Raw genomic sequence first — 72,089 nt, 5'->3', positions numbered from 1 at the left:
GCTAGGTTCCTCCTGTCAAGTAGTTTGTGCTGTTTACCACAAAAAAGTTCTAATCCACCTTAGTAGAAGAAGAAAAATGTTTGCTTCAGATCTGAACTGAACACATTGTTTGAACTCTGAGTTCTAATCACATGAAATTTATTAGTAAATGACCGTATTTTATGTCAGAAATGAGGTCCAGGTTGTTAAAAGCAGCATTTCTCCTTTAATTGGGTTGCATTATATACATATGTTTAAGCTAACAGACAGCAGCTTGTCCATGCTCTGTTGGCTTATTAGTGTAGCAGATAACTGAAACAATGCTTCAAATGGTGATACAAGCATCAAATTCAGCACAAATACAGCTGGAGCAAAATTAATGGAGCAACTTTAAACTGTTAACCTCTGTACAAACTGAAACTGACCTTTGTCACCATTCTTGCTGCTTTTACCGCATAACTCCATAACATTCAGTCACAGATTGTCCAAACTATACCTTTTTGGAATCTGTATGATCTGGCAATAATGTGGTGTAGTTTTCTTTATGATGGAGCATCTTTAATTTTGACCCTGTGTAATTCTTCAATTGACCCCTGTCTGGCTGCCTATTGAAAATTCAAGTGGCAATCAGTTTTTTTCAAAAGAGTTCATGTGTATGAATTATTTGTGCTGAATGTGATGCTTGTATCACCATTTGCAGGATTCCACTCTAAATATTCTCTTATCTGCTGCACTATATATGAGATGTAAGATGCTGCTCCTCAGTGTTTCTCAATTGCCCTCAAAAGTATTGGAATCCTTGGTGACCTTCCAGAGGCTGGAAGGCAAGAGGGAGTATTTCTTCAAATACATTGAATACATACTCCATACCGCTGAAAGCAGAGGTTTACATACACTATATACAAAGATATGTTTTTTTTTTTGTCTCACTGCTGACATGAAATCAGTGTAACCTCTTCCTGTTTCTGATCAATTAGGATTACTAAAATTATTTGTATTTGCTAAATACCAGAATAATGAGAGAGATATTTTTTCAGACCAAAATTTTTAGCACTTTTTTAAAGTCAAAAATTGACCTACATTTAATTTGTATTTGGTCCCATACCTTGAAAATGTATGACTTGTGGTCAAACGTTTTTGATTTGCTTCCACAGCTTCTCACAATAGTTGGCAGTAATTTTAGCTCATTCCTTTTTTTTAAGGTATAAAAATCTCAGTGTATGAAGAAAGTCATTAACAATTGCCTGAAAATCCTCTCTCATTATTTTGGCATTAGCAAATAGAAATAATTTTGTTAATACTAACAGACCTAAAAGAGCTGTTTATTCTAATTTCACATCAGACAATGAGAGAAAAAAACAAATGTGTGTCATCATATAGTGTATGTAAACTGCTTTCAACTGTACATGAAATATGTGTTGATTATGAATGATGAAATCAAAGTAAAATTAATGTACATCTCTTAGCTCATAATGGGTAATGCTAAAAGTCTGTGTGTGTCTCATTTCAGGCAATCAAAACCAGATTTGCAGAGGTGCTGCAAAGTGAAACTGCCGTCTTGGCTGTTGTGACACTGCCCAGATTTAAACTATGTTGGCTGCGGACAGAGGAAAGGAAGGACAACACCAAGGCAAGTCTGCTACAATAATATTCACAGTATTATCATTATAAATAGAAAGAGATAGAAAAATAAATAAATTGTACAATAAACAAAGGGATTCTTTAACATTAATTCTCTTTAAAAAGTTCCTTATAGAGCATGACAGTTTTGTGAGATTTGGGAGTCTGCTTATATAAGTCTGTGTAAATTCCTTTTCAATACTCTGCATTTATGAATATGAATTTACCAACCAATATTAAAAGGTTGACAATGTGTTAATGGTCCTCTCCCACAACATGATTTTTTTTTCCTACAGCATCTGTTACAACATCATATGATGCATATAATTTGCAGATTAGATGATGACATCGTTTAACAACTCCTCGCGACTTTTAGGACAGCCAATAGCTACCTTTCTTACTGACGAGTTGGCAACACTGCTTCCCATCTCAAAAAATATTGTATATAATATTATCAGTTATCAAGTTGTTCACCAATGAATATGGCTTTATACACCCTGAAGAAAACCATACACCAGTTATCAAGTTGTTCACCAATGAATATGGCTTTATACACCCTGAAGAAAACAACTTGATAACGATTTTATCATATACAGTGGTCCCTCGTTTATCGCGGGAGTTATGTTCTAAAAAAAACCTGCGATAGGCGAAATCCGCTAAGTAGATAGCATTATTTTTTACAATTATTATAGATGTTTTAAGGCTGTAAACCCCTCACTACACACTTTATACACTTTTCTCAAACAGGCATTAACATTTTCTCACTTTTCTCTCCTGTGTAAACACTCAAAGTTCAAACCTTAGTAGAAAAAAAATAGAATGTTTTCCTATAAATAATTATGATGGCATTTAGAACGAACAAATTTAATTTTAACGATCAACCTACAAGGTTGGACACGTAAGAAATTATTAATAGTGATTAATAGTGACCAGTATTTCACAGTTCCTCTGACCGCACCTCTTCGTCGTGGCGCCACTCTACTGTCCGGATTGGCTGATTACTCGGGTGGTCTGAAAAATATTATCCGTCCGAAAAGGGTGTATTGCTATTTATTCTTTAGTGTTTTATCCAATTATATTGGCATATCATTTATAGGTATATGATAAAATAGTACATCAGGAACAACCCAGCAGAGAGTTTTTAGTTGAAACATGAACTACAGTAAATTCTAACACAATTCTTCTTTTAAATATCAAAAGCCTCTGATATTTATTTCAGTTTCCTGTGTTTTTTTATTTTTTTTTTACTTTAAATAAAATATGGGAAACGCATTGAGAAAAAGCAGCAAGCAACATAATCCCCCAGCTACCATAATTCTGTGTTTTGTACCAGCTCAAGATTTGATTGCATTTTGCTCATTATCATTTCTTATTTGTCATTGTCCCTTCTTTTTCTGGTTGTCTTTTGAGAATTACTTCCTGAGCAATTTCTTGCCGCAGCAGGCTCTGACTGATGCAGAGTGAGTGAGACAGCGACTAACCGCTGCATGATGTGTGCTTTTGTGGATGACTTCTTCTGCACCTCTCCGGGAGGCGCTCTCTCTCTCTCTGTCTCTCTCTCTCTCTCTCTCTCTCTCTCTCCACAGCCACATTAGCACCCGGATCCCCTCAAACATTTAAACATGCTGCGAAAATTAGCACAAAGTCCCAATGCTTAGAAAGTACAGATCCCTTATGCCTGACCTGCAAAGGGACAATAATTATGCCATTCTCATATACAAATCAGCGAATTTACCCCTTCTAAGTGTTGATAATTCATCATATAAAGATATATTCATGTCAGGTCACTGATCACTATCTGTGGTAGTTATAGTCTGGCAGAGAAATGTGAGAATGTCTTCAGTAACCTGTATAAATCATATCCTGAGGCATATTAAAGTATTATCCAGCTATAATGAAATATTCAAATGCAGCCTGCTGCCTTCCAGGATGACAGAGAAAGGTAAGTCTGTAATGATGGCAAGCCGGTCTGGGAGGAATAAATGGGGGTTCTTGGGAAATGAATGAGAGTCTCCAAGACTCTCTATGTGACGAATGAGGCCAGAAAGTGGGTCAGAACCACAGGTTGGTTGGTTGGTCGGCTGCACAACTGGGCTGCGATACAATGCCTCGGGCAATGACAGAGCTGTGACAAAATAGCACTTCCATTTTCCTTATTGTCATCCATGTTGTTTGAGTATATAGAGTGAGGTCCATAGATTTGGACTGTTACAATTATTGCAGTTTTACCTCTGTACAGTACCATAATGGAGTTAAAATGAATCAATCAAGCTGTGATTGTCATGTGGACTTTCAGCTTGAACGTAAGGGGTGAAACAAAAACATTGCAGAAATATAAGCATTGCTCAGGTGTGAGACTTTGTCTATCTACTTTTGCAGGACGCGAGTGCTTGCTGGGGGTGTGAATTAATATACATATATTTCTTGAACAACACAACATACATCACCCACCAACAACTTAATAGTGTATTGTTGGTTGGCAATCAATGCCTCAGGTTTGTAAGAGATATAGGTGTGCTGGTTTACCAATCTTTGAGCATCCAACACATATTTAGCTGCCCACAGCTACAACCCCAATTCCAATGAAGTTGGGATGTTGTGTGAAATGTAAATAAAAACAGAATACAATGCTTTGCAAATCCTCTTCAATCTATATTCAATTGAATACACCACAAAGACAAGATATTTAATGTTCAAACTGATAAACTTTATTGTTTTTGTGCAAATATTTGCTCATTTTGAAATGGATAGCTGCAACATGTTTCAAAAAAGCTGGGACAGTGGTATGTTTACCACCGTGTTACAGCACCTGTCCTTCAAACAACACTCAATAAATGTTTGGGAACTGAGGATACTAATTGTAAGTGTCATGACTGGGTATAAAAGAAGCATCCCCAAAAGGCTCAGCCGTTCACAAGCAAAAATGGGGCGAGGATCACCATTTTGTGAACAACTGTGTGAAAAAAAATAGTCCAACAGTTTAAGAACAATGTTTCTCAATGTTCAATTGCAATGAATTTAGGGATTCCATCATCTACAGTCCATAATATAATCAGAAGGTTCAGAGAATCTGGAGAACTTTCTACACGTAAGCGGCAAGGCCGAAAATGAACATTGGATGCATGGGCCCAGGAACACTACAGAAAACCACTGTCAGTCAACACAGTTTGTCACTATGTCTTTTTCAGGGATGTCCCTGCTTATTTTAGGAAGACAATGCCAAGCCACATTCTGCACGTGTTACAATGCATTGGCTTTGTAGTAAAAGAATGCGGGTACGAGACTGGCCTGCCTGCAGTCCAGACCTGTTGCCCATTGAAAATGTGTGGCGCATTATGAAGCAAAAAATATGACAACGGAGACCCCAGACTGTTGAACAACTGAAGGCATACATCAAGCAAGAATGGGAAAGAATTCCACTTACAAAGCTTCAACAATTAGTGTCCTCAGTTCCCAAACGCTTATTGAAAGTTGTTAGAAGGAAAGGTGATGTAACACAGTGGTAAACACCACTGTTCCAGCTTTTTTGAAATGTGTTGCAGGCATCCATTTCAAAATGAGCAAATATTTGCACAAAAACAATGAAGTTTATCAGTTTGAACATTAAATATCTTGTCTTTGTGGTGTATTCAATTGAATATAGGTTGAAGAGGATTTGCAAATCATTGCATTCTGTTTTATTTACATTTTACACAACGTCCCAACTTCATTGGAATTGGGGTTGAATATGCTACTCTGGAACCACCCCTAAACCCAAACAGTCCAACCATCAACCCCACTGAGGTCCTTAGTCTGAGTCTCATTAACATAAGATCACTAACCTCAAAATCATTATTGATTAATTATCTAATTATGGATCATCACTTAGATATGATTGGGTTATGCGAAACCTGGCTTAAACCTACAGCTGTCCTCCCTTAAATGAGGCATGCCCACCGGCATACACATTTAGTCACATCCCTCATGATGCAAAGCAAGGCGGGGGTGTTGTTCTTATTTATAAATCTAGCTTTAGCTTATTAGCTGTTGGGGGTCACATATAACTCATTTGAGCATCTGATTTTTGCTCTGCCCACAATGCTATGTACTGCCAATGTCAGAAGAATAAAAATCAGTCATATTACTTTGTCACTGTATAAAGGCCCCTTGGCCCATACTCTTAGATGGCCCATAGATGAATTTGGTGCGTTCATCTCTAACTTGTCAACGAGTGCAGATAACATTCTAATTATTGGTGACTTTAACATTCACATAAATAAGCCTTCTGATTCCCTCTGCAAATCATTTATGGAAACTGTGGATGCATTAGGATTTCAGCAATGCATTCAGGACTTGACGCACATTAGTGTAAATATCCTGGATTTGGTTCTCACACGTGGTACTGCTGTCACAAATATTGACATCATGCCTTTTGCTTCGGTGGTCTCTGATCACTCACTTATTAGGTTTACAGTTTTGCTGCCGTGTATAGTGGAAGAACAACCTTATTTATCACTACAGCAATGCATCAACTCCTCAACTATGACTGAACTCGATGCTAGACTGCCTGATATCTTAGCTTCACTTTGGAAAATGCCCAATCAGTAGACAGTCATGTGGATAGTTTTAACTCGGTGCTCAAAATACACTCTACATGATTGCGCCTCCTTTGTTAAAACCATGCCCCCTCCCCCCCAAAACAATCACCTTGGTTCAATGAGTACTTGCGTGACCTCAAGCATAAGGCTAGAGGTCAATAACGGAAATGACGTAGTTCAAAATTAGAAGTATTCCACCTTGCGTGGGGTGATGCTATCTTAAACTATAAGCATGTACTATTGGCTACAAAGCGGACCTATTACTCTGATGTGATCAACAAAAACAAGCATAAAGTTCAAAGTTCTTGTTCGACACGATGGCAACACTTATACATGGGCAACCACCTGTAGTTCCCTCTCCTTTTAGAGCACAAGATTTCCTGGATTACTTTGAGAAAATAGAAGACATTAGGTTGGGCATATCCCAGCATGCCTTAACCCAGCCACTACACTCTGCTATTGAAGTGGGTGCCATTACTGAAGCATTACCTGGATTTACAGAATTTGATAGTATCTCACTCGGTGTGCTGACAAAACTCATAACGTCTAAAAAGCATTCTATACCAATAAAACTGTTTAAGGGCCTGTGGCTCACTCTGGGCCAACTGTGCTGGAAACTATTAATCTCTATTAACTTCTGGATCTGTTCCTAAATGTCTCAAATCTGCAGTGATTAAATCATTACTTAAGAAATCTAATCTTGACCCTAGTGTACTGAAAACTATAGGCCGATATCAAATCTATCATCTTGCTGTAACATTCTGGATAAAGTGGTTTCACAGCAGTTTGTGAACTACCTCACTGAAAATAATCTTTTTGAGCCACTGCAGTCTGCTTTTCGAGAATATCATTCCACAGAGACAACTCTCACTCAAGGTGAATGAGCTTCTACTTGCAATGGATTCAGACACCACTACAGTTCTGGTTCTGTTACATCTCAGTGCTGCATTTGATACTGTGGATCATCATGTTCTACTCGATAGGCTGGAGAATCATTTTGGGATTACTGGGCATGCCCTTGTGTGGTTAACGTCATACCTGAACAGTCATTCTCACTGTGTTTTGTACAATAAAACCTCGGTCCCACCGAATAATGAAGGCTGAAGAAGGAGTCACGCATGATGTGGGGTGATTATTCGAAGAATGACCCATGTTTTAATCTATCACGTATCCACTATGAAGGTGCCACTATGTGCCTCTCTGTACTCCGCATGTGCCGTGTAGCAGCCTCTAGTGAGCCACGACCATCCTGTCATTACAGCCTCGAATGGCTCACATCAGCCACACTAAGCCACGTAGTGCCATGATAGTGCCATGATAGCGCCATGATAACGCCATGTTGGCGCACGTTTAGGCATGAGTTTGGTCAAAACCTCCAGCCCTCCCACACCTGGTCCTTTTAAAGTGTGGGTTTTCAATTCACAGATTCACAGCAGCATTTAAAGATGTCTCTTCTTTTTTTTTTTTTTTAAACGCAGTCCAAAAATAGACACTCCAGCACAGTTCCGCAGTTGTGCGCTGGGCGCCAGGCTGCTGTCCACCTGTAAAGCACCAAACCAGCAAGACCCGAACCACGGGTTCCTGGAGAGCCACCTCTGTGCTCCTCACTGGCTCCGCGGCTCTCTGGCTGTTCTTCTGCGGCTTTAAACACACAAAACTTTATGTTTGTCCATTTATTTCTGCAAAATTGCTCTTTTGCGCACGCGCGCTGCTGTTGTCCTTTCATGGACAGCCGCCTCTGTGCTCTTTCTAAGTGGCTTCCTTTCCATCCATGGCTTGCTGGCTTTATTTTTTCCCTGGCTGTAAACACAATCATTTTTACAATGTGAATCCACTTTTAACTTTGTGTTCGTCCGTTTATTTCTGCAAAAGCACTCTTTTGCGCATGGTGCCGTTCTGCATATATGAGGTGGCCGTTTTTTATATACACCTGTGGATCATTTTCAATATATATACGGTAGGTCCAAAAAGTATCGGACCTTTTTATTTTCTGCAACAGTCATATGGATTTGAATCACGTGTGATTGCATCAGCCAAGCTTGAACCTTCTTGCGCATGCGTGAGTTTTTTTCACGCCGGTTGCGTTATTCACCTGTGAGCAGGCTTTGTGTGAGCAGTGGTCCACCCCTCTCATCGGATTTTTATTGCGAATAAATGTCTGAACGATTTGGAGCTTTGCTGCATCAAATTTTTCCAGAAACTGTGAGAGCCCTCCAGCTGGACACCATTCAGAAAATTTAGATGGCTTTCAGCGACGATTTTATGGGGATTACACAGATTAAGGAGTGCTCCAGCCGGTTTAAAGACCGCCCACAGCGTCTGAGAGCGCGGCGTGCGGCGCGCTCCGAGCGCCGATCGACAGGCTCAAACCCCGCTCAAACAACCAGATCATTTCCAACGTGAAGGCTTTGTTGATCCGGGACATCATCTAACTTTCACAAAAAAGGCAGAAGGCGTGGACATCAGCACTTTTTTGGCACATTCTACTGTTACAGGAGTTTTTTTCATGGAAAGAGAAGCGGAGGATTGCGCCACCATGCCGCTCATGGCGCGGAACAAAATCACCTCCGTGTTGGTCTCACAGGACGGCTTTCAGGTGGCTTTCAGACGGCTTCCGGTTGCTTTTCAGTCGTGGGAGTATCCGAGAAATTGTGCATGAGCTGGACATGCCCCAACATGTCCTGTAAGGCTTCATCACGGCGGTGCTTTGCGCAATGCGGCTCTGTCGCGACGCGCGGAGTTCCTGCGCACATCTGTCTCAATGTGCTGAAAAAGTGCTGATGTCCACGTCTTCCGCAATTTCTGTGCTAGTCAGACGACATACCGGATCAAGACAGCGTCCAGTTTAGAAATGAATGGCACATTCCACTGTTACAGGAGATTTTGTAATGAAAGACGTGCGGAGGAATTCATGCATCAGGACGGAGCCGCTCATGGCGCACAACAAACACCTCCATGTTGGAAGTCTCACAGGACATGTTGTGGCATGCCCAGCTGTTACACAATTTCTCGGATACTCACTCGACTGAAAAGCCACCGAAAGCTGTCTGAATCTTCCGAATGGTTTCCAACACGGAGGTTTGTTGTGCGCCATGAGCGGCTCCGTGTAATGGTCCTTAATCTGTGTGACGCCTATAGAATCTTCACGAAAGCCATCTGAATTTTCCGAATGGTTTCCACCTGGCTGTCTCACACAGTTTCTGAAAAAATTTTCATGGAGCAAAGCGGCAGGTGCTCAGCCATTCCCTGACAATGAAAATTCAACGAGGGGGCTGGACCAGTGCCAAGCCTTCACGTTCGAAATTATCTGGTTGTTTGAGCGGGGTTTAAGCTTGTCGATCGGCCCTCGGAGCGCACCGCGCTCTCAGACGCTGTGGGCGGTCTTTAAACCGGCTGGAGCACTCCTTAATTTGTGTAATCCCCATAAAATCGTCGCTGAAAGCCATCTAAATTTTCCGAATGGTGTCCAGCTGGAGGTCTCTCACAGTTTCTGGAAAAATTTGATGCAGCAAAGCTCCAAATCGTTCAGACATTTATTCGCAATAAAAATCTGACGAGAGGTGTAGACCACTGCTCACACAAAGCCTGCTCACAGGCGAATGACGCAACCGACAGGCGTGAAAAAACTTACACATGTGCATGAAGGTTCAAGCTTGGCTGATGCAATCACACGTGATTCAAATCCATATGGTTTTTGCAAAAATAAAAAGGTTCGATACTTTTTGGACAGACCTCGTAGATGCAAAGAAACCAAAATAGATAAAAACTGAAATTCATTTTGTGTAATAAAATGAAATGTTTATATATATTATATATATATATAATATTTAGTGATCAATATAGCCCCCATTTCCTTTCAGTAATAGTCACGGACCTTCTTTCCATGTAATCTGTACGTTTTTTGACCTGTTAATCAGATTTTCATACATCAAAGATGTTTATCACTTTCCCTCACTGTAAATCTAATTTATGATGTGCCTACAAATTCTCAATACCATTGAAGTCAGGTGAGAAGGGAAGTCTATTATCTTCTCAAGTCTTTCACAGATTATTTGCATCTTTTCTACTCCACACTTTTTTTGTGACCCTGTTGACTATGTGCAACAAACATTTTGATACTTTGGTGATCACATCTCAGTAGTGAGCAATGTATCCCTCCTAAAGGTATCTTACATTTTGGTTTTCTTTTTAGTGTATGTGAAATCAGTTTTTGCCACCATTGTGCTTCAGGCAAAGAAGCTGTCTCATAATTATGCAGAGCTTGATATATGATGTTCATCAGTTTCAGTCATACCCTCCTTTATTACGCAAACACATATCATCTGAGAACATTTAAATCCAATAAGCATTCAGCTTGGAATTGGAAGTATGGTATAAATGATGATAAGTTGAAAATCCTTATTTGTCTAAAAAATGTGCATACAGTGTATATATGCACACATACACCTGTATTGTTTTGTTTACTGCTACTCATTTAAAAATGGATTAAATGCTGTGCCTTGTTGCCATTACTTGATGAATGGTGTTGTTTGTGGAGCTGTTGTGTAAAAGCAATGTCACACTTGAGGATGTGCCTGTTTTACTCAATGGCATCACAGCTGGTATTACCTCAGCCTGCAGCCTTGTGCCTCTGACTCATAGCTCCCTCTTGCTTAATTGGATTGTTGAATAAGGTTGTCCATGCAAAACAGTGAACATGTGTTCTCAAAGTGCCATCAACCAGCTTTTAGTTGTTCACTTGTTGATTCCTGTCCTTGAAAATTTTCCTTTGTCCAAAATAACCGCTATTACTTTCCAATTCAAATGAATGTGAAAGTGTCCAAAAAGAAGGGGAGAACCCACAAAGAAAGGACAAGGTGGGAAGAAATCCCAGCCTTTACTGGCTGTAAGGTCACCATCTGTCTGTCTGTCTGTCTATTTAGCTATCTATCTATCTAATCATGCATCTGGAAAGTATTCACAGTGCTTCACCTTTTTCACATTTTATTAACTTATAGCAGGGGTGCCCAGCCTTTTTGAACCAACATCTACTTTTAAAGTTGACGGTGTATCTCCCAAGCCATATCGAAGCCACATTTAATTGTGCACCAATATAATCACACAATTTTCTGGCACAAAGATAAAGTTTTAACAATAATAATGCATTATTGAAGTAAATGTGCATGGTGAAAAGAATAAGCATAAATATGCCTAGGACTGGCCTCAAGTTAGAAATGTTGTTCCCTACCTTAGTGGGACTTCTGGCACTGAGCGGAGAAAGCTAGTCTCTCATAGTCCGGACAGTAGGAGCTGAGTACAGCTGTAAGCAGGCACTCAAGCACTCTCTTTCTGCAATCGATTCCAGAATTGGACATTCGTGTCAGTTCGTGTCAGGTGTTGCTCTGGGTTTGAGCTCAATGTTAGTTTCAGTGTGAGGATCTCATTCTTAATAGCACAGATATCCAGGTTTAAGAGTGATGCCACTTTGGATGTTATACAGTCCACATCTATATTTTCCCCAAAATGGAAAACAGAAAAATGACAAAAGGCTCAATGGATGCAAAGTCAGTAAAGTACTTGTTAAATTCTGACAAGATGCTCTGCACTTGATCATCATAAAGTGCACTCTCTCAGGCTCCACCATCTTTGTCGTGGTGCTTAAAGCCCCTTTCACACCGGGCCTATGTAGAGTTGCATAATGCAACGTACTGACTATGTCGAGCTTAAGCAGCTCTACTCCAGCTTATACAGTCCTACGTGACAGTATGCTGAGGGACGCAAACGGATAAGCGAGATGGACACAAAAAATAAATGTTTCATTTTATTTCACTGTAGAGCACTGGATGCAGAAATTACAGTTTTTTAAGCAAGTCTGTGCAACACTGGGCTACTGTATGCAAGTCTACACAACACCATCCTACTGTACACCAAGCCTCTGCAATTGTACACAACCCTACGCCAGGGAAAAAATTATTTTTGGGTTTTTATCAGTACATACCAGCATTGCTAGATTTTATTCATCCGCTGGACTTTACTGGCAGTGAAGCTTCAAAACCACAGAAGAGGAGGCAGGCTGGCCAAGCTTCCACATCCACTAATTCTTCATGGACAGATCACCAGCGAGAGGACATGTCCACAGTGAGGAGTGCTTTTATATTTATTTACTCAAGAGCTCTGCAGAAGAATCCCAATGTACCCAAACCTTTCATGCGAGTGCAAATGGCAAATAAATTTTCTATCTGTTCTTAACAATTTTTATTCTTAACTCCTGCCGCTATATATAGTGAGCATTGCTATTAATGTCCCACAAAACCATTGCTAACCTAACATTTTGTCTATGCTCCTAAATGGATAATCATTTAGCTGTTGTTGTTGCTGTTGTGTTTTTAATTTTAACTCATTGAGTGCCATTGATGCTTAAACACATCTTTTCAGATAGTAATGCTCAGCGCCAAAGACGTGTTATCGCACCAATTACATTTTTTTTTTATGGTGGCGGGAGGGGGGGCGGGGTAATCAGCTGATCTAGCTTGTGTAAAAAAATTTGAGTTGTAATCACAAGGGAACCCATTCTGTGGGTGGTAGCAGTATGAGTGTGGACCGGAGCGCGACTCGCTCTCCACCGTTGTGCGAACGTCTTACGGTTGTACCGCTCCTAATCCGACTGGTTTCCACCTGGCTGTCTGTCAAACTGTGATGCAGTCGCGCTGCTCCAGTCGTTCCATCTTTCTCCTTGGAATGAAAAACGCCGAGCGCACGACACACACCTCACAAAAAGGCTGCTTACAAGCAAATGACACAATCGACAGGCTCATGCAAGCACACATGATTCAATCCATCAGGTTTTTGAAAAAATAAAAAGGTCCGATACGCGGGAGCCAGAGGGAAAAGACGCGCCGCCGAGAGAAGAGACAGACGGAGTCCCTCCCCTGACGTTTTTTTTTTTTTTTTTGGTGCATTATACAATAGGATCACTTTTTATAATGTTTGAGATGCCACTGAAGCAAAAACAATTATAATCAAAGACATTTTCTCCTTGAAATGTTGCTTGTCACAAAAAGCCAATTTTCTCAGTTTTTGTCAGAAATCAACATTTTTAGTGATACCCACCCATGTTCTGCAGACAATTACTAAAGAATGGAAAGAGGTACAAACAAACTTTTTTTTTTTTTCTGATGATAAAGGAAAGTCTGAAGTTTCTTTTGGTATGTTATTGTTGACATGGACATAGAACTCAATTTTCTATGGGTCTTGAAAAAACACTCAAATGCTGAAAAATCCTGGCACTGGGATGTTCTGAACTTTGAAAATGGCTGGCACTCAATGAGTTAAAAGTGAGAGCCTGTAGGTCTGTAGGTAGAGATGCCCAGATTCTTTTTTTAAAGAGCCACAAATGAATCTGGGTGGCGTGCCAAAGGCCAAAATTTTATTTTATTGTTACATCAAAGTATATTTTATATTATTCTGTGCACAATTCACATTTGAAGTCCAAAACTAAATTTCAATATAATAAAGAAAGACTTCTCTTAAATTTCCTTGCACTATTTTATTAATGTGCAGACTGCAAAGATAATATAACATCCATATTTTATAACTGCATACCATATTTCAAAGTAAAGCCATACCCAATAGAATGGAGACAAAATTAAGTTGAAAACAGCTGTACTGTCCATGTGGAATGAAAACTGAAAATTTAACTTAGTCTTGAAAAAAATGATAAAAATAACACACAGTAATGAAACAGAATTTGATACTTTGTTTACAATATTTACATTTCACATGCCAAAATGCCCCCAGACAAACCTTGCATAACATTCTTCAATGATGTGCAATGATGGCAAAACAAGGCCTTATGAAGAATTTGCTGTTTTTTTCTGAGCCCAGTAGATGGCAGTGATCATTCAAAATAGTTCCAAAGAAACTGACATGCATTGACCATCACAGAGACTCCACAGCGCCACAGTTTATATATGTAAAACTTTGTTGCAAATCTGAAATTGCAGTGAGCCCTAAAAGGCTGCTATTGGGGCAGAAGTTAAAATATCTCTTTTACTGTAAATGTCATGCCGGATAGCATAATGGGACCAATTAAAGGGCAATTCTGCTGTAGATCGAACACTCATTTTGGACACCACTTTTTTTTAAATTTAAAGCAATAAATACAAACAAATGAATGACAAGAACCACAGACATACATAATCTCATGATTGTGAAGCATCTATGATGCCTTACACTATGATGTGTTTGTCCTATTATAAGTTGCAGAGTGTGATGCCGGCACACATCATGAGCTACAAATACAACACCTGCTGAGTGGTATTCTAACACAGGAAACATTAAAATCAGCATGTCCATCCAAGCAGCTGCTGACTGTGACATTCAGAATGATCTATGCTGTTGCAACATCACTGCTCCCATGTTTTCAGGTCATGGAGAGCATTTCAAAGCTTTGATTCCCCATGCTGTATCACAAATCAATTTGATCTGCCATCATAAGAGATGTTCTGGCTGCACTGAGAAGATTGAAGACGGAGGAGGATTCTGGAACAAAAGCGAGCATACACAAGATTATCCTTCACAGAAATGTTTTATCAGATCAACACACCAATTTACTGCCAATCTGCCAACAACAGGTCCTGCAGCTCAATGCAATCTAACTCACAAATCCTACAGCGTTTGTCCTGTTGAGTAGATGTTACGTTATGGTGCTGTTAATTGTTTTACTTTCAATTCAATTCTTAGAATCTGAGCAGTAAAATACACAGTTACAGATGAAGCCCATTTCTGCCAGTTGAAATAAAAAGATAACACCCCTCAAGTTAGGTGGGAGTATTTTGGTGGGTTTGGAGAGTTATACCTGCCCTTGTTTCCACAATGCAGACAGACAAGCAGCCCATCCCTATCTCCTGACAGGTGATTCATGAGTATCCCCTTGTCCTGAGTATGTGTGTGCTACATTATGTTCAGGAAAAGAGACAACATGACTATAGTGTAGCAGCTGATATTCCCACACTGTGCATGTAATACAGCTTTTCTGGGTCTCAACTCTCTGACTTGATTGCCATGCAGGCAAGTCCAACGATGCTGTGATCTTTGTAGAATCAATGGATACTGTGGTTGTGGCACTTGAGAAGCTTCGTGGAGAATCATCTGGGTTTGCATTGTTGGATCGAGATGAAAATCTAAACTTTCAATGAATTCCTGGACTCAGCTGTCAGAAATGTCTTGTATGTAATAATGTAATATGTGTTGTCAGAGACATTCACTTATCTTGGCAGTGACATTCATGGTACATGGACTGCTTTATATAGTGGTTTTCCATCTGCATCAGAAGCTCAATGTGTATAATAATGCCTCACATTCACCCATTCACACAATCATACTATACATGTCAGGGTGCTGCCATGCAAGGCGCTCACTACACACCAGGAGCAACTTGGGGATTAAGGACCTACCCAAGGGTCCTTAGTGATTTTACAGTCTGGCTGGTTTTGAGTGAGGATCCTCTTGTCTGAAGCCCAATGCTTAACCACTAAAACATCACCTCCCCATTAATGTCGCTTGGTCCTCGGCCTTTGAGACCAAGAGACCTGGAAAGAGCTTAAGGGCTCTGTCCCACTGGCGTTCAGGAGGATTTGCGTATGGATTGCGCACAAAATTGTCTCATATTCGCTTAACATCCACAATATCCATAAAACATGCTTGTATGAGTCGGCTGACACCCGCACGTTGGCAATTATCCCCAGAGGCACGTTTTTCCATTGGCAGGATTTTTGAGCTGCTCAAAATTTTGGCTGCGGATGACATCCTCCTTACATACTCCATACATACTCCATACATACTCCATACATACACAATACATACACAATCTTTGCGCTGTATATTCGCTGTCATCTACTGATATCCGCAACTGACAGGGATTTGCGGCTTGGCAGCGGACTGGGACAGTGTGTAAAATGGATACTTTGCGTGCCCATCATGTCCACATCACGAACTAAAATAAGATGTAGCGACTGCATACAGATTGGCCACGAATAAAGCGTTTTTATTACGTCTGCTTTGCGTCTGCTTTGCATCTGCTTTGCGGCAGATGCAAATCAGATGCGCTGTGTTCACAGCTGGATGCCGTTCTTTGTTCTACCGGCTGCCACGCACTCTGCGCTGGATGCTGCGATATAAAATAATTATTTTGTGACAGATTAATCATTTTATTCTGCAAATTGGCTGTTGAAAACGGCTCTAGTATTTTGAGCCGTGAAAAGGTAATTATTGACTTGTTTACATTGTCAAGGCTTGATAAAACAGTTGTGTTTTTTCTTTCTTGTCTGCAGCTGTTACAGCATTTCTTCCTGTTTATAACAGATTTAACTTCTTGTTATAATCGTTCAGACGAGCTGCGCTCTGATGCGATCGATCTGCTGACGTCACCAGCCCTGTTCAGTGCTAGTTTACTCCAATCAACTTGTCCAAGTCCAGCAAATGCTCCAGAGGCTGTATTGTTGGTGTGAATAGTGATGCCGAAAGGCCCGAGTGTGCTTCTTTTATGACCACAATGCAGATGCTGTGCACGTGCAACACATGCGATGCATTTATAATACACCCGTAATGTCGCTGTGATAATCGCAATGCGTTGGATCCGTTCCTCACTACAAGCGTTATACAACCATGATTGTTCATCATATATTTGCTATACATTATTAATATATCCGTAAGTCATAGAGACAGTTGTCATTTTTGGCCATTTTGTTGCAGACGACAACGAACGCCTGTATTTTGTGTACTCAATTCATGCGCAATTATTCCTCTCCCCAGTGGGACCAGGCACTAAGGAGTCATGAGGTCACGGACAGAGATGTTTGGTGATTGTGATGGTCTAAGTGTTTAGGGTTCTGGTGCTTCCTGTTTTTCTATGTAGCTCTGAGATTTGGACACAAACCAATGACTGGCAATGACTTGATGTTTGGTTTGCTTTTTGGTCTCTTAGAGGGGTACTGCTCACATGAAATGACTGGTTTCTTCAGGAGACTCAGATGAGAAGTGTCACACATGGTGAGGGAGCATCAGCAACTACATTTGACCACGTTGCCTGTTTCTCTGTGCATGATCCAGCACTTACGTGTCTAAGTGTTGAGGACCACAGTGGCTGGAGAATACACAGGTGATGCCCATTCTTCATCTGGCTGGGTAAGATGGATCGCTGCTCTGCTTAGGTGGTGGCCATCCAGGACCCAGGGCAGTTCCATGGTGTGATGGATGTGGTGAAGAGTGACACCAGTATATGCTCCCAGACTGGACATGACTTTAAATTGGAATAGAATGCTGTAAATAATTGAAAAATAGCACGAATTGAAATGTTAGCAACACATAGTTTCCTGTTTAGAGGCTGAACCTCATCATCATTCATTCTGCGAGCTGTGTACAAATATGTCTTGTTATGCTGATAACGAGAGAGTGATTACCGCAGTCACATAGTGACACTGCTTTGCTCAGTGCATATGTTACTGTTTGATCCCTAGGTGCCATCCGTCCATATTAAAAATGTTTGCACCAAGACAAAGTACTGTGGATGAAGAAGGTAGGTTGAGTACACAGGAACGCGCCTGTGCACACAGGTGGTGTATCTGTACGAGAGAGCACACAGTCCTTCACAGTTCACTGCCTCGTTCCAGTTTATTTCCATCCACAGCTATCAGAGCAGAGTCTTGATTATGCTTCATAACAAAGTGGAAAGCAGCTTTAATTCAGCCTCTCTGCTGAGTATCATTATCTGCAATTGTACCGTTACACTTAAGGTCACGCTGATTTCATGAGACAGATGCACCAAGTCACAGAGAATAATCTTTCCATTTCTCCATCCATGTTAGATGATCCTTTGTTGAGCATGAGAGAAGTGCAAGAATTACAGGCTGCTATCTGCACTTCTGGAAGGTTGTGAGTTTTTGTCTTTAATTGAATTCCTGCAATGCAGTTGAAATGCTTTCTTCAGTCAACATAGGTGACTGGGTCGAAGGAAAACAGGTATAAAGAAGGCTTAAGGGGTCTTTTTGTGGCTCAAAGGAACAATCAGAGCAACAGGTTGTGTGTGAAGAAAATGAGCCTTTAGCATGTGATGGCCTTCAGTTCAAAATTATAGATCTCTGGCCTTGCCCCTGGAGGGCACCCACATCTACCTGATTAGTTAAAACTGCTGTTTCGCAGCTCAACAAAAACAATATACACAATCTGGAATAATCAAAAAATTAAAAAAAATCCAATCACCCATTTACAGGTATGTACTTAGTGCTTCATTACATGACCTCTGACACATAACTGAGCAAGTTCACACACCAGCAAAAAGAAGAAGGAAACTATATCCTATTTCAGACATATATTTATTGTTCCATCGAAGGCATTTAAACAAACTGGTGAATAATTATGCTGCATTCTGCCGGTGGGACACACAGATAAAGGATGTAAACTGTTAGCTCTTTAAATATGCTCCATGTTTATGATGAATTATTTGCTTTTTTATTCTGTGTATGAAGAGGTAGCAAGCATCTCCACTGCTGGAACAGCAGTTTGTCAAAGGCAACAGTTAATCCTCTTGGGTCCAGGGGTATTTTCCAGATTTTACCATACTTTTTAAAATCCCCCTTTTACAGTAATTTTTAATTATAATGCTCAAATGTTGCATATCAAAATTTTCACAACAATCTCAGTTTTGAGAATCTGTGTAAGTTGTCTTTCAAAGAAAATAAATGAGTTGTTAGGAATTACCAAAATTTTTATTGAAAATAAACCTTTTATTCATGTGGATGCACTGTGTTGATGTTAGAAATAGGCTGGGGTTGGGGTTAGGTTTAGCACACAAAAGTAGAGCAATATATTAAGAAAACTGTAGGTCAGTGCTTTATTATGGACTGGGTGTTGGTTAGGGCTATCCAAAATGAAAATATATAATTTCATTTTTTCATGTTCATTTCACTCTGCATTTACCAAATATTACAGGTATAATGCCCACGTGTTGCACTTCAAAATGTTCAGAAGATCTCAGATTACATGTTTGTTTAGACCTCTATTTAAAAAAATTAGCTCTAAACCGAATAAATGAAATGCACTTACACCTTTCAGCTATTTTGGAGCTATACAAATACACTGTTTTTAAAACAGTGTATTAACAAAATTCCAAAACATGTGTAGTGCATTGGAGCATGCTCCAACCTCTGGGAACTGTCAATATCAATCATATTGAAAATCTCAATAATAATACACATATATATATATATATATATATATATATATATATATTACTATATATATATATATATATAATATATTATATCTATATATATATATATATATATATTTTTTTTTTTTTTTTTTGTATTATTATTATTTTTTGTCTCCTTGCTCTCGGGCCGAGGCGGTCGCATTTTTTCTGTTCTCCCTCCCTCCCTTATCTTTCCTGCTTCTGTGGTGTGTTGTCTGTGGAGGCTGTCGGTTTTGCTCTTCTGGAAACAGCAAAAATGGATCTTGTTTTAAGGTGGTCTCTGAATGCAATTGACACATTTTTTCTACAAGACATTCGGGAGCGGAGGACCCGACCTGTCCTGCCGGGACACATGTGATGGGTTACGTGTGGCAGTTGCAGGTCATGTGCCTTCTTTACACACTGTCTTGTGGAGGACGTCGAAGATGGTGTATATATTTGCATGGTGGTGCCGGGTTCCTGCTGTGTGGAGCGGGCATAGCAGCTGGTTTACCGGAAAATTAAGAAATATAACCAGTCATTTAAAAAACTTTCTTGCCATTTAGTGAGGAAGATGCTATATGCACATGTGTATCTCCAAAGGGTTCCCCTCCATGCTACCAGATACTTTAGTGATGTATCACCTATCCGTGACACTGTAGGATTACTTACGTTTTCTCGTTAGGCTTGCATTGTCCAGCCATTTGGCCCATGAAGGTGTTCGCACGCTAACTCAATATTAATTGGACCAGTCATGAACATTTTTGTCCTAAGTCAAACTCATTATACAAGCTTTTCTTAATTTATTACCACCCTTGAAAAATGTCTACTTATTTTATAAATACACACACACACACACACACACACACACACACACACATATATATATATATATATATATAATATATATATATATATATATCCAACCCAGTTCTTGGCATGTCATGAATGAGCAGCACGAAATATACATTAATCTATTGGTTCATGATATTGTGACAAAAAGCACCTCATTTTTGTCACGGCAGCACAAATTCATTCTAATAACATTCCGTGATAGCTGCACGAAATTTAAAAGTGAAGTGGGGGAGTCAGGGGTGGTTATGGTTAGGGATGGGGAGAAGGAGTAGGGTTGTGTTATGGTTAAGGTTTAGGTTAGGGTTGGGTGTAGGGTTAGTAATAGTGAGTTAAAAAAAAAAACTTTGAATCATTTTGTGACGGGAGCATGAAAAAAAGTGAGACTGGCCTGAAATATTCAATATGGTTGGGGAGAGGGTTGTAGCCATCATGGCCATCATGTTTGACAACATGATGGCCATGATGGCTATGAATTTCTTTTTAAATGATGTAAATAAACTTCAAACTTCAGAAATATTCAGTGACTTGAAAATGTTCTTGTATCCATCCTTCACAGGAAAATCCAGAATATCATCCAAAGGAATTGGTGCAATACCAAGCTGTATAATGAGCTGAGGAATTGAGCTGTGATGCACTGAATCCGGAAAGTATTCACAGCTTCACCTTTCCACATTTTATGTTACAGCTTATTACAAAATTGAGGTAAATTCATTTTTTTCCCTCAACATTCTACTCACAGCAACCCCATACTGACATGGGAAATGTTTTGTTAAACTTTTGCAAATTTATATAAAAATAAAAACTAAGAAATCACATGTAAAAAGTATCACAATGTTTTGCTCAAGACTTTGTTGATGAACCTTTGGCAGTTAATAACAGCTGGAATATGATGCCACAAGCTTGGCACACCTATCTTTGGGCAGTTTTGCCCATTCCTCTTGCAGCGCCTTCAGCGCCAGTGCACAGCCATTTTCAGATCTCCCAGAGATATTAAATAGGATGTAGGTCTATCTACAGGGGATCAGGGGACCAGGGGAGGTGATGATGGTGTAGTGGTGAAGCTGTTGGGCTTCAGATCAGAGGTTCTGCGTCAAATCCCAGCCAGACCGGAAAATCACTAAGGCCTCTTTGGCAAGGTCCTTAATCCCCTAGTTTCTCCGGTGTGTAGTGGCCTCCTGACATTGGGTGAATGTGAGGCATTATTGTATGCGCGTTGACTGTCTGATGCAGATAGAAAAGCACTATATAAATGCAGTCCATTACCATTTTGGGGTCTGGCTGGGCCACTCAAGGACATTCATAGAGTTGTCTGAAGCACGCAGCCAGATATCAAAGGAGTGGCCTTTGATATCTTGGCTGCGTGCTTAGGGTCACTGTCCTGCTGAAAGATAACCCATCACCCCAGACTGAAGTCAAGAGTGCTCTGGAGCAGGTTTTCATCCAGGATGTCTCTGTACATTGCTGCATTCATCCTTTCCTCAATCCTGACTAGCCTCCTGGTTCCTGCAACTGAAAAACATCCACACAGCATGATGCTGCCACCACCATGCTTCACTGTAGGGATGGTGACTGGTTTCTTCCAAATATGATGCCTGGCATTCACCATAAAGAGTTCAATATTGTCTTATCAGACCGGACAATTTTGTGTCTCATGTTCTGAGAATCCTTCAGGTGCCTTTTGTCAAATTCCAGGAGGGCTGCCGTGTGCCTTATACTAAAGACTGGCTTCTAGCTGGCCACTCTACCATTCAGGCCTTATTGGTGGATTGCTGCAGAGATGGTTGTCCTTCTGGAAGGTTCTCCTCTGTCCACAGGGGAATGTTGGAACTCTGACAGAGTGACCAGTGGGTTCTTGGTCACCTCCCTGACTAAGGCCCTTCTTCCAGATCAACTTAGTTTAGATGAGCACCCAGCTCCAGGATGAGTCCTGGTGGATCAAACTTCTTCCATTTACAGATAATGGGGTCCACTGTGCTCACTGGGTCCTTCATAGCAGCAAAAATTTTTCTGTACTCTTCCATAGATTTGTGCATTGAAATAATCCTGTCTCAGAGGTTTGCAGACAATTCTTTTGACTTCATGCTTAGTTTGTGCTCTGACATGCACTGTCAACTGTGGGACCTTATATGTAGACAGGTGTGTGCCTTTCAAAATCATGTCCAATCAACTGAATGTACCCAATGTGGACTCCAATTAAGTTATAGAAAACATCTCCAGGATGGTCAGTGTAAACAGGATGCATGAGAGCTCAATCTTGAGCTTCATGGCAAAGGCTGTGAATACTTATGTATATGCAATTTCTTTGTGTTTATTATTATTATTATTATTATTATTATTGATAACTTTGCAAAAATAAAAAAAAGCCCAACATTTTTTCAGATTTCATTATGGGGTATTGTGTGTAGAATAGGAAAAAAACATGAATTTCATCCATTTTAGAATAAGGCTTTTACATAGCAAAATGTGGAAAAAGTGAAGTGCTATGAATATTTTTTGGATGCACTGTAGCATGTTTTGGTACACAATGGTTTTTAATTGTGAATGAATCTGTGAAAAAGTGATCTACAACCGTGGTTAAAAATGGTGGCACAGTCCTCATAGATGGCCCCTCTACACTCTGCCATTGGTTTGGCTTCAATGAACAGCTGTATAAGACTCAAACCTCGGTCCCACCAAATAATAAGCCATGAATAATGAGCCACGCATGTGTGTGTCTGCGATTATTTGAAGAATGACCGACGTTTAAGCCATCACGTATCCACTACTAAGGCGCCTCGATGTGCCTCTCTGTACCTCGCATGTGCCACTAGTGAGCCACAAGTGACCTGTCATTTGAGCCCCGTCCAGCCTCAAGTGGCTCGTGTCACCTCATATGATCCACATCAAGCCACATATGATCCATGTAGCGCCATGATAACATGACATTGGTGCATGTTTAGGCATGGGTCTGGTCCAAATCTCCAGCCCCCCCCCCACACTTGGTCCCTTTAAAGTATGGGTTTTCAATTCACAGCATCCTTTCAAGATGTTGTCACATTTTTTAAACGCAGTCCAAAACAAGATGCTGCACAGAGTGAGTGTGTGCTCCCGGATACAATTCTGACTGGGATAACTACTTTGACATGCCACTGGCCGGTGTGCGCCAGGCTGCAGTTCACCTGTATTCCAGAGTCAAATGCAGCCATTCTGTGCATTTATCCAGCTCTCTGTGACTGCAAAAGAAAAAAAAAGTTCTTTATTTCTTCCACGGTTACTGTGATGCAACTTTTAACTTTGTGTTATGTCTGCAAAATCGTTCTCTTTGCGTGCTCTTATTCTGTGTTGCAGTTCTGCGCTCCTTCTCAGGCTTCACTGGCGTTATTTCTTCTGCAGCTTTAACACACAGCCACTTTTACACTGTAATCCAACTTTTAACTTTGTGTTCATCCATTATTCACTGCAAAATCACTATTTTGCGAGATTGTGTTTTTTTGTGTAAATGATCATCTTGGGTGCTAGTCATTCCATCAGTGCTCACACACAGCGGAGCTCATCTGATCCACTAACAAGATATTAAATCTATCATAGACATACTTTACAGCTAGGAATGAACATGCAACTGTTTTACCAAGCCATAAAAACATTAAAAATAGTTACCTTAAGCTGTTCCAAAATACATTCCTCATTGAGCCAGAGAGAATGGGAAAAAAGCATTCAGATGAAACACTCTTCTGTGATTCCAGAAGCAATTAGAGGTGTTTTCAACATCCAAGGTTTGACAGAAAATGATTAATCTGCTGCAAAATAATTATGCTATATACAGCGTCCAGTCCAGAAGCAGGTGGAATTGTGTGCACAAGAGGGCTGAGCTGCTCCAAAAATAGGCTGTCAGGTCCTGCGTAGCTGCCATGTGCTGGGATAATGGGCTTTTAGCAGCCTTGTCCGCACCACAAATATGCCTCTATAATCCTCATTTGTCCTCGTAGTAACTTGTACACAAACTGCCTCATGCTGTTGTTGCTAAATTTTGAACATCTTGAAATTAGCGCCACGCTCAGAGATGAGACTCATTAACCAAAGATACTGCCTCTAAGAGCCTCTCAGAGCCACTATTCTCCCATGATAGTTGATTAAATCCTCTTGTAGCAAAGAAAAAACATGCTGCATGGCTCATTATTCACCCTTCATTATTTGGTGGGACCAGGGCTTTATCCTCCTGCCAAAGCATTGGACATCTGTGATTCCATTGTTTTGGTGGTTGTTCTGTCAGTCAATTGTGCACCACCAAAAATTAATGAGATTGTAAAGGTGGTGAAAACAAGTGAAGGCGATTAAAACTGTGGAGATCTTTGTTGTCCAAACTGAACTTCTTCAAATGGTAGAGATGCTGAACTCCTGGTGGTGCAAGTAAACTTTGCTTTCATTTGAGAGATGGGTAACATTACAAAATACTTGACACAAGGTCTTGTTAATCTTCTGTGGAAAGTAAATGGTGATTGCCTGGATTCCTATAATTATGGGGCATGATACGCTTCTCCATGTTGTGCAAGGTCACATTCAGTGGTATACAGTACCAGCTGCTTGTTGCTCAGGGACCATAGCAGCCTGGTGTAACACTCATGAAGACAAATATTATCCCATGAGTCTAAGATTCTAAAAACACTCTGGAATCACACGCCATTCCAACTCATTATACAAGCTTTGCTTAATTTGTTACCACCTGTGAAAAATGTCAGCTATCTATTTTATAAACACTACCCAATCGAGAGCCCATGGATCCCCACAGGCAACACACTAGTATATATATATATATACCAGAAAATCACTAAGGGCCCTTGGGCAAGGTCCCTGATCCCCTAGTTGCTCCCGGTGTGTAGTGAGTACCTTGTATTGCAGCACCCTCACATCAGGGTGAATGGGAGGCATTAGTTGTAAAGCGCGCTGAGCGTATGATGCGGAGGTAAATCACTGCCAATATAACCAGTCATTTAAAAAACTTTCTTGCCATTTAGTGAGGAAGATGCTATATGCACATGTGTATCTCCAAAGGGTTCCCCTCCATGCTACCAGATACTTTAGTGATGTATCACCTATCCAGTGACACTGTAGGATTTACTTACGTTTCTCGTTAGGCTTGCATTGTCCAGCCATTTGGCCCATGAAGGTGTTCGCACGCTAACTCAATATTAATTGGACCAGTCATGAACATTTTGTCCTAAGTCAAAACTTCATTTCACTTGTTTAGAGCAGATACACCTTTGTCTAACAGATGAAGATGGACTGGTAGTCTGAAGTGGTAGTCTGCTGAGGTGGTTGCTAATCAGAATTTAGTATGGTAGATGTGTTTCCAGATCTGACCAAACCTGACAATGTATGGAGTGTGATAAAATGAGATGCTAACATAAGAATCACTGTCTGCCTAAAGTGGATTAGTCCAGGTCAGGTTTGGGAACATGCACTGGTGCCACATGTTGATGCATCCAACATACCAAGGAACCACCATGGGTTCTGGATGGCAGTCACTCAGGCAGAGTACAGGTACAAGCAGATAACCAGTTTATTAGTGCTGGGTTGTTTTTATTTAAATGAATATGAATAATTACTATCATTACTCCAAATTTTTACAATCTAAATCACATCCATTCAAGGCCTGGTTACCAGCCTAGGGTCCGTCTTTAGGGTCTGCATCAAAGACCGCAGGTGGTACACGAGGTTTTGTCAACTCTGAGGTTATCAAAACTGAAATTTATCAAAACTAAAAGTTCATCTATTAAATGAACTTATAATAACAGACTTACTTGACAATCAAAACTCATTTAAAAGATACATTTCTTTTGACAAACTAAAGAAAAAAAGGGGGAATCTATTATGTCAATTCCCAGCCATTTTCTTTGGTACAAGTAGGGCATTTTGAAAATAAGAGGCTGGCAGCTGCTGCATGAGTGCATGCTACATTAAAAACTCAGACTCTGTCCAGTCACAGGCAGAGATCAAAGAAAACTGATCTTCTGCATGATGACAAAAGCAACATTTCTCACATGCTCACCTAACTGAAGTCACTCAGTCATCAAGCTGAGTGCAAAGACTGATAGTGACATCTTAACCGTCAGAATGGAGTTTAATCGATGACTCCACTTCACATTAATCTCTGCTAATGTCAGAGAGGCTCGTAATAAGAAATATATAATGTGGCCCACAGGCCTCACACAGTCTCCATTCTCAGCATCATTAAGTAGAAAAAAGACACCATCATTTCTGCACAGTGGAAATAAGCTTTTGATGAGAAACAGCAAATGTTTAACACTGGCAGGCCCAGAGATTTTTGTTCCTGCTGCCTGCCCCCTCTTTGCAAAACATGTTAATTCCTCTCTATATGCTAACATTTGGACAGGAATTAACATGCGGCTCAAGTGAACCTGTCTGGGCATATTCCAAAGAAACAATAGGCCACATTCCTCTGTCATCTCTGATTGAGCCTGAGTGCAAAAGTATTACGAGTATTATTCATAATAGTAGCTGAAATATGAGTATTACTCGTATATGAGTATTAATGAAATACGTATGAAATACGAGTATTACTCGTATTTCAGCTGGTAGTGCAGCAGATAAGAGAATATTTAGAGCGGAATCCTGCAAATGGTGATAAAAGTATCAAATTCGGCAGAAATACTCTTCAGACAATCCACTTTTGAAAAAAATGATTGGCCACTTGAATTTTCAGTTGGCGTTCAGGTAGAGGTCAATTGAAGAATTACACAGGAGTCAAAATTAAAAGATGCTCCAATCATATTGAAACCTATGCCACATTACTTGCCTGATCATAAAGATTCCAAAAAGGTATGGTTTGGACGGTCTGCAACTGAATTCTATGGAGTTATGGGATAAAAACAGCAAGAATGGTGACAAAGATCAGCGTCAGTTTGTACAGGGGTCAAAAGTTAAACTTGCACCAATTTTGGTAAAAAGTGATGCAAATTACTAGTTGAGTTAACACTGTTTTAAAAAGGAATAGTTTGGACCATGTATCATCCTTACTTATCACGTTACATATGTCAACATATGTCACATGTCATAGAATCCAATAGACGTAGACCTTGTTTGACCTGTCTGCTACATTTAAGATGCATGGAATTTAACAAATGCAAACACAATAACTATAAACCCAGAGAATATATTCACAAGAGTTTTAGGCACTAGAGTTTAATGCTGTTATCCGTGGAGCCTGATCAGAGTGTCTGAAATGCATTTGTCCTGTCGTGAACGTACTGAGATTACGCTATCATACCCATAATGCACTGCTGGGCACAGCATGTCTACAGTAAAACCTTAAAAATTAGCGCATTACTTTAAAACTAAAACATATATCTGACATTTTTCACTTTATAAAACTTCAGATGTGAATAATTTTAAATAACTTGTCCAAACTTATTTGATTAAAATTTGAACCATAAGTTAAAAATGTATGCCTCTGGATGACTTGGGTGATATTGCCCTTGTATCAGTATGGGGTTAAAAGAAATGAATTTTTCTTTTTTATTTGTGACCACTTCTCCTTTGTCTGCAGAGGATAGAGCGGTTTCTTCTAGAAGTAGCTCTCTACTCTTTGCAGAGGGTAGAATTACACTTCTGCTATTAAACTTTTAACAGGTAGGTGATCAACTGATTTTAAATTTTAAAAATGTTTGTACTTGTTCAGCTTTGTTTACCACGTTAACGGTCTAAAAATTATCGGACGAAAATTTATCTGAAAAGATAATCCGATAATGAAAACATTCTCTTCGATACTTATCGGTTATCGGATTATCGGAACTGTGCCGACCACTGGCTCCAACAAATCAGACCATTTGGAGCATAATTTTGAAAGAACATGACTGAAACGACAACTGAAACCTTGGGAAGGCCCAGCAAATGTTGCTGGAGCTTTGTGGGATTTATTACAATATTTATGGGTTCTGTTTTCTTTTTTTGGGTGGGGGGGGGGGTCACCCTGCACCCTCCACCCTGTATATATATACGTATTTGGGAAATACATTTTGATGATGTGAGACATTTATTCTTACTAGTGATACCACGTTGCTGTGTGGTGCTGGACGTTGATACAGTTGTTGAAGCTGGAGCATGGAATTAGCTTGCTCGCTAGTTAGCAATCAGCTAGCTCACTGTGTCCACATACATGAGACAACGTTACTTTAACACAAGTTTAGACGCAAAATCTTTGTTTTTTCAAGTGTGCTTCCTACCAATGGGATAAGTAATGTTAAACAGTGCTTTCAAGCAGACTACAGACAAAGCCACACAAACACTTACCATTCGTTGCTTCCAACAAAGCCATGGCTGAGTTGTGGTCATCCTGCCTCCTGTTGCTCCCTGGTCAGTGTCCCATAAACAGCGTTCCTTCGTCTAACAGTTTTCAGCCCTTACAGTCCGACCTACTCCGGTCGTTGTGTTCTTGTAATCACTTTAAAGCTTTTTAGCTGTTCTCTGCGTTGGTGTAATGTCCGGTACCCGTGAGCGGCTAAAGACTAGAGATTTTCTCATTTCAGATTACTTCATCCACCTCTCTGTAGTCTCTCCTCCACCACCAAACACATAAATGTCTGCAGCTCATCCACGGACCACATTCTGGTTTGTGCGAATAAAAAAAACTCGCCGTGAAACTAAAGAAAAGATCAGTCGCTATAACACCGCTGCGAGTATTTAAAAATGGCAGGTTTGATTCTCGTCTCGGACGGCATGCTCATAATTGTGGACTAATTGCCATCTGAGGTAACTGGAGTGTAAACAGAATTTCTCCACTGTGAGATCAATAAAGTTTAAAGTATATAGTATGACTTGTCCAGTGACGACATTCTCTGACCAATCAGTGGCCGGCAGCCTGTTGACGTCACATTTTAGTATCGGCTCAGCTCGCTTGGAACTGCTCTTGAGCAGGTACCAAAAAAAAACACCAGGTACCAGGTACTAACCCTAATGGAAAAGCAAAAAAACGAGTAGAGTCGAGCCGAGTAGTGCTACTTTTGTGTAGTAGAAAAGGGCCTTTAGTGTTAAAAGAAATCACTGGAAGGGTTTTTTAATCCCTTGTGATGTCAACAAATATCGAGTATCTTATCACCTATTTCCTATTTTATCACATGTTTGTAGGGTGTTTTTTTTTTACTTGAATAATTTAGGAATATTTCCTCCTCATCTCCCTTTAAATGTAATCAAGCCAGGCTGTAATTATATCCTTGAGAGGACCTTTCAACATACCTTCCAGGCACTTATTGGGAATTTGCATTGTAATTGCTCTCTCTTCCCGCTGTGCTCCGCTGATTTGCAGAAAAGCAATAACCATATGTCTGCAAGTTATTCCAACAGGAAATCAATCTGGAATGGTTCCTTTTAATCATGTGATGCTGTGATTGGAAAGACCTGTTTAATTTTCACCTAAAACCTCGACCAGTGTTTCAGATTTAATTTTCAGGGACGTGGACATTCTTGACCACTGCTACACCACAATAAAGGACGCCTATCGCTCTGTTACCCAGAAAGCTTTGGGATTCTCTGATTACTGTCTGATTCACTTCATTCCTACCTACAGAAATTTGCAAAGAAGTGGACGGATGACTCGAGGCAGGAGATACAGGCCTGTTTTGACTGCAGATTGGAGTGTCCTTGAAACTGCATCTACAGACATTCATGGACTTTATGACACTGTGACATCTTACACCAGTGTTTGTGAAGACCTGTGTATGCAGACCAAAACCTTATGCGCCTTCAGCGATGACAAACCTTAGTTTACAGGGAAGATGAGGCAACGCCGCCAAGCCAATGATTAGGCCCACAGAACTGGAAACAGGCTCCTGTACAAGCAGGCCAGAAACACACTGACAAAGGAGATCAGAATAGCAAAGAGGAGCTACTCTGTTGGGCTGAAAAAAAACAATTCTCAGCCAAGATCCTGCAACAGTGCAGAGGCGTCTTCAGCATGCCACCAACTACACACACGCGCGATGCTCCGCGGCTGTTCCCACACTGAATGGCAAACCTCACTCGGTCTCGCTCAACCTACTTACCTCGTTTGCTGCACTGTGACTAATTAGTCTCCACACTTTGAGAAGCCCTGGCCTTAAGTTAATTTATTTTGAGTAGCAATCACAAATCTGTATATAACACTGGATAGCTCATTGGCAAAACTTTTTGAAACAAATTGGCCGCCATATTACCACTCGCATGTACCACTCCTGAACGGTCTTTTCTACCGATCTTTAAACAGGCACACGGAATTTTGTTCTTTGTGATTTTGCCAAAAAATGTCTTTATGTGCGGTTATAAACTGTGCAAATCACTGGTTCAAAAGCTGTGAATGAACATTTCACCTAAGAGTCTGATTTGATATAGAAAGTAATAAACAATAATTTGAAGAGTTCTATCCCTTATTCCAGCATATAGGCATAGATAATAATAATACGAGCGAAGCATTGCGCAGTGGCGCAAAGCTCGCTCATGGTACGGGGCATCCTAAACATGAAGTGCCAAATTTCAAATCCACAGTAAAACAGGAAATACTCAAATGACAAACACTTCCTGGATCAACACTTCCTGGATTGACAGACGAGATCCCATGGAATCTCTTGGGGATTCAGTGGCAAGCTCACACTCAAACAGGAAGTGTTGAATTTTCAGTCACAGTGAAACAGGAAATGTCCAATGTTGAACATTTCCTGGCATGGGTGGAGCTAGAGCAGAGGCCATTGTTTCACTGGATTCCCCTTAAATCTGATTAGACACAGATGATTGACATGCACCACACGTCTGGTTGAAAGAGCTGCATTTTGAAATCAGTGAGTCCCATTAACTGCTAGGTTCCTCCTGTCAAGTAGTTTGTGCTGTTTACCACAAAAAAGTTCTAATCCACCTTAGTAGAAGAAGAAAAATGTTTGCTTCAGATCTGAACTGAACACATTGTTTGAACTCTGGAGTTCTAATCACATGAAATTTATTAGTAAATGACCGTATTTTATGTCAGAAATGAGGTCCAGGTTGTTAAAAGCAGCATTTCTCCTTTAATTGGGGTTGCATTATATACATATGTTTAAGCTAACAGACAGCAGCTTGTCCATGCTCTGTTGGCTTATTAGTGTAGCAGATAACTGAAACAATGCTTCAAATGGTGATACAAGCATCAAATTCAGCACAAATACAGCTGGAGCAAAATTAATGGAGCAACTTTAAACTGTTAACCTCTGTACAAACTGAAACTGACCTTTGTCACCATTCTTGCTGCTTTTACCGCATAACTCCATAACATTCAGTCACAGATTGTCCAAACTATACCTTTTTGGAATCTGTATGATCTGGCAAATAATGTGGTGTAGTTTTCTTTATGATGGAGCATCTTTTAATTTTGACCCCTGTGTAATTCTTCAATTGACCCCTGTCTGGCTGCCTATTGAAAATTCAAGTGGCAATCAGTTTTTTTCAAAAGAGTTCATGTGTATGAATTATTTGTGCTGAATGTGATGCTTGTATCACCATTTGCAGGATTCCACTCTAAATATTCTCTTATCTGCTGCACTATATATGAGATGTAAGATGCTGCTCCTCAGTGTTTCTCAATTGCCCTCAAAAGTATTGGAATCCTTGGTGACCTTCCAGAGGCTGGAAGGCAAGAGGGAGTATTTCTTCAAATACATTGAATACATACTCCATACAGCTGAAAGCAGAGGTTTACATACACTATATACAAAGATATGTTTTTTTTTTTGTCTCACTGCTGACATGAAATCAGTGTAAACTCTTCCTGTTTCTGATCAATTAGGATTACTAAAATTATTTGTATTTGCTAAATACCAGAATAATGAGAGAGATATTTTTTTCAGACAAAATTTTTTAGCACTTTTTTAAAGTCAAAAATTGACCTACATTTAATTTGTATTTGGTCCCATTACCTTGAAAATGTATGACTTGGGTCAAACGTTTTTGATTTGCTTCCACAGCTTCTCACAATAGTTGGCAGTAATTTTAGCTCATTCCTTTTTTTTAAGGTATAAAAATCTCAGTGTATGAAGAAAGTCATTAACAATTGCCTGAAAATCCTTCTCTCATTATTTTGGCATTAGCAAATAGAAATAATTTTGTTAATACTAACAGACCTAAAAGAGCTGTTTATTCTAATTTCACATCAGACAATGAGAGAAAAAAACAAATGTGTGTCATCATATAGTGTATGTAAACTGCTTTCAACTGTACATGAAATATGTGTTGATTATGAATGATGAAATCAAAGTAAAATTAATGTACATCTCTTAGCTCATAATGGGTAATGCTAAAAGTCTGTGTGTGTCTCATTTCAGGCAATCAAAACCAGATTTGCAGAGGTGCTGCAAAGTGAAACTGCCGTCTTGGCTGTTGTGACACTGCCCAGATTTAAACTATGTTGGCTGCGGACAGAGGAAAGGAAGGACAACACCAAGGCAAGTCTGCTACAATAATATTCACAGTATTATCATTATAAATAGAAAGAGATAGAAAAATAAATAAATTGTACAATAACAAAGGGATTCTTTAACATTAATTCTCTTTAAAAAGTTCCTTATAGAGCATGACAGTTTTGTGAGATTTGGGAGTCTGCTTATATAAGTCTGTGTAAATTCCTTTTCAATACTCTGCATTTATGAATATGGAATTTACCAACCAATATTAAAAGGTTGACAATGTGTTCAATGGTCTCTCCCACAACATGATTTTTTTTTTCCTACAGCATCTGTTACAACATCATATGATGCATATAATTTGCAGATTAGATGATGACATCGTTTAACAACTCCTCGCGACTTTTAGGACAGCCAATAGCTACCTTTCTTACTGACGAGTTGGCAACACTGCTTCCCATCTCAAAAATATATTGTATATAATATTATCAGTTATCAAGTTGTTCACCAATGAATATGGCTTTATACACCCTGAAGAAAACCATACACCAGTTATCAAGTTGTTCACCAATGAATATGGCTTTATACACCCTGAAGAAAACAACTTGATAACGATTTTATCATATACAGTGGTCCCTCGTTTATCGCGGGAGTTATGTTCTAAAAATAACCTGCGATAGGCGAAATCCGCTAAGTAGATAGCATTATTTTTTACAATTATTATAGATGTTTTAAGGCTGTAAACCCCCTCACTACACACTTTATACACTTTTCTCAAACAGGCATTAACATTTTCTCACTTTTCTCTCCTGTGTAAACACTCAAAGTTCAAACCTTAGTAGAAAAAAAATAGAATGTTTTCCTATAAATAATTATGATGGCATTTAGAACGAACAAATTTAATTTTAACGATCAACCTACAAGGTTGGACACGTAAGAAATTATTAATAGTGATTAATAGTGACCAGTATTTCACAGTTCCTCTGACCGCACCTCTTCGTCGTGGCGCCACTCTACTGTCCGGATTGGCTGATTACTCGGGTGGTCTGAAAAATATTATCCGTCCGTGAAAAGGGTGTATTGCTATTTATTCTTTAGTGTTTTATCCAATTATATTGGCATATCATTTATAGGTATATGATAAAATAGTACATCAGGAACAACCCAGCAGAGAGTTTTTAGTTGAAACATGAACTACAGTAAATTCTAACACAATTCTTCTTTTAAATATCAAAAGCCTCTGATATTTATTTCAGTTTCCTGTGTTTTTTTTATTTTTTTTTTAACTTTAAATAAAATATGGGAAACGCATTGAGAAAAAGCAGCAAGCAACATAATCCCCCAGCTACCATAATTCTGTGTTTTGTACCAGCTCAAGATTTGATTGCATTTTGCTCATTATCATTTCTTATTTGTCATTGTCCCTTCTTTTTCTGGTTGTCTTTTGAGAATTACTTCCTGAGCAATTTCTTGCCGCAGCAGGCTCTGACTGATGCAGAGTGAGTGAGACAGCGACTAACCGCTGCATGATGTGTGCTTTTGTGGATGACTTCTTCTGCACCTCTCCGGGAGGCGCTCTCTCTCTCTCTGTCTCTCTCTCTCTCTCTCTCTCTCTCTCTCTCCACAGCCACATTAGCACCCGGATCCCCTCAAACATTTAAACATGCTGCGAAAATTAGCACAAAGTCCCAATGCTTAGAAAGTACAGATCCCTTATGCCTGACCTGCAAAGGGACAATAATTATGCCATTCTCATATACAAATCAGCGAATTTACCCCTTCTAAGTGTTGATAATTCATCATATAAAGATATATTCATATGTCAGGTCACTGATCACTATCTGTGGTAGTTATAGTCTGGCAGAGAAATGTGAGAATGTCTTCAGTAACCTGTATAAATCATATCCTGAGGCATATTAAAGTATTATCCAGCTATAATGAAATATTCAAATGCAGCCTGCTGCCTTCCAGGATGACAGAGAAAGGTAAGTCTGTAATGATGGCAAGCCGGTCTGGGAGGAATAAATGGGGGTTCTTGGGAAATGAATGAGAGTCTCCAAGACTCTCTATGTGACGAATGAGGCCAGAAAGTGGGTCAGAACCACAGGTTGGTTGGTTGGTCGGCTGCACAACTGGGCTGCGATACAATGCCTCGGGCAATGACAGAGCTGTGACAAAATAGCACTTCCATTTTCCTTATTGTCATCCATGTTGTTTGAGTATATAGAGTGAGGTCCATAGATATTTGGACTGTTACAATTATTGCAGTTTTACCTCTGTACAGTACCATAATGGAGTTAAAATGAATCAATCAAGCTGTGATTGTCATGTGGACTTTCAGCTTGAACGTAAGGGGTGAAACAAAAACATTGCAGAAATATAAGCATTGCTCAGGTGTGAGACTTTGTCTATCTACTTTTGCAGGACGCGAGTGCTTGCTGGGGGTGTGAATTAATATACATATATTTCTTGAACAACACAACATACATCACCCACCAACAACTTAATAGTGTATTGTTGGTTGGCAATCAATGCCTCAGGTTTGTAAGAGATATAGGTGTGCTGGTTTACCAATCTTTGAGCATCCAACACATATTTAGCTGCCCACAGCTACAACCCCAATTCCAATGAAGTTGGGATGTTGTGTGAAATGTAAATAAAAACAGAATACAATGCTTTGCAAATCCTCTTCAATCTATATTCAATTGAATACACCACAAAGACAAGATATTTAATGTTCAAACTGATAAACTTTATTGTTTTTGTGCAAATATTTGCTCATTTTGAAATGGATAGCTGCAACATGTTTCAAAAAAGCTGGGACAGTGGTATGTTTACCACCGTGTTACAGCACCTGTCCTTCAAACAACACTCAATAAATGTTTGGGAACTGAGGATACTAATTGTAAGTGTCATGACTGGGTATAAAAGAAGCATCCCCAAAAGGCTCAGCCGTTCACAAGCAAAAATGGGGCGAGGATCACCATTTTGTGAACAACTGTGTGAAAAAAAATAGTCCAACAGTTTAAGAACAATGTTTCTCAATGTTCAATTGCAATGAATTTAGGGATTCCATCATCTACAGTCCATAATATAATCAGAAGGTTCAGAGAATCTGGAGAACTTTCTACACGTAAGCGGCAAGGCCGAAAATGAACATTGGATGCATGGGCCCAGGAACACTACAGAAAACCACTGTCAGTCAACACAGTTTGTCACTATGTCTTTTTCAGGGATGTCCCTGCTTATTTTAGGAAGACAATGCCAAGCCACATTCTGCACGTGTTACAATGCATTGGCTTTGTAGTAAAAGAATGCGGGTACGAGACTGGCCTGCCTGCAGTCCAGACCTGTTGCCCATTGAAAATGTGTGGCGCATTATGAAGCAAAAAATATGACAACGGAGACCCCAGACTGTTGAACAACTGAAGGCATACATCAAGCAAGAATGGGAAAGAATTCCACTTACAAAGCTTCAACAATTAGTGTCCTCAGTTCCCAAACGCTTATTGAAAGTTGTTAGAAGGAAAGGTGATGTAACACAGTGGTAAACACCACTGTTCCAGCTTTTTTGAAATGTGTTGCAGGCATCCATTTCAAAATGAGCAAATATTTGCACAAAAACAATGAAGTTTATCAGTTTGAACATTAAATATCTTGTCTTTGTGGTGTATTCAATTGAATATAGGTTGAAGAGGATTTGCAAATCATTGCATTCTGTTTTTATTTACATTTTACACAACGTCCCAACTTCATTGGAATTGGGGTTGAATATGCTACTCTGGAACCACCCCTAAACCCAAACAGTCCAACCATCAACCCCACTGAGGTCCTTAGTCTGAGTCTCATTAACATAAGATCACTAACCTCAAAATCATTATTGATTAATTATCTAATTATGGATCATCACTTAGATATGATTGGGTTATGCGAAACCTGGCTTAAACCTACAGCTGTCCTCCCCTTAAATGAGGCATGCCCACCGGCATACACATTTAGTCACATCCCTCATGATGCAAAGCAAGGCGGGGGTGTTGTTCTTATTTATAAATCTAGCTTTAGCTTATTAGCTGTTGGGGGTCACACATATAACTCATTTGAGCATCTGATTTTTTGCTCTGCCCACAATGCTATGTACTGCCAATGTCAGAAGAATAAAAATCAGTCATATTACTTTGTCACTGTATAAAGGCCCCTTGGCCCATACTCTTAGATGGCCCATAGATGAATTTGGTGCGTTCATCTCTAACTTGTCAACGAGTGCAGATAACATTCTAATTATTGGTGACTTTAACATTCACATAAATAAGCCTTCTGATTCCCTCTGCAAATCATTTATGGAAACTGTGGATGCATTAGGATTTCAGCAATGCATTCAGGACTTGACGCACATTAGTGTAAATATCCTGGATTTGGTTCTCACACGTGGTACTGCTGTCACAAATATTGACATCATGCCTTTTGCTTCGGTGGTCTCTGATCACTCACTTATTAGGTTTACAGTTTTGCTGCCGTGTATAGTGGAAGAACAACCTTATTTATCACTACAGCAATGCATCAACTCCTCAACTATGACTGAACTCGATGCTAGACTGCCTGATATCTTAGCTTCACTTTGGAAAATGCCCAATCAGTAGACAGTCATGTGGATAGTTTTAACTCGGTGCTCAAAAATACACTCTACATGATTGCGCCTCCTTTGTTAAAACCATGCCCCCTCCCCCCCAAAACACAATCACCTTGGTTCAATGAGTACTTGCGTGACCTCAAGCATAAGGCTAGAGGTCAATAACGGAAATGACGTAGTTCAAAATTAGAAGTATTCCACCTTGCGTGGGGTGATGCTATCTTAAACTATAAGCATGTACTATTGGCTACAAAGCGGACCTATTACTCTGATGTGATCAACAAAAACAAGCATAAAGTTCAAAGTTCTTGTTCGACACGATGGCAACACTTATACATGGGCAACCACCTGTAGTTCCCTCTCCTTTTAGAGCACAAGATTTCCTGGATTACTTTGAGAAGAAAATAGAAGACATTAGGTTGGGCATATCCCAGCATGCCTTAACCCAGCCACTACACTCTGCTATTGAAGTGGGTGCCATTACTGAAGCATTACCTGGATTTACAGAATTTGATAGTATCTCACTCGGTGTGCTGACAAAACTCATAACGTCTACAAAAAGCATTCTATACCAATAAAACTGTTTAAGGGCCTGTGGCTCACTCTTGGGCCAACTGTGCTGGAAACTATTAATCTCTCATTAACTTCTGGATCTGTTCCTAAATGTTTCAAATCTGCAGTGATTAAACCATTACTTAAGAAATCTAATCTTGACCCTAGTGTATTGAAAACTATAGGCCGATATCAAATCTATCATTTTGCTCTAAAATTCTGGAAAAAGTAGTTTCACGGCAGTTTGTGAACTACCTCACTGAAAATAATCTTTTTGAGCCACTGCAGTCTGCTTTTCGAGAATATCATTCCACAGAGACAACTCTCACTCAAGTGATGAATGAGCTTCTACTTGCAATGGATTCAGACACCACTACAGTTCTGGTTCTGTTACATCTCAGTGCTGCATTTGATACTGTGGATCATCATGTTCTACTCGATAGGCTGGAGAATCATTTTGGGATTACTGGGCATGCCCTTGTGTGGTTAACGTCATACCTGAACAGTCATTCTCACTGTGTTTTGTACAATAAAACCTCGGTCCCACCGAATAATGAAGGCTGAAGAAGGAGTCACGCATGAGTGTGGGGTGATTATTCGAAGAATGACCCATGTTTTAATCTATCACGTATCCACTATGAAGGTGCCACTATGTGCCTCTCTGTACTCCGCATGTGCCGTGTAGCAGCCTCTAGTGAGCCACGACCATCCTGTCATTACAGCCTCGAATGGCTCACATCAGCCACACTAAGCCACGTAGTGCCATGATAGTGCCATGATAGCGCCATGATAACGCCATGTTGGCGCACGTTTAGGCATGAGTTTGGTCAAAACCTCCAGCCCTCCCACACCTGGTCCTTTTAAAGTGTGGGTTTTCAATTCACAGATTCACAGCAGCATTTAAAGATGTCTCTTCTTTTTTTTTTTTTTAAACGCAGTCCAAAAATAGACACTCCAGCACAGTTCCGCAGTTGTGCGCTGGGCGCCAGGCTGCTGTCCACCTGTAAAGCACCAAACCAGCAAGACCCGAACCACGGGTTCCTGGAGAGCCACCTCTGTGCTCCTCACTGGCTCCGCGGCTCTCTGGCTGTTCTTCTGCGGCTTTAAACACACAAAACTTTATGTTTGTCCATTTATTTCTGCAAAATTGCTCTTTTGCGCACGCGCGCTGCTGTTGTCCTTTCATGGACAGCCGCCTCTGTGCTCTTTCTAAGTGGCTTCCTTTCCATCCATGGCTTGCTGGCTTTATTTTTTCCCTGGCTGTAAACACAATCATTTTTACAATGTGAATCCACTTTTAACTTTGTGTTCGTCCGTTTATTTCTGCAAAAGCACTCTTTTGCGCATGGTGCCGTTCTGCATATAGAATGAGGTGGCCGTTTTATTATATACACCTGTGGATCATTTTCAATATATATACGAGGTAGGTCCAAAAAGTATCGGACCTTTTTATTTTCTGCAACAGTCATATGGATTTGAATCACGTGTGATTGCATCAGCCAAGCTTGAACCTTCTTGCGCATGCGTGAGTTTTTTTCACGCCGGTTGCGTTATTCACCTGTGAGCAGGCTTTGTGTGAGCAGTGGTCCACCCCTCTCATCGGATTTTTATTGCGAATAAATGTCTGAACGATTTGGAGCTTTGCTGCATCAAATTTTTCCAGAAACTGTGAGAGCCCTCCAGCTGGACACCATTCAGAAAATTTAGATGGCTTTCAGCGACGATTTTATGGGGATTACACAGATTAAGGAGTGCTCCAGCCGGTTTAAAGACCGCCCACAGCGTCTGAGAGCGCGGCGTGCGGCGCGCTCCGAGCGCCGATCGACAGGCTCAAACCCCGCTCAAACAACCAGATCATTTCCAACGTGAAGGCTTTGTTGATCCGGGACATCATCTAACTTTCACAAAAAAGGCAGAAGGCGTGGACATCAGCACTTTTTTGGCACATTCTACTGTTACAGGAGTTTTTTTCATGGAAAGAGAAGCGGAGGATTGCGCCACCATGCCGCTCATGGCGCGGAACAAAATCACCTCCGTGTTGGTCTCACAGGACGGCTTTCAGGTGGCTTTCAGACGGCTTCCGGTTGCTTTTCAGTCGTGGGAGTATCCGAGAAATTGTGCATGAGCTGGACATGCCCCAACATGTCCTGTAAGGCTTCATCACGGCGGTGCTTTGCGCAATGCGGCTCTGTCGCGACGCGCGGAGTTCCTGCGCACATCTGTCTCAATGTGCTGAAAAAGTGCTGATGTCCACGTCTTCCGCAATTTCTGTGCTAGTCAGACGACATACCGGATCAAGACAGCGTCCAGTTTAGAAATGAATGGCACATTCCACTGTTACAGGAGATTTTGTAATGAAAGACGTGCGGAGGAATTCATGCATCAGGACGGAGCCGCTCATGGCGCACAACAAACACCTCCATGTTGGAAGTCTCACAGGACATGTTGTGGCATGCCCAGCTGTTACACAATTTCTCGGATACTCACTCGACTGAAAAGCCACCGAAAGCTGTCTGAATCTTCCGAATGGTTTCCAACACGGAGGTGTTTGTTGTGCGCCATGAGCGGCTCCGTGTAATGGTCCTTAATCTGTGTGACGCCTATAGAATCTTCACCGAAAGCCATCTGAATTTTCCGAATGGTTTCCACCTGGCTGTCTCACACAGTTTCTGAAAAAATTTTCATGGAGCAAAGCGGCAGGTGCTCAGCCATTTCCCTGACAATGAAAATTCAACGAGGGGGCTGGACCAGTGCTCACTCAAAGCCTGCCCACAGGCAAATGACGCAACCGACAGGCGTGAAAAAACTCATGCATGTGCACGAAGGTTCAACTTTGGCTGATGCACGCGCACATGATTCAAATCCATATAGTTTTTGAAAAAAATATAAGGGTCCGTTACTTTTCGGACAGACCTCGTATATATTTCATTATTTCTTCTGCAGCTTACAAGTTATCATGATACAACTTTTAACTTTGTGTTATGTCTTCAAAATCGGTCTTTTGCGCGCTCTCCACCTGTGTTGCCGCACAGCTCCTGCTCTTAGCTGCTCCACTGGAGTTATTATCTTCCATGGCTTTAAACACACATCCACTTTGACGCAGTCACCCAAATTTTAACTTTGTGTTCATCCAATATTGACTGAAATATCACTCTTTTGTGAGAAATGCCTCTAAGCCGTCGCAGTAACTCGACCACAAACTGCGCCATGTTGCTAAATTTTGAACATCTTGAAATTAGCGCCACGCTCAGAGAGGAGCCTCGTTAACTGAAGATAATGCCTCTAAGAGCCACTCTGAGCCACTATACTACCACGATAGCTCACGATACAAAAAAAACAGGGTGCACAGCTCCTTCTTCATCCTTCATTATTCGGTGGGACCGCGGCTTAACACTACCTGTAACCTTAGTGACATGAAATTTAGGGTTGGGCTTAGGCCAGTCAGGGCCCTGGTTGCAGAGCCTTCAGGAGTAGTATTGTTTTGGGAGAAATGGACAGCACTCTTTGGCTAAACATGTGGCATCACCCCCCTTTTGGCTATGACAAAGTCCAAAGCCAGTCTGTTTTAGTAAGTCATCAATGTAGCTTCTAGTTGTTCATGTCCCTCAGAAATACATATGTCATAAATTTCAAAGGGGTGAGCTGTTTCCATCTGGTCATCAAGGCTTACGGGCTTGAATCCTGTGAGTGGCATTTATTTTTTACTAGCTGGGGTACCCAGCACTGCCCGGGTTAACCTGTTTTAGACATAAGCCAAATGCCAATCATTTTAATCAAAGCAATTACCCAACATTTGTTTTTGTAATGCTGATGTCTCATAAATATAATAGTTAATGGGCTAAAGTTTGTCCAGCAGAACTATAAGAGATGGACTCCCCAAACTAAGTGGAAATACTTCGTTAAAAGACAAACACATTTGAAGTCCTTCATGCAGACTTTTTTTGCAATCAAATTTATAACAAAATCACACACTAAAGGTAGGTAGCAGTAAATGTAAATACCAATTAATCAAAACTGAGGTATATTTCACTGTTTTTACATTGTAATTTTACAAACATAAAATGAATGTATTCAGGCAGGAAGGCAAACTGGGTTGTACAGGACAGTCAGGTGCTTAACAGTTGAGAACATAAAGTAACTGAAGGAAGGATTAAATAAACAGAGATGGCCAACACATATACAGGGCTGGAAATTTGGATCTGCCTGGTCATACCCACAGCCTCAGCCTAAGCATGTTATTGTTTTGCTGAGTGTGCTGTGGCTGTGCTATACTAGCTAAACTTGTTTTTATATGGGAGTCTTCTACTGCTTTCTGTACTACTTGTATCACTGTCCCCAGAAGCAACAAACTGGAAACAGCAAGAAATGGTCTCCGTTATCAAGAATATTTGGTGAGTAGTTTATTTCATCAACTTTTTTCAACTTGATTATGTTATGTAGGTTTATTATTATTATTATTATTATTATTATTATTATTATTATTATTATTATTATTATTATTATCAACTTTGGAAGTGGGTGCTGTGATTGCATCCTACATTTTTGGCTTAGGTCCATGCATGGCTAACCCTACTCCTTACATAACTAAACTGTGGACACGGACAGGGAGGAAAAATACCTGTATGACAAAAAGTACTCTCCATGATAAACCAATAAGTGGTTCATGCATTAAACATGAATTGCAGTTTGGAAGTGCCATCCCCAAGAGTTTCGGCTGTGAAAAGAACTCATTCATATTTTAATCACACTTGAAGTTAAATTAATCATTCCGTGGTTTAAGGGTGAATTTGATGAATATTCAGTTGCCAAGTGAAACATCTCTTGATCCCGGCTGCTTGCAGTGTTTTAATCATATTCCTAAATATTGCTCCTGGTGCTATGGATGTATATTCCACAAGGAGAAGCATCAAACCACTCTAGTTATCTAGTTAACCACTCTAGTTTTATTTGTGAAACCAATGGGCTGTTTCATGATCTAAAAACAACTTAAAAGTAAAAAATGACACAACTACATTTTTGATAACACTGACATATAGAGCCAAAATAGAAGCACTTTAAAGGACCCCAGAGCCTTTTGGCAAAAATTTGACCTCTGAGCCACACGAGTGCTTAAATATTCAGACAAATCTATTCGGTGATATTCAGACAAATCTAGTCCAGGTGGCTACCTGTATTTTATATTTCTTGTACTAGCTGGCACCTTGAAATGATCTTGGAGCATAGATCACATACTGAGTGAAACTTGCCACTTCATTCTCTAACAGCCAAGTGTACTCAAAATCAGAATCAGAGTCAGAATCAAATTTATTGCCAAGTACGTTCGCACATACAAGGAATTTGATCTGGTGTTACTGGTGCATAAACAATCAGAAAAGAAATGAAAAAACACTTCTGTAAGAAGTAAAAGAGTCAAATAGGCAAAAAATACTGTATATTCACTGTTAAATATAATGCAGTGGAATGGGACTGTGCAAAAACAGGTGATTGCAGTACAGATGTACAGTACCGTACAGTGCAGGGATGACCAATCTGTATTTTATTGTAGTGGTGGAGGGAAGCAGGACAAGTGGGGGGCCTCTGGCATTGTTTATGTGTCTAGCTCCCCTGTCACCATCCCCTCCTGCCAGAGGGGAGGGTGACAAAAGTTTGTAAGCTGGTTGGAAGTGATCAGCCACAATCTTCCTTGCTCGCGTTAGGGCCCTGGAGACATACAGGTCTGTAGGGATAGCAGACTGCAGTCGATCACCTTCTCGGCTGCATGGATGATATGCTGTAGTCTGCTTCTGTCGTTAACAGTCGCAGCAGCATACCAGATGTGATGGAAGAGGAGAAGATGGCCTCAATGATGGCAGTGTAGAAGGTGGTTCAAATATGGCTCCCAACCATAACATACCATACCAGTTTTATTTATAAAGTACCTTAAAACAGCCAGCACTGACACAGGAGCAGGTGGTCAGCTGACCTGAGAGACTGACTAGGAGCATAAGGATGAAGAAGCCCAGAGAGGTACAATGGAGCTAGACCATGGAGGGACTTAAAAACGAACATAAGAATTTTAAAATGGACCCTAAAATGAACCAGCAACCAGTGAAGTGCAGCTAGGACAGGAGTCATATGCTTCCTCCTCCAAGCCCCTGTCAAAAACTACACCGCATCATTTTGGACCAACTGCAGATGGGAGAGAAGTTCCTGATTTACTCCCACATAGAGCGAATTGCAGTAATCCAGATGAGATGATACAAAAACATGAATGACCAACTTGAAATGTTGCCCGGAAAGAAAAGGTTTCAGTGTTGCCAAGTGCAGCAATGGAGAAAAAACAGATTTCACCACTGCTGTAATTTGACTTTCCAATTTAAGATCACCATCCACCTTAAAATGAAGATTAAGAATAACCAGTTTAAAATATGGTTCCAGGGGTTCCGAATTGACAGAGGAGGACTCACAAAGACTACTAGGTCCAAAAACTGCCACCTCTGTAATTTTTTTCATTAAAACTTAGAAAATTAAGGGCAAGCCAGGCTTTAATATCTTCTAAACACGCCACCAGCCATTTCAATGACTGACCATCCCTCTGAGTCACAGGCAAAAAAATCTGGTAATCATATGCATAGCAGTGGAATAAGATCCCACATCTTCTAAAAATAGTCCCCAGAGGCAATAAATATAGAGAGAACAGCAGGGGCCCCAAAATAGAGCCCTGTGGGACACCACATGTCAAAGGGACTACAAAAAATTCAAAGCCACCGACGTTCACAGAAAACAACCTGTCTGTCAGATAAGACCGAAACCACTCAAGCACAGCACCACCAATACCCACCAAGTGCTGTATTCAAGATAGTAAAATACTGTGGTCAACAGTATTGAAAGCAGCCGCTAAAATGAGCAAAACCAAGACAACAGAGTTCCCAGCATCAGATGCTACAAAAATGTCATTAAAAACATTAAGTAATGCAGACTCTGTGCTATGAAATGGCTTAAAACCTGATTGAAACAATTCCAAAATCCCATTTTCATTCAAAAAATTGCTTAATTGATAATAAACATTTTTTTTCTAAAACCTTTGACAGAAAAGGCAGCTTAGAAATGGGCCGATAATTAGCCAAAACCATGTGAGCAAGACATTTTTTTTCAGCAAAGGCTTGACCACCACATGTTTAAATTTTGCCGGAACCACCCCAAGAAAACAAACTAGGATTTAAAATGGCCAGCACCAGCTGTCTGATACACAACAAGATTTCTTAAAAAAAAAAACACAGGGAGACAGGATGATAAAAAGAATAAGATCTGATGTGCCCTACTACATCCTCTACAAATGAAAAGGTCACAGATTCAAACTGAATAAAAGTGACAGGACAAGAAACCAAGGCAGAAGCAGGAACTAAGATAGAAGCTCTAATATTATGAACTTTCTCTGTAAAAAAGCAGGAAAAATTGTTGCACGTATCTGGGGAGGCATCCAAACATATATTCTGTGCAGTGTCTAATATAGAATCAATGATCTTAAACAACACACATGGGTTGTGACCATGAGAGGAAATAATATTTGCAACAGTTTTTAAGGTTTGAAAAGACTCCTACAGTCTCTCCTTTTTCCACTTCCGCTCGGTTCAGTGACACTTGCTCCTGGCCTCACGAGTTCTATCATTTAACCACGGCACAGAATTAGCGGTGGATCACTGAGTCTTAAATGGAGCTACCGACTCCAAAATGGTTTGACAAGACAAATACAACCAGGAAACATGCTCTTCTATATCACCAACAGAAACTTCAAAAGAAGTGCATAACTGCTGAAAGGCCGCAGAAAAGTGAGCAGCAGTGGAGGATTTCATAACTGGACAATGCTGAACGCGGGCATAGGGCTGCACTGCAGCCTGTACCAAATCTATAGAAAATAAAACAATAAAGTGATCCGAAATCACAAATTTCCAGATCACTTACCGACAGACCACAGGAAAGGACCAGATCCAGCATGTGGCCACAATCATCAAATCAAAATCAAATCAATTTTATTTATATAGCGCCAAAACAACAGTTGCCCCAAGGCGCTTTATATTGTAAGGCAAAAGCCATACAATAATTACAGAAAAACCCCAACGGTCAAAACGACCCCCTATGAGCAAGCACTTGGCGACAGTGGGAAGGAAAAACTCCCTTTTAACAGGAAGAAACCTCCAGCAGAACCAGGCTCAGGGAGGGGCAGTCTTCTGCTGGGACTGGTTGGGGCTGAGGGGAGAGAATCAGGAAAAAGACATGCTGTGGAAGAGAGCAGAGATCAATCACTAATGATTAAATGCAGAGTGGTGCATACAGAGTAAAAAGAGAAAGAAACACTCAGTGCATCATGGGAAACCCCCCAGCAGTCTAAGTCTATAGCAGCATAACTAAGGGATGGTTCAGGTCACCTGATCCAGCCCTAACTATACGCTTTAGCAAAAAGGAAAGTTTTAAGCCTAATCTTAAAAGTAGAGAGAGTGTCTGTCTCCCTGATCTGAATTGGGAGCTGGTTCCACAGGAGAGGAGCCTGAAAGCTGAAGGCTCTGCCTCCCATTCTACTCTTAAAAACCCTAGGAACTACAAGTAAGCCTGCAGTCTGAGAGCAAAGCGGTCTATTGGGGTGATATGGTACTAAGAGGTCCCTGAGATAAGATGGGACCTGATTATTCAAAACCTTATAAGTAAGAAGAAGAATTTTAAATTCTATTCTAGAATTAACAGGAAGCCAATGAAGAGAGGCCAATATGGGTGAAATATGCTCTCTCCTTCTAGTCGCTGTCAGTACTGTAGCTGCAGCATTTTGAATTAACTGAAGGCTTTTCAGGGAACTTTTAGGGCAACCTGATAATATTGAATTACAATAGTCCATCCTAGAGGAAATAAATGCATGAATTAGTTTTTCAGCATCACTCTGAGACAAGACCTTTCTAATTTTAGAGATATTGCGCAAATGCAAAAAAGCAGTCCTACATATTTGCTTAATATGCACATTGAAGGACATATCCTGATCAAAAATGACTCCAAGATTTCTCACAGTATTACTGGAGGTCAGGGTAATGCCATCCAGAATAAGGATCTGGTTAGACACCATGTTTCTAAGATTTGTGGGGCCAAGTACAATAACTTCAGTTTTATCTGAATTTAAAAGCAGGAAATTAGAGGTCATCCATGTCTTTATGTCTGTAAGACATTCCTGCAGTTTAACTAATTGGTATGTGTCCTCTGGCTTCATGGATAGATAAAGCTGGGTATCATCTGCGTAACAATTAAAATTTAAGCAATGCTTTCTAATAATACTGCCTAAAGGAAACATGTATAAAGTGAATAAAATTGGTCCTAGCACAGAACCTTGTGGAACTCCATAATTAACCTTAGTCTGTGAAGAAGACTCCCCATTTACATGAACAAATTGTAATCTATTAGATAAATATGATTCAAAACACCGTAGCGCAGTGCCTTTAATACCCATGGCATGCTCTAATCTCTGTAATAAAATTTTATGGTCAACAGTATCAAAAGCAGCACTGAGGTCAAACAGGACAAGCACAGAGATGAGTCCACTGTCTGAGGCCATAAGAAGATCATTTGTAACCTTCACTAATGCTGTTTCTGTACTATGATGAATTCTGAAACCTGACTGAAACTCTTCAAATAGACCATTCCTCTGCAGATGATCAGTTAGCTGTTTTACAACTACCCTTTCAAGAATTTTTGAGAGAAAAGGAAGGTTGGAGATTGGCCTATAATTAGTTAAGATAGCTGGGTCAAGTGATGGCTTTTTAAGTAATGGTTTAATTACTGCCACCTTAAAAGCCTGTGGTACATAGCCAACTAAAAAAGATAGATTGATAATATTTAAGATCTAAGCATTAATTAATGGTAGGGCTGCCTTGAGCAGCCTGGTAGGAATGGGGTCTAATAGACATGTTGATGGTTTGGAGGAAGTAACTAATGAAAATAACTCAGAACAATCGGAGAGAAAGAGTCTAACCAAGTACAAGCATTACTGAAAGCAGCCAAAGATAACAATATGTCTTTGGGATGGTTATGAGTAATTTTTGCTCTAATAGTTAAAATTTTATTAGCAAAGAAAGTCATGAAGTCATTACTAGTTAAAGTTAAAGGAACACTCGGCTCAATAGAGCTCTGACTCTTTGTCAGCCTGGCTACAGTGCTGAAAAGAAACCTGGGGTTGTTCTTATTTTCTTCAATTAGTGATGAGTAGTAAGATATGCTAGCTTTATGGATGGCTTTTTTTATAGAGCAACAGACTCTTTTTCCAGGCTAAGTGAAGATCTTCTAAATTAGTGAGATGCCATTTCCTCTCCAACTTACAGGTTATCTGCTTTAAGCTGCGAGTTTGTGAGTTATACCTCGGAGTCAGGCACTTCTGATTTAAGGGTCTCTTTTTCAGAGGAGCTACAGCATCCAAAGTTGTGCTCAATGAGGATGTAAAACTATTGACGAGATACTCTATCTCACTTACAGAGTTTAGGTAGCTACTCTGCACTGTGTTGGTATATGGCATTGGAGAACATAACAAAGAAGGAATCATATCCTTAAACCTAGTTACAGCGCTTTCCGAAAGACTTCTACTGTAATGAAACTTATTCCCCACTGCTGGGTAGTCCATTAAAGTAAATGTAAATGTTATTAAGAAATGATCAGACAGAAGGGGGTTTTCAGGGAATACTGTTAAGTCTTCAATTTCCATACCATAAGTCAAAACAAGATCTAAGGTATGATTAAAGTGGTGAGTGGACTCATTTACATTTTGAGCAAAGCCAATAGAGTCTAATAGTAGATTAAATGCAGTGTTGAGGCTGTCATTCTCAGCATCTATGTGGATGTTAAAATCGCCCACTATAATTATCTTATCTGAGCTAAGCACTAAGTCAGACAAAAGATCTGAAAATTCACAGAGAAACTCACAGTAACGACCAGGTGGACGATAGATAACAACAAATAAAACTGTTTTTTGGGACTTCCAATTTGGATGGACAAGACTAAGAGTCAAGCTTTCAAATGAATTAAAGCTCTCTCTTGATTAATTAATAAGCTGGAGTGGAAGATTGCTGCTACTCCTCCCCCTCGGCCCGTGCTACGAGCATTCTGACAGTTAGTGTGACTCGGGGGTGTTGACTCATTTAAACTCACATATTCATCCTGCTGTAACCAGGTTTCTGTAAGGCAGAATAAGTCAATATGTTGATCAATTATTATACTCAACAAAAATATAAATGCAACACTTTTGGTTTTGCTACCATTTCGTATGAGATGAACTGAAAGATCTAAAACTTTTTCCACATACACAATATCACCATTTCCCTAAAATATTGTTCACAAACAAGTCTAAATCTGTGATAGTGAGCACTTCTCCTTTGCTGAGATAATCCATCCCACCTCACAGGTGTGCCATATCAAGATGCTGATTAGACACTATGATTAGTGCAGAGGTGTGCCTTAGACTGCCCACAATAAAAGGCCACTCTGAAAGGTGCAGTTTTATCACACAGCACAATGCCACAGATGTCGCAAGATTTGAGGGAGCGTGCAGTTGGCATGCTGACAGCAGGAATGTCAACCAGAGCTGTTGCTCGTGTATTGAATGTTCATTTCTCTACCATAAGCCGTCTCCAAAGGCATTTCAGAGAATTTGTCAGTACATCCAACCAGCCTCACAACCGCAGACCACGTGTAACCACACCAGCCCAGGACCTCCACATCCAGTATGTTCACCTCCAAGATCGTCTGAGACCAGCCACTCGGACAGCTGCTGAAACAATCGGTTTGCATAACCAAAGAATTTCTGCACAAACTGTCAGAAACCGTCTCAGGGAAGCTCATCTGCATGCTCGTTGTCCTCATCGGGGTCTCGACCTGACTCCAGTTCATCGTCGTAACTGACTTGAGTGGGAAAATGCTCACATTCGCTGGCATTTGGCACGTTGGAGAGGTGTTCTCTTCACAGATGAATCCCGGTTCACACTGTTCAGGGCAGATGGCAGACAGCGTGTGTGGCATCGTGTGGGTGAGCGGTTTTCTGATGTCAATGTTGTGGATCGAGTGGCCCATGGTGGAGGTGGGGTTATGGTATGGGCAGGCGTTTGTTATGGATGAAGAACACAGGTGCATTTTATTGATGGCATTTTGAATGCACAGAGATACCGTGACGAGATCCTGAGGCCCATTGTTGTGCCAACATCCAAGAACATCACCTCATGTTGCAGCAGGATAATGCACGGCCCCATCTTGCAAGGATCTGTACACAATTCTTGGAAGCTGAAAATGTCCCAGTTCTTGCATGGCCGGCATACTCACCGGACATGTCACCCATTGAGCATGTTTGGGATGCTCTGGACCGGCGTATACGACAGCGTGTACCAGTTCCTGCCAATATCCAGCAACTTCGCACAGCTATTGAAGAGGAGTGGACCAACATTCCACAGGCCACAATTGACAACCTGATCAACTCAATGCGAAGGAGATGTGTTGCACTGCATGAGGCAAATGGTGGTCACACCAGATACTGACTGGTATCCCCCCCAATAAAACAAAACTGCACCTTTCAGAGTGGCTTTTTATTGTGGACAGTCTAAGGCACACCTGTGCACTAATCATGGTGTCTAATCAGCATCTTGATATGGCACACCTGTGAGGTGGGATGGATTATCTCAGCAAAGGAGAAGTGCTCACTATCACAGATTTAGACTGGTTTGTGAACAATATTTGAGGGAAATGGTGATATTGTGTATGTGGAAAAAGTTTTAGATCTTTGAGTTCATCTCATACAAAATGGGTTCAAAACCAAAAGTGTTGTGTTTATATTTTTGTTGAGTGTAGTCCAGTATGATGAAGTGAAGCAACAATCTTGCAGTATCTGTATCTATATAGCTCCAGAAGAACAACAGAGAGATGTGAAGTGGTGCAGATTACCGTGTTGAAGCGTGGGCGGGCTCACAATAGCGGACAGTAGCACGGCGCTGCGTGTACTCGCGTGAAGGCTCCATGCTGTGCTGTACGCCGAAGAAAATTAAACAGGTTTAATTTCTTCCATCGTACGCGCGTAGCCCTCAACATACTCTATGTACTGAGAAAAAAACTCGTGAAGTGGGCGGAGAGCTGCTCATTACAGCGTAGATGATACGCTGTAATGAGCAGCTCTACGAATACGCCACTGTGAAAGCCCCTTAACCCCACACAGCCTGTTTGTCTACGGAGATTGGGGACTGCATGCTGCATTAACATATGTTTGGGCTAGTGAATGGCTCGTTAATGAACCATTGTGCCACAATGATGGGCTCTTGGTATAGAGGGTGGGTACCTTTCCCTGCGTAGATTTGCGCAGGCTCAGGCTCTAAAGCCCCTGTCACAGTGGTATATTCGTAGAGCTGCTCATTGCGGCGTTGTGTTTCATTTAAATACGCCCGAAATACACGCATACTCAGCCTTTAACAGTGTTTGTTCATACTTGCAGCTGCGTGTGTTCGCATTTTAATGTGTGCACACAGTCGCGTGTGCCATGCTGCACCAGTTTCAGTGTTATTTTTTGCCTCTGTGGAAGTGCGCTCTGTTCTCTACTGCATGGTGTGGTGCGGCTCAAAAACAGAGTAATTTAACATTATTATTATTAATTTTTTTTTGTCTTGGTGTATCACTTTCATTGTGTCCAGATGCTGCTGAGTCTGGCTGTCGTAAAGGCTGCCCTGAACGAAACGCCTCCCACCCCCCCACCCTCTCTTGCCTTCCACCCACTCTAAGTAGTCAACTTTCCTGGATTGGAACTGTTGCTCTCCAAATGTGTGCGAATCATTCCGGCTATTCGAAAGGCATTAATATGAGGTCTGTCCATAAAGTATCGTACCTTTTTATTTTTTTTTTTAACTATATGGATTTGATTCATATGTTTTCACGTCAGACAAGCTTGAACCCTTGTGCGCATGCGTGAGTTTTTCCACGCCTGTCGGTGACGTCATTCGCCTGTGAGCACGCCTTGTGGAAGGAGTGGTCCCGCCCCGTTGTCGGATTTTCATTGTCTGGAAATGGCGGAATGATTTGGGTTTTTTCCCATCAGAATTTTTTCAGAAGCTGTTAGAGACTGGAACCTGGAAACTATTCGAAAAATGTATCTGGCTTTCGGTGAAAATTTTACGGGCTTCACAGAGAATAAGGTCTGGTAGTACAGCTTTAAGGACCCCTTTAAGGACCCCTTTAAGGACGCTCAGTGCGCTACGCTCAGCGCGCTGCGCTCCGAGCTGCAACGACACGGCACAAGCCACCGGACCATTTCTAAACGGATGGCTCTGTGGATATGAGACTGTCGTGTGCTCTTTCTCTGGTTATCACAAGAGCTGGACATCAGCCATTTTCCGGCAGATTTCACTTTTAACAAGAGATTTTGTCATGGAAAGCCACGCGGAGGCTTCGCACGTCACGACCGATTCGCTTTGGAAGCGAGACAAAGGAACACCTCCGTTTCGGCGTGCCAGTGGACAAGTTTGGACATGTCTATCTCGGCTTTCAATGCTTACCAGTCCAGTAAGTATCAGTGAAATTGTGGAGCGCTGTTTTCATGCATTCCTGGGAAGGTTAGGCATTGGCAATCCCTAACCTTCCCATTTTCCATCTCTCCCTGCTCTGTCACAAGCTGATTAGTTCAGTCAGGTGCGCAAGTACTAAGATACACCTGAATAAGCAAAATCAGCTTGTGGCAGAGCAGGGAGAGATGGAAAAATGGGAAGGTTAGGTGGTACTTGAGGACCAGTTTGAGAACAGTTGTGCAAGAGAATCTGGCATGGGACTGTGGAGGTTAGTGCTTTTAACATTTAGAGGAAAAAACAAAACCCTTGTGAATTCAGAAGCCTGTGAACAGGAAGTAAAGCCACTAAAGATACACAGAGAGCAGATGTCAAAGCACAGAAAATGACTAAGGGAGAACAAATACAAAAAGGGAACATGAGGAGAATTTTACACTGAAAGACAACATTAGAGAGCAATGTGACTAAACAACACAGCAGAAACCACAGAGTAATGAACAAAGAACAGAAAGTTCCTTTTTTAAACTCTGGTTACTACAGCAGATCTATGATGGATGTACAACCCCTGGCAAAAATTATGGAATCACCGGCCTCGGAGGATGTTCATTCAGTTGTTTAATTTTGTAGAAAAAAAGCAGATCACAGACATGACACAAAACTAAAGTCATTTCAAATGGCAACTTTCTGGCTTTAAGAAACACTATACGAAATCAGGAAAAAAAATTGTGGCAGTCAGTAACGGTTACTTTTTTAGACCAAGCAGAGGGGAAAATATATGGAATCACTCAATTCTGAGGAAAAAATGATGGAATCATGAAAAACAAAAGAACGCTCCAACACATCACTAGTATTTTGGTGCACCACCTCTGGCTTTTATAACAGCTTGCAGTCGCTGAGGCATGGACTTAATGAGTGACAAACAGTACTCTTCATCAATCTGGCTCCAACTTTCTCTGATTGCTGTTGCCAGATCAGCTTTGCAGATTGGAGCCTTGTCATGGACCATTTTCTTCAACTTCCACCAAAGATTTTGAATTGGATTAAGATCCGGACTATTTGCAGGCCATGACATTGACCATATGTGTCTTCACATGTGTTTTCACAGTTTTTGCTCTATGGGAAGATGCATTATCATCTTGAGAAATGATTTCATCATCCCCAAACAGCCTTTCAATTGATGGGATAAGAAAAGTGTCCAAAATATCAACGTAAACTTGTGCATTTATTGATGATGTAATGACAGCCATCTCCCCAGTGCCTTTACCTGACATGCAGCCCCATATCATCAATGACTGTGGAAATTTACATGTTCTCTTCAGGCAGTCATCTTTATAAATCTCATTGGAATGGCACCAAATAAAAGTTCCAGCATCATCACCTTGCTCAATGCAGATTCGAGATTCATCACTGAATATGACTTTCATCCAGTCATCCACAGTCCACGATTGCTTTTCCTTAGCCCATAACCTTAACCTTAACCTTGTTTTTTCTGTTTAGGTGTTAATGATGGCTTTCGTTTAGCTTTTCTGTATGTAAATCCCATTTACTTTACGCAGTTCCTTACAGTTCGGTCACAGACGTTGACTCTAGTTTCCTCCCATTCGTTCCTCATTTGTTTTGTTGTGCATTTTCGATTTTTGAAACATATTGCTTTAAGTTTTCTGTCTTGACGCTTTGATGTCTTCCTTGGTCTACCAGTATGTTTGCCTTTAACAACCTTCCCATGTTGTTTGTATTTGGTCCAGAGTTTAGACACAGCTGACTGTGAACAACCAACATCTTTTGCAACATTGCCTGATGATTTACCCTCTTTTAAGAGTTTGATAATCCTCTCCTTTGTTTCAATTGACATGTCTCGTGTTGGAGCCATGATTCATTGTCAGTCCACTTGGTGCAACAGCTCTCCAAGGTGTGATCACTCCTTTTTAGATGCAGATTAACAAGCAGATCTGATTTGATGCAGGTGTTAGTTTTGGGGAAGAAAATTTACAGGGTGATTTTTTTTCTTGATTTCTTATAGTGTTTCTTAAAGCCAGAAAGTTGCCATCTGAAATGACTTTAGTTTTGTGTCATGTCTGTGATCTGCTTTTTTTCTACAAAATTAAACAACTGAATGAACATCCTCCGAGGCCAGTGATTCCATAATTATTGCCAGGGGTTGTACATGTTGACTTGGCTCAAGTTTTATGCCGGAAGCCCCTCCTGACTCAATTCCATATTACATGGAGAATGAGAACCAGGAACCTTGTGCTTTGAAAAAAGTGCATGAAACACTTGTCCACCATGTTGTTCTGCAGGTGAGCAAATAATAATTATTCACATTGATGACATTTTAAGGTACACAAGGAAAACGTAATTAAGAAATATAAATGTAGCAGCCAGAGGGAGTTTCTCTAAGGCCTGGTTCACGCGGCAGGATAACTAGGCCAATATTGGACCCGATCTTCCCCTTCTGACAATCTTAAGGACACCTCGACAATAGTGATGATACTAAAGCTAATCTTATCAGATATTCTTGCCGTGTGTGGTGTGTTAAGAGTGGTCTGATCTGCTCGGAAGGATGTCAGGTGCTCCGATTGAAAATTGGGGATATTCAATATGTTGGATTGTCTTGGCCCGATATCGCAGCATGTGGTGTCCTCCGACCACAAACGAACATGCAGCTTGCTGAATGTGACGTGTAGCCAATCAGAAAGCAAGGTGACGGATGTACGGAGCTGAAAATTAAATCAAAACAGCTGTTGTGACATACCAGAAAGTCCGGTGGTCCCGCTGTCTCCAGTCCTTTAAAGAATGCCTTTTCTTTTTGTATTGTTTTTTTTTCCCTTCTGTTTTAAATAGTCCACAAAGTATCCATTTGTGGATATCCATTGGGAATGTTCGTGTGTGAAATCTGTTTGTGTGTGGTGTTGTTGTCCTTACCATGTGGCTGAACAACACACACTGTATGACCAAACCTGTTAGATCTAGATTTTTTTTATTTTATCTTCACGTGTGTTGTCTCTCAAGTTTTTGAAACCGAAAGATAATTTTAAAATCCTGTCATGTGAACCAGGCCTTAGACTGCAAGGGAGCACAGCATCCCCTAGTAAATCCCTTCGGCTGCTCCCTTGTTTTGTACTCTGGGTCGCCACAGCAAATCCAAGGTGGATCTGCATGTTGAATTGGCACAGGTTTTATGCCGGATGCCCTTCCTGACGCAACTCCACATTACATGGAGAAATGTGGTGGGGTGGGATTCGAACCGGGAACCTTCCGCACTGACACCAAGTGCATTAACCAGTTGGCCACCACCCCTACTGGAAGCACAGCATCCCCTAAATCCCCTAAAATGTCAAAAAAAATAAATGGTCAAATTTGTACAGTTTATCATTTCATTGACTACAAATGCTTTAGAACACGTTCATCTTGAAGACGAGTTTGTTCAGAATTAGCTACTTATCGCAAATCAACTGACTCTATTTTGTTAACTTCTCATAAATCTTTTCTCTCATATGGTCTGTGGTCAATGCATTTTCCTTTAGAAGCCGAGCGTCTGTTTACTTCAATGGGACTGCCTGGAAATGTTTTTTTGTGACGGTCATTGGATAGACCCATGATTTTGTTCCGCCCCTGGAAGCCCCCAGACACTCCAGACGCTGAGCGTCTCTGGGGGTGAATGGAGCTGTTGGCAGGCCTGGACTCTGGAGTTCTGCACATTGATTGGATGAAGGCTGAATCCAGTTTTGAATGACAGCTATAGGAATGAGAATTAGTTTGCACGTTTGCATATTTCTGCATTTTAAAATTTATGCCAAAGTGTTGTGCATGCACTAAAAGTCTGTTTTAAATGGCACAGAGAAGCACACAGGATTAGACAATGCTATGTGAGAAGATCTCGGTGAGTTACTCTCTGCTTCGTTCTTCATTAAGTGTTTAAAAGTCTTCGCACATTAATTAACGTCCCGGTTCGGAACATAACATTAAAGTATTCATAATTATATCTCTAGCCGGGCAAGTGTGGTAATAATTAGCAGTTGCTGATGGATTTATTCATGAAAATTAGTGGCCAAGAAAACGTAGCATTTAGAAACACTGAATCAATATGAAGTAATGGTTCAGTGGTTTGAAGCTTTGATAGAGTTACGTACATGTCAACCCCTTTGAGGGTCCACCTATACTCAACAAAAATATAAACGCAACACTTTTGGTTTTGCTCCCATTTTGTATGAGATGAACTCAAAGACCTAAAACTTTCTCCACATACACAATATCACCTGTTATGTGTCGACGCGGGTTGAGGAGCGGACCTGCGTCAGACGGAACCCAACGCTACAAATAACCAGAAAAGCGGTTCCAAAAACAATATATTTATTTCACCCACTGTGCATAAAAGGTGTAAAAACAAAAACAGCGTCCCTCTGGTGGAGTGACTGTTGGCACGCTCTCCAGCGCCCGCAAGGATCAAAGCCCAGCGCTCCTGGACCCACTACCACCGCCAAACACCCCCCAGGTGGACACGACAAACTGACTCTCTGTGAAGCAAAGAAGAGGTGAGGCAAGTCAGCAGCCACAACAATATCCCTCAAAAGACACACGCTATCAGCAACACACTCAGGTCCGTACTTTTCAACTTCATGCAAATGAGCAGCCTCTCACAACAGGCGGAGGACCACTCATCCCGCACGCCACAGCAGCGAGAAGCAAGCTGCACAATTCTCATCACAACTCCAGTACACCGCGCAACAAAACACCAAGCTACTATCAACAACTAGTCGAACACCTAATCACCTTTAATGTGTGCTGACAGCATGTGTCCTCACCCTTCCCTGCTTCACGGGCTCGATGTGTCAAACCCAGGCGCGGTCCTCAGCGTCTCACAAATGGACATCACAAGGTAGAGTTCCCGGCAGCTCCGCTTGAACCACACATGCCTTAAATGCAGAACGCCATCCAATTATCTGCTTCAGCTGAAAGTCTTTAAGGTTGCATGTGTGCACCAGTCACAGGTGCTTCACATGATGTTGATGAGGACTCTTCAGCCAGCACCCTCTCCACAGAAGAATCAGTTTCCATGCCACCTGAAGAGCAAAGAAAAGAAAAGAACACCAAAACATCCAGCCACACCCCCCCAACACACAACAATCACCATTTCCCTCAAATATTGTTCACAAACCAGTCTAAATCTGTGATAGTGAGCACTTCTCCTTTGCTGAGATAATCCATCCCACCTCACAGGTGTGCCATATCAAGATGCTGATTAGACACCATGATTAGTGCACAGGTGTGCCTTAGACTGCCCACAATAAAAGGCCACTCTGAAAGGTGCAGTTTTATCACACAGCACAATGCCACAGATGTCGCAAGATTTGAGGGAGCGTGCACTTGGCATGCTGACAGCAGGAATGTCAACCAGAGCTGTTGCTCGTGTATTGAATGTTCATTTCTCTACCATAAGCCGTCTCCAAAGGCGTTTCAGAGAATTTGACAGTACATCCAACCAGCCTCACAACCGCAGACCACGTGTAACCACACCAGCCCAGGACCTCCACATCCAGCATGTTCACCTCCAAGATCGTCTGAGACCAGCCACTCGGACAGCTGCTGAAACAATCGGTTTGCATAACCAAAGAATTTCTGCACAAACTGTCAGAAACCGTCTCAGGGAAGCTCATCTGCATGCTCGTCGTCCTCATCGGGGTCTCGACCTGACTCCAGTTCGTCGTCGCAACTTCGCACAGCCATTGAAGAGGAGTGGACCAACATTCCACAGGCCACAATTGACAACTTGATCAACTCTATGCGAAGGAGATGTGTTGCACTGCATGAGGCAAATGGTGGTCACACCAGATACTGACTGGTATCCCCCCCCCCCCCAATAAAACAAAACTGCACCTTTCAGAGTGGCCTTTTATTGTGGGCAGTCTAAGGCACACCTGTGCACTAATCATGGTGTCTAATCAGCATCTTGATATGGCACACCTGTGAGGTGGGATGGATTATCTCAGCAAAGGAGAAGTGCTCACTATCACAGATTTAGACTGGTTTGTGAACAATATTTGAGGGAAATGGTGATATTGTGTATGTGGAAAAAGTTTTAGATCTTTGAGTTCATCTCATACAAAATGGGAGCAAAACCAAAAGTGTTGCGTTTATATTTTTGTTGAGTATGACCTCCAAATCGCACCAAAATCAGTTTTATTACAGTACACACAACCGCATAGTGGTGTCACATAACTGGGTTTTTGTCCACAAATTATGAGTTGCCGCAGTGACATTAAAGTCAGGATCATTAGTATTTCCTCCACAGTTGAATTTCAAACTATAGCGATCTAATATTCATGCGTCAAGCTAAATTTTATCGAACTGAATGTGTCAAATTTAGTTATTTTTTACAGAAACAAGAACTGTCTGTCACTAATGGAAATACATTAATAAAATCATGAAAAATAAATTTAATAAAGTAAATAAATATGAAATTGGTCACTGGATCCTTAAACTTTGGACATAATAAACACTTCATGGTGGATCCTTGATCTTTGGATATAAATAGGAATAAACAAAATCTGTAGTTTTTGTCAAAAGCATTTCCTTTCAGACATTATTGGCATGAATGTCTTTCCATATGTCTGAGCTGAGCTCTTGCAGCTCGCTGTGCTTCACGTCAGCATCAGTTTAATTCATAAAGAATGCAGGACGTCTTATTTTAGGAAGAAAAAAACATTTTAGTCGATTGTAGTTTCGTGTCTGTAATACGTTTTAAAGAGGTGTCATTTTATTTAAAGCAACAATTCATTTTGAAGTTATTAATTCTGACCGGACTCTGTCTCAGCAGACAACGGAACAGAGGACGATTCTCTCTTCTTGACTACAATAAGACAAGAGTCCCAGTTAGTGACTTTATTCCACACAAAAGTGACTCACGATATTTTAATGGCTTTGAGAGCAGTTAAGAAGCGGACTTGCCGTTTCTGAAGAGCAGCGAATCAAAGAACCAACGAGCTAGTGGATCGAAGCATTGCTTCATTTGATTCACGCATCAAAGGGGAGTCGCGCTGCAGAAACGGTTGATTACAGAGCTGCTGCAGACCAAACCCTGAATATCCGTAAGACTTTATTTGTATGTCCGTATGACACTGAAACTCGGAAAAATCTGTAATTTACAGATTATAGGTTGACATGTATGCAGTTAGATATGGTGACATCTGCTCGCCAATCTTTTAAATAACATTTGCATAGAACAATGTCATCAAACAGTCAAGCTCTGTTATGTATGGTTAATAATAAAGGTTCTATGTGCTTCTTGAAATTTTTGATGATAATAATTAATAATATACTTGTAAAAGTAAGTCCCTTTAGCTGCTCCCTTGTTTTCACTTTGGGTCGCCACAGCAGATCCAAGGTGGACCTGCATGTTGATTCTGGCACAAGTTTTATGCCACATGCCCTTCCTGATGCAACTCCACATTAAATGGAGAAATGTGGCAGGGGTGGGGTTAGAACCAGGAACCTCCCACACTGAAACCAAGCGTACTAACCACTTGGTAATTGTGCCATCATAAAATACTGGATGTAATAGAGATATAAATTGTGAAATGCTTGTGCAACTTGGGACTGTTATGACCATTTTACATATTTGAATTTACATATAAATAAATTGACAAATTTTATGATGTAAGCCGACAATGAGCTTCCCCTCTTTGACAGACCAGCAGCCGCCACTGGTAGCATCAGAACAACAAGCATAAAAACATAGACACCAGAACATGCACCACATCATCATGTCGCTCTCTAACTACGTATAGATCTTTGTTTTTGTTTTTTTTTTCTTTTTTCTGTCTGTCACTGTAACAGAATCCACAGATGGGACTGCAACCTGCCGCACAGCTCCCAGGCCATCCTCCTCTCAGGCCCGTGCACCTGTAATGTGTACACTGTCACTCTTCTGCAAAATGCTGATGCATTATATTAATTTATGAGACCTAAATGGATCCTTCTCATTTGACTGTCGGATTGTACATCGCATGGCATTCATTATTTCTCCCATTGTATGACTGACATCATGTACTGTGTGTTGTTGTCCCATTCCTTCTGCTCTATTGAATGACTTCATTAAGTTTTCTTAAAAATGCGTTCATGATAAGATGAAGCTAAATCCATTAGGTGTCGTGTTCGCAGGGACATCTTCAGCCGCCATACAAGTGATGTTAGAATACCTGCTGTCGTTTTTTGCTGGATTGAGAAAAGGAGATGTGTGGTTTTCACACACTCTGCTGAGCTGTTCAGTGGCTCCCAGGAAACTCAGCGGTGCATCCAGAGATCACTTTCAGGGCAGAGTCCACTGCTGGGCAGACACACAACTGACTGTGCCCCGCTGCTGTCTGCTTCCTGTTCTGAGAAATGAAACACCTGTCTAATTTTAAGTAAACATCAAATGGTGTGTATCTATTTAGTTGTAACAAATGATTTTTTTTCAAATGATGCAATGGAAATAAAATTTCCTTTTGTTGAAAAATGACATGTTCCATAAACATTCATTATTTGGATAATAATACCCTTATGATGAAGCAACAACACAGCATATCATCCTGTAGTGTAAGGTGGCACCGAAGTTGTGTGTGCTTCTCTTTGGTCCTGTCTATGTCTTTTGTGTTTGGATGTTTTTCAGTCCTGTCCTTGTCTGTACGCAGTTTGTCTTGTCTGTTGCCCACACTCCACTTATAGCTCTGTGTGTTTGTGTGTGTGTGTGTGCGCGCTCGTGCACAGTGTCTGTCTGGTGTATGTGTGAGCTTTCCTGTTTTGTATCCGAGTCCTGTGTGTGTGTGCGTGCGTGTGCATCTGTTGTGCCTCAGTCGTATGTGTGTGTGTGTGTGTGTGTTCCATGATCACTTCCCCTCCCCTTGTGATCTGTCTGCGAGGTGTCATTCCTGTCTGTCACTGTCTGTGTTTGCTGTCTGTTCTGTTGCATCCATGGTCAGGGTCTTTGTGCGCTGCTGTGTTCATTATGTGTTTGTAATTTTTAAGATGTTCTAAGGTCCTTGTTTTCCTTTTACATTTGTTATTGTCATGCTGAATTTTCCCCTGTGGCACTATGTTCCATTTGTGGTCCTGTGGCTCACAGCTTCTTTGCTTAGTTGTTGATTTATGGTTTAGTCCACATATGATTTTGGCATTTTGTGTACCTTGTGTTTTGGTTTCATATTTCTTGATCAGGTTTCATTTCCACTCACCTAGTGATGTCCGTGTTCCTTATTTCCTCCCGTATCTCAGCGTTTCTGTTTTCGCCTTTTCTGCACCTGTTGTTAATTCATTCTTTTGCATTTAAGGCACTCCTGTCAGTTTGTTGCTGGTCGATTGACGTATCTTAGCGTAACTCTCCTTAACATAATTACCCTTCACCAGCCTTACCGTAATTATACAAACGTGTCTTGTAGAGATGATCTGTTTTTGTGCATTTTCCGTATTGTAATTACTCCATTTTGGTTTATCACACTCCAAAACCACCAGCTGTCATTAGCTCTGTCTTTTGTCGTTCACACCTCCCAGTTGTTCCCTGTTTTCTGTATTTGTATTAGACTTTATATTGCACTCACAAATCTGCACTGGCCTGTTTGATTTTTGCTCACTCAATTTGGATCATTAAAGCTCCTTGGATTTTTTTTTTTTGACACACCCTCCTGTGTCGTGGCTGTCTGCTACTGGGTTATTTTTGACTGATTTAGCCCGGAACATAACAGAAGTGCAGCTCAGTTTGTTGTTTCGGTTCTACATTCATCATATTCATGGCATTCATAAGCAGAACAAACATCTTCTGCAACTCATCCAAGGTCTTGAACTTCTCCTCTGATGACATTATGACCACATCCATCACCACTACATCAAAATAAATTCACCTGCATCCACCTCAGTGCATCACTAATTAAGTCATCTGGGCATTCATATGATACGACACATATCCACAGATGGAATGAAGCCTCTTCTCTTTCAGTGCAGCATCCGTGGTTATTTCCTGACTCATTTCTCTTGCTAAAACCTGAGCTGATGCAAAGCCATTGTCTTTGGAGTCCATCTGGAACACTTTTGTTCTTCCAAGAAGGGTCACTGCCAGCGAGAAATAGACTGCACCAGCTCACTAACTTTTTCCAATGCTTTTCAGACTGTCACACCAGAAAACTAAGCAGATGGAGAAATGAAAATATCCAATTTCCTAAAACATCTCCATTCTTGTGGTACAATTTGACCTTCAGTAGAGCTTCTCTCATGAGTGGGAGGTGGTGTATTTTCACCACCACACTCTTTACACGTCTCACTTCTGTGACCATGACATTCATGTGATTTTGACATTTTTGATGCTTTGTTTTTCAGATATACCACTCTAGGTGGATGCTGAGAAAAATATGAACACAGATTTTTAGAAAGTTTTATATGGTTAACAAATATGTGGGTGTATTTAGTTAGTGATCTTTAAGAGTTAAACTAGCATGCAACATAAAGGGCCACTGGCTCACAGAGCATAATCATTTTAACCATTGAACATCCCAGCCTCAGTGCTGCAGTGCTGATCCGAGTGTTGCGGATGTGTCAGAAATTATTATTGCTTTCCAAATTAATGGCTATTTGGCATTATTATCACTTTACCAAGGCGTTGCTAGGCCTGTAGCATAGATTTACGTCAACACTACCTGGCTATACCCGCTCGCTGTGCATAAACAAATGACGTCATAGTGTGCGCGCAGCCCAAGAACTGTCCGCAGAGGGGGAAAAAAAAAAACCTGTCCGCAGAGGAAAAGATGAAAATGCGAGAAGTGTGTTTTGGTCCCAATATGGATATTCCGGATGATTTTCTCATAGATAGTATGACAATCAACAGCAGCTAAAGCAGCCAGCTTGATGAGGATGCACTGGCTAAATTGGAGAGCAGCGCGTGCCGGCTAGCCGACACGACAAAAGTTAAGTGAGCCAACTTTTTATGTACTCGTTATGTGTTGTGTATCTCAGTAAAAAGTGATAATAATGCAAATAACATGCTGTTGTCATGCGGCATGCATTTTCTGAGTCCCTCCGTTCACGCCCAGTCGCCCAAAATGACAGATATTCGCCTGAGTTAGACAAGGGCGAATATCTGTCATTTTGGGCGACTGGGCGTGAACGTTGGGCTTCTGAAAATGCATACCGCCTTCCAAAAGCATGTTATTGTATTATTATTATTTTTCATTATTTTTCCTTTATTGTATTATTATTATTTTTCCTGTTATTTTTCATGAGCATTTTTCAAAAAATGTCTTACCTGGTAAGAATTCTAGTTGGCCTGGCAGTCCACCAAGGCTACCCCATTATCTCACAATCATACTGATCAGCAAAGAGTTTGAAATCTCTTTCCAAATTATTTCTTTTTACTACAGGCAAGTTCACCAGAAGAATACATAATATTATTCATGAAGTTGTACAATTACAGTCTTATTGATGTGCAAATTATTAATACAATAGTAGACATCTAGTAGACATCCAAAGTGCGCTTAGCACCCCCCTCCCTCACACACACACACACACACACACACACACACACACACACACACACACACACTAGATGTACATGAAATTTATCAACACAGCTGATATTAATGCGCAGTTTGATTGGTAATTTCCACATCAAATGGTCATGATACCTGACCAGACAGACTCTGTCAGCTCTGCAATACACCGAGATTCATCCACTACATGTTTTCACCTCTAACAATGGAAATAACTTCTTACAGTGTCAGTTTTTGTTATTTTTGCTCTCATGAACAAGAGCAGCATAGTTTCACACTCAGGACGTCAACCATAAACAATACCACAGCTCTGTGGGACCTCACTGAACAAATGTAAATTTTGACAAGGCTTCTTTGCAGCCTGTGCTGTTTTTATTTATTTATTTGTTTATTTATTTTTGCAAATTTTCAACGATCTTCTGACTGAGAAGATGTGACTGAGAGACTCCCTGACTTCTTCCTAGTCATCTTCTTCCCCATTCTGAAATGTAGTAAAGTCCAGTGACATGTAGCAATTATTCAGAAGATGCTGTGATGTTTGTGGAACTACTACTGTTGATGAGTCAGTTGCAAAAAGTTCAAAAAGTTGAATGAGCCATTGTGTCAACCCTTGCATCTGTCCTTGGTCAAGACTCACTCACCAATGGAGTGTTTTAAGTCTCGTCTGAGGACCCACTTTTATTCTCTGGCTTTTAGCTCTGCATGAGTTGTATGGTCCTCTGTTGTCTTTGGCCTAGTGTTTTATTTATTTATTGTTTTATTGTTTTTATGTTTATTTATTTATTAGTATCTGAGTGGGTTTATAGTTTTGTATAGTTGTATAATCATTTTTATGTGCAGCACTTTGGAAACGGTTCTGTTGTTTAAATGTGGTATATAAATAAAGTGGATTGGATTGGATGACCAAAAATGGCCAAAATCCAGATGCAGTTGAGAGGGATAGAGCTGTGGTCAGCCGTGTCAGAATGCAGTCAGACTGCCTCATGCATGCCTGCAGCTGTTGTCATATATAGACAACAGTCAGACGACACAGACTGTTGTCAGACGCCACCAACATTGGTGCTGTCACACACTCACTCATTCACCCACGCAATCACATCTTCGCCTGTCCTCACATTCCCAGCACTCACTGACCTCTCATCAGGAGGAGGGTGCGCTGGCAGGAGTGCATGTCTCTCACATGATGGAGTGCAGATGTGTGTGTGCGTAGAACAGGTGAGCCAACCAGCATGCGAGTGTGTGGCCAGATGAACTTTCCCCATGCGTACAACATTCTTCAGACGCTTGTGGCCATTTCAGCATACTGATCTTAACACACAACTCTACTTGGATCAGTGCGGGACAGCGCTTCACATGGGATTTATTTATGCCCAGGTGTATGATGCATTTGAGAGCCAATCAATGTTGCCAGCACAGAGCACAGCCAGGTGAAAGGGACTTCACCACATGCAGTGGTCCCTTTCTGCTGTCTGCGCTACACTGTGGAATGTTCCTGGCACCATCCTGGAGGTGAGTTGCATGTTTATTGTTGTCATGGGCTGGGGAAACAGTTCCACATCATACCTGCTACAGAGTTAGGAGGTGAACATGTAATAACACGTGTATTACAGCAGTAACATCCCGTTCAGCTGCATTGCGGGGCACTGCATCGAGCCTCTGACACGCACAATGCCGCACTGATGCTGCACAGCACACCTACCCGTGGTGTAACAGCTATGATGTGCATAATATTTCTCATAAATTATCTCACCCATGGGAGGGAATGGACATGTATCTGTACTGTAAGGACATAATGGATATAACAACCTGTTCAGATCTGCGGTGGCGTGTGCTGGGTGATGTTGATCTGCAGGGGCACACGGTGCTTTCAGTTTGATTGCACGCTATTCGCATCCACTGCATATGATGAAGGTGTGCCACATACATGTTATTACATATCAACATTTCTTTTGCCCTCCCTGCCAAGGGTCCAGTGGAGGTGGAAATATGTGTGACACAAACAGGACATGCTGTCAGGCTTTGCCGTGACCGATCCATGTCAGAGCTCAATCAACCACGATCAGATCATTTCAAATGCTGTTATGACACCGTCAGAATAAGTAGATTGTGATCAGATGTGGCACAAACTTCACATAGACAGCCCGGCAGATGTGTGTCCCATCTCCACAGTGCCAAGAGTGTTTTGAATTGTGCAACACATTTGGGACAGCTCAGCGAATTGGACCATCTATGTAGACTGCTCTGAGACTGCTGACCGTCCGTCTTCAGACCATAACTCAACACTTCCCGAATGTAGCCGGATGTGTCATTCTCACGTCATTCAGCCTCAACTGGCCAATGTGTGAAGGGAGTCTAAGACTAAGGAGGATCAGTAAGCACTGAACCACTATAACCATGGTTACAAGATCTGTAGATACAAGTCAGTCCTTGTGAACAACTCTGTCAATGCAATCAAGTGAAGCTGTGACTAAACTGCTTTTAAAATCATTCACCAGAGTGTAAACATAGACAACAGAGAACACCTCAAACATGACTGAGCCTCACGATTTGCTTGCCAACAACAGTAACATCTTAAAAGAGCCATTCCATCACAACAAGTGTCACTCTGGTTGTATACTAACTGTTTAAGTGACAATACCAACTAAGACTCAAGCAGTCATATACGGGCCCTCGTTCCGCGCAACCGCCTACCCAGGCCACTGGGTGCCCTTGTGACCACATGTGGGCATGTGCATGCAGGGGCAACCACTCATCACACAGTTAAAATTTTAAACAAATCACACAATGCATCAAGGAGTTATGACATGTTGATTGTTCATCCACTAGGGGGCGCTCAGTGTACAAACAGAGGGGCTGGGTGTGTTCAGGAGCCAACCATCATCATACATGTGAAGTTTCAAGTCAATCAGGCAAAGCATGAAGGAGTTATCATGACTTGATGGTCCATGGCAAAGGGTCAAAATGGCGGCACCATAGCGGCCACACCCTTCAACATAGAGAAAAGCTTTCGATAACTTTTGGTCAGTATCATCTTTGGATGCTATCAAAGAAATTTGAAGTGCATTGGACAAAATCCCTAGGAGGAGTTCGTTCAAATACAACATGTGGAAATCATTTCAAAATGAGAAGAAAATTCAAAATTGCTGACTTCCTGTTTGGAGTAGACTCATGGTGCAAGAGACTTTTTTGTACGTCTATGCAAGTCACACATGTGTACCAATTTTCATCTCCCTACTCCAAAAAAAACCCCTATGGGAAGGGGTTTTTGAAATTTTCAAGGGGGCGCTATTGAGGCACTTTGCCCCGCCCATGGGCGAGGCCCATATGAATTGTAGGAAGTTGTCATGCTTGACCTGTGTATCAATTTTCATGATGATATGACAAAATTAAAGCTGTCAAAAGGAAGAACGTATTTTCATGGCGAAGGGGCAATATTCGGTACGCCACCACACAGAAGCCATTACTCGTAAGTTCACGGCGATCATCGCCTATGTTCACCAACTTGTTCTGCATGTTTTAGAAGTGGAAGGAAGTTGATGGTGTAAAGTATGTGACATCAGTACCTGTTTAAGTATAATGTTCCATGGCGAAGGGTCAAAATGGCGGCGCCATAGCGGCCACACCCTTCGACATAAAGAAAAGCTTTCGATAAATTTTGGTCAGTATCGTCTGTGGGTGATGTGGAAGAAATTTGAAGTGCATTGGACAAAATCCCTAGGAGGAGTTTGTTCAAATACAACATGTGGAAATCACGCCAAAATGAGAAGAAAATGCAAAATGGCCGACTTCCTGTTTGGAGTAGACCCATGGTGCAAGAGAATTTTTTGTATGTCTATGCAAGTCAAACATGTGTACCAATTTTCATCTCCCTACTCCCAAAAAAACCCTAAGTGGAGGCGTTTTTGAAAGTTTCAAGGGGGCGCTATTGAGGCATTTTGCCCCGCCCATGGGCGACGCCCCTATGAATTGTAAGAGGTTGTCGTGGTCGACCTGTGTATCAATTTTCATGATGATGTGACAAAATTAAAGCCATCAAAAGGAAGAACGTAATTTCATGACGAATGGGCAATATTCGGCACGCCACCACATGGACGACGTTACTCGTAACTTCACGGCGTTCATCGCCTATGTTCACCAGTTTGTTCTGCATGTTTTAGAAGTGGAATGAAGTTGATTGGGTTAAGTATGTGACAACAGGAACTCTTAAAGTAAAAATAGGTCCTTTCCCGCCACCACCGGGAAGCGCTATGGCGCAGGTGGGAACCTAAGATATGTAGACGTTCAGGGTGGAGCCCTCATCATGTCCAGCAAGTTTGAAGGATCTACGATGAAGTATGTGGGCGTGACACCCGTTCGAAATGAAATGGCGTGCTCCGAAAAGCTCGCCAAAGTTTGACGACCCCTAGCAGCCACGCCTTTTGACTTAATTAGAATCTTTTGATAACTTTTGATCACCATTGTGTTGTGATGATTTTGACCAAATTTGAAGACGATCGTATGAAATCCCTAGGACGAGTTTGTTCAAATGTAAGTAGTGGAAATGGCCAAAAATGGCAAAAATTTCCTCAAAATTGAAACTTAAAATCAAAATGGCCGACTTCCTGTCGATATTTCATCATGACAGTAGGAGCCCAATGCAGAGGGGTTTTTGAAAATTTCTAGGGGGCGCTATTTCGCGACTTTTGTGCGACCATGTGCGACACCCCCAAAATATTGAATTTCGGATCCGGCTGGACAACTTTGGAAAGTTTGGTGAGTTTTTGAGCATGGGAAGAGGCTGAAATTTTGATTTCAAAAGTGGCAAGAATAATAATAATAATAACTAGGACTGCAAGCAGTCATATACGGGCCCTCGTTCCGCGCAACCACCTACCCAGGCCAGTGGGTGCCCTTGTGACCACATGTGGGCATGTGCATGCAGGGGCAACCACTCATCACACAGTTAAAATTTTAAACAAATCATACAATGCATCAAAGTTAAAATTTTAAACAAATCATACAATGCATCAAGGAGTTATGACATGTTGATTGTTCATCCACTAGGGGGGACTCGGTGTACAAACAGAGGGGCTGGGTATGTTCAGGAGCCAACCATCATCATACATGTGAAGTTTCAAGTCAATCAGGCAAAGCATGAAGGAGTTATCATGACTTCACGTTCCATGGCAAAGGGTCAAAATGGCGGCACCATAGCGGCCACACCCTTCAACATAGAGAAAAGCTTTCAATAACTTTTGGTCAGTATCATCTCTGGATGCTGTCACAGAAATTTGAAGTGCATTGGACAATATCCCTAGGAGGATTTCGTTCAAATACAACATGTGGAAATCATTTCAAAATGAGAAGAAAATTCAAAATGGCCGACTTCCTGTTTGGAGTACACTCATGGTGCAAGAGACTTTTTGTACGTCTATACAAGTCACACATGTGTACCAATTTTCATCTCCCTACTCCAAAAAAAAAAAACCCCTATGGGAAGGGGTTTTTGAAATTTTCAAGGGGGCGTTATTGAGGCACTTTGCCCCGCCCATGGGCGAGGCCCCTATGAATTGTAGGAGGTTGTCATGCTTGACCTGTGTATCAATTGTCATGATGATATGACAAAATTAAAAGCAGTCAAAAGGAAGAACGTAATTTCATGGTCAAAGGGGCGATATTCGGTACGCCTCCACACAGAAGCCGTTACTCGTAAGTTCACGGCGATCATCACCTATGTTCACCAACTTGTTCTGCATGTTTTAGAAGTGGAAGGAAGTTGATGGTGTTAAGTATGTGACATCAGTACCTGTTTAAGTATAATGTTCCATGGCGAAAGGTCGGAGGGGTTTTTGAAAATTTCTAGGGGGCGCTATTTTGCGATTTTTCTGCGACCATGTGCAACGCCCCCAAAATATCGAATTTCGGATCCGGCCGGACGACTTTGGAAAGTTTGGTGAGTTTTTGAGCATGGGAAGAGGCCGAAATTTCGATTTCAAGAGTGAGAATAATAATAATAATAATAATAATAATAATAAATAATAATAATAATAATAATAATAATAATAAACAGCGCAATTACAATAGGGTCCTCACAGGACGTTGCCTACTCGGGCCCTAATAATAATAATAATAATAAACAGCGCAATTACAATAGGGTCCTCGTAGGACGTTGCCTACTCTGGCCCTAACTAGGACTGCAAGCAGTCATATACGGGCCCTCGTTCCGCGCAACCGCCTACCCAGGCCACTGGGTGCCCTTGTGACCACATGTGGGCATGTGCATGCAGGGGCAACCACTCATCACACAGTTAAAATTTTAAACAAATCACACAATCCATCAAGGAGTTATGACATGGCCATCCGTCATCATACATGTGAAGTTTCAAGTCAATCAGGCAAAGCATGAAGGAGTTATCATGACTTGATATTCCATGGCAAAGGGTCAAAATGGCGGCACCATAGCGGCCACACCCTTCAACATAGAGAAAAGCTTTCGATAAATTTTGGTCAGTATCATCTTCGGATGCTGTCAAAGAAATTTCAAGTGCAGTGGCCAAAATCCCTAGGAGGAGTTCGTTCAAATACAACATGGGGAAATCATTTCAAAAAGAGAAGAAAATGCAAAATGGCTGACTTCCTGTTTGGAGTAGAGTCATGGTGCAAGAGACTTTTTTGTACGTCTATGAAAGTCACACATGTGTACCAATTTTCATCTCCCTACTCCAAAAAAACCCCTATGTGGAGGGGTTTTTGAAAGTTTCAAGGGGGCACTATTGAGGCATTTTGCCCCGCCCATGGGCGACGCCCCTATGAATTGTAAGAGGTTGTCATGCTCGACCTGTGTATCAATTTTCATGATGATGTGACAAAATTAAAGCCATCAAAATGAAGAACGTATTTTCATGGCAAATGGGCAATATTCGGCACGCCGCCACACGGACGCCGTTACTCGTAACTTCACGGCATTCATCGCCTACGTTCACCAATTTGTTCTACATGTTTTAGAAGTGGAATGAAGTTGATTGGGTTAAGTATGTGACATCAGGACCTCTTAAAGTAAAAATAGGATATTTCCCACCACCACCAGGGGGCGCTATGGCGCAGGTGGGAACTTAAGATATGTAGACATTCAGGGCGGAGCCTTATCATGTCCAGCAAGTTTGAATGATCTACGATGAAGTATGTGGGCGTGACAGCCGTTCGAAGTGAAATGGCGTGCTCTGAAAAGCTCGCCAAAGTTTGACGACCCTTAGCAGCCACGCATTTTGACTTAATTAGAATCTTTTGATAACTTTTGATCACCATTGTCTTGTGATGATTTTGACCAAATTTGAAGATGATCGGATAAAATCCCTAGGACGAGTTCGTTAAAATGTAAGTAGTGGAAATGGCCAAAAATGGGAATGGTAGGACGTTGCCTACTCGGGCCCTAATAATAATAATAATAATAATAAATAATAATAAACAGCGCAATTACAATAGGGTCCTCGTAGGACGTTGCCTACTCGGGCCCTAATAAACAGCGAAATTACAATAGGGTCCTCGTAGGACGTTGCCTACTCGGGCCCTAAAAATCGGCATATCCAACCATGGAGAGGGAGCCACTTCCAGGTCATAATGCTCCATTAATGTCAACAGAGAAAAGTTGTCTTTCTTATCAGAAAGGATGTTCCCAAGGCCCATATAAATGTGCTGCCTCAAGTTAGGAACTGGGCATGACACTGAGTTAATAGGATTTTAAAAAGAGGAATAGTTTGCATCATGTGTCATACTTAGTTATCATGTTACGGGGTAACATATGTCACATGCCATTGAAGCCATTGGATTTCTGCATTGTTTGACTTTTACTTTGCAGACCAAACATTCAACACAGCCAAAACTATTCAATTTAGTAATCGTTTTAGCTCAGCCAATAATTTGCATCATGTTTAACCAAAATTGGAGCAACTTTAACTTTTGACCTGTGTACAAACTGAAATTGACCTTTGTCACCATTTTTGCTGTCTTTACCCATAACTCCATAGCATTCAGTCATAGATAGTCCAAACTACAGTGAGGCAGGTAAGTATTTGATCCACGGTCGAAGTTTTCCCACCTACAAAGAATGGAGAGGTATGTAATTTGTTATTGCCATCGTGTGGACGAGGTGATCCAGATGCATTCTGACACAGCTGACCATGCCTCTTTTCCTCCCGAAAAGAGGCCATAATCCCGCTGGATTATGGCAACATGGTTCCTGCACATTCTTGCTATGTGT

General features: G+C 41.0%; 2 long non-coding RNA genes across 2 annotated transcripts; one reads left to right on the top strand and one right to left on the bottom strand.

The window, feature by feature from the left end:
• The first annotated feature begins 13,605 nt into the window (after positions 1–13,605).
• Positions 13,606–32,922, top strand: LOC117515051. The gene is made up of 4 exons (XR_004562016.1): positions 13,606–13,621; positions 25,542–25,547; positions 25,651–25,660; positions 32,840–32,922. It is a non-coding gene; the product is annotated as an uncharacterized LOC117515051 (long non-coding RNA).
• Positions 32,855–56,539, bottom strand: LOC117515052. The gene is made up of 4 exons (XR_004562017.1): positions 56,528–56,539; positions 53,650–53,656; positions 38,062–38,068; positions 32,855–32,926 (listed from the first exon to the last, which is right to left on the bottom strand). It is a non-coding gene; the product is annotated as an uncharacterized LOC117515052 (long non-coding RNA).
• Between the last annotated feature and the right edge of the window lie 15,550 nt (positions 56,540–72,089).

This window comes from Thalassophryne amazonica, chromosome 8 (assembly GCF_902500255.1).
Source record: "Thalassophryne amazonica chromosome 8, fThaAma1.1, whole genome shotgun sequence".
In the NCBI taxonomy this organism is placed as follows: domain Eukaryota; kingdom Metazoa; phylum Chordata; class Actinopteri; order Batrachoidiformes; family Batrachoididae; genus Thalassophryne; species Thalassophryne amazonica.
The sequence above is the reverse complement of the archived record's forward strand: the minus strand, read 5'-3'. Positions and strand labels throughout refer to the sequence as shown.